Here is a 72,089-nt window from a genome sequence, read left to right as displayed (position 1 = left end):
CACTCTTAACAACTATCATTTCAAAACTCTGTCAACTAGCCCTTTCTGACAGATTTTTAGTTCCAGCAGATATAATTGGTGAGGGAGGAAGTTGAAATATTGCTTCCCTTTCCAGCACTGATGCAGCAGTGCCAACAGGATGTGCGTTGCATCCTGCAGTAGGGTGTCAGTCAAGAAGTCAGTCAAGAATTTTGTTCCCTTACCTCAGGGCTGCACTGTGGCTGCGTTGGGAAAGTTGAATAGGACTGGACACCTTGTGATTCAAGAAGACTCTTGGAGCTGCCTCAGTTTACATACCCAACACTTCCATTTTTTACAGCCATGACTCGACCTCCCCAGCACCCCATATAGTAACAGGACCTTATTGTTCTGGGATCCACTAACAGTGCAATCCTATGCATGTTTACTCAGAAGTAAGTCACATCGTGTTCAGTGGGGCTCATTTTCAACTAAAGTATATAGGATTGTAGCCTAAACCCAGGAGCCTTCTTCACATTTTCTTGGGGAAGTCATGATAGGAGAAGAACTTTTGGGAACGATGCAAGATTTAAAAACCACTGGGCTCAGATCCTTTGGCCAGGGTTCAGCAGGGCTTTTTTAAAGGCTGATTTCTTTTTCTTGCTCAAGTGTTTTAATGATACATTGCTTTTGAATGTTGTTACCTTCCATATACTACTCAGCACAGACAGTATTAACAAGTTCATACAAATGAATAAACAAAATAGTCCACATGTAGGTTGTAATTTGGTATATATAACTTAGAGCAGCGTTTCTCAACCAGTAGTACTCACACCACCGGTGATACTTGAGGTGGTATCCGGTGGAACTCGTGAGAGCACAAGCCTATGCATGTCTACTCAGAAGTAAGTCTCAATGCATTCAATGGAGCTTACTCCCAGATAAGTATGCATAGGATTGCAGCCTTATTTAAGCATTGTCCTCAATTTATTTTTTGCAAGCCAGGTGTTTGTATGAAAAAGTTTTGAGTGCGAACAGTGTTAACTCCTAGGGCAGTTATCCAAATGGAAAAAAAGCAAATATATAGTTGTTTTTTGCCTGTTTTCTTCCCATCAGGTGACACATGGGTATGATCCAGAAAGTTCCATTGTAAGCCTGTTGAAATTCTTTTAGCCTGTACTGACCCATGTTTGTAGGATTGTTCTTATGAGTTTCAATCTAGATAAGGTAGCAATTAATCAGATCATGAGTTTTCCTGATATGGTTTTACTGTTTACAAAATATCACAACATCTTATAACAGTGATTGCCAAGACATTTCATCATTCTCCTTCTTTAGAGACTTTGGCTTTGTATGTACCCCATTCTCTGGCAGAGGGAGGGGGCATTCGTCACTCGTGGGTAGCCCCTCCCACTGCACAAGATAGAGCTGGACATGTTCCAGTCTCCTCTGTTGGGGGGGCTTCCGAGTCCCAGTCCAGCTCTACCTCACACAGAGGAAGGACATGGCTGGCTGAGTTCTTGCAGCTCAGCCCTCTTCAGGTCTCCTGGATTTCTCCTTCCCTGCCCTCCCAGGCAGCAGCCTTCTCCCTCCCTCATTCCTCCCCCCCCCCCCGAGTGGCGACAGGCAGAAGAAGGGTGCTAGTGAAGCAAGTACGGAGGAGAAGTTGCGTCCAGAGCCTACTTAGCCCCAGGCCGGAGAAGGAGGTCTCTAGGACCCAGTGGAAGCCAGGAAGCAACAGTGCAGGCCAGAGCAACATGGAGCAGCAGCAGGGAAAAGGAGAACAAACAGTGGTAGATCTGTTCGCCACAAGAGAAAACACGCAGCTTCCAAGATTCCTAACAAGAGGGGAGATGGAAGGGTCAGAAGGGGTGGACGCTCTCAACAGTCCCGCCACAGAAGCTGCTCTATGCTTTTCCCCCAATTCAGATCTTGCCCCGGTAGTAAAAAAGATCAGAGCCAAGTGAGCGGAGGTCATTCTGGTCACCCTGTTCTGGCCAAGGCGGCCTTGGTTCCTGGAGCTAATCAGGATGTGCCTAGGGGGGTGGTGGAGGCTCCCCCTAAGGGCAGATCTCCTCAGACAGGGTCCTTTAGTCCATCCTCAGCCAGGCCTCTTCCAGTTGACAGCGTGGAGGTTGAGCAGCAAGCGTTAACCAAGTATGGATACTCTGAGGGGGTTCTTACTACCCTTCTGGCTTCCAGGAAGCCATCCACCTGTAGGATCTATGGATCCACCTGGAAGCATTTCAGCTCCTGGTGCCTGGAAGGGGGTAGTGGTTCCCAACGGGCAAGGACTGGGCATGTTCTGGACTTCCTGCAAGCTGGCCTAGAGTTGGGCTTACATACCAGGACCTTAAGGAGGCAGGTGGCAGCTATCAACAGCACCCTCAGTGCTGGGCTCGGGCAGAGTGTGGCTTCATACCACCACATTAGGTGTTTCCTCAAAGGGGTGGCTCAGATTAATCCGCCAATGGCACATAGGTTCTCGACATGGGATCTTAACACAGTCCTTAGGGCCCTGAGGGGGTCCCCCTTTGAGCCCCTGAGCAGGATTCCTTCCAGGGAGTTAACGTTCAAGACTATTAGTAGCAGTAACCTCAGCCAGGAGGGTGTCCGAGCTGGGAGCTCTCTCCACAAACGCGAATCTCTGTATCTTCCACAGGGATAGTGTGGTGCTGAGGAAGGATCCGGCCTTTATTCCCAAGGTAAACTCCTGGTTCCATAAGTCCCAGGAATTGGTGCTCCCTTCCTTTTGTCCAAAGCCAGTGCACAAGAAGGAAAAGGAGTGGCACATGCTTGATGGGCAGGAGGTCTGGTCTAGAGGGTAGAGCCTCCGTCTGCCTGAAGATAACATCCACAAGGTCGCCAGTTCGAGGCCACCGGCACCGTGCAACCTTGGAGCAGCTGACAAGCTGAAGCCGAGCAATTCCAGATGCTCTGAGCGTGGGAGGATGGAGGCCAGAATGTGAAGCCAGATCGGAACGAAACACCTTGAATGTAGTGGTTCTTGAAAGAAAGAACCTTCTTTCAAATTGTAAAAATCCCTATTTAATAAGGGATTTAAATAAAAGCCTGCCTATGTAAACCGCCTTGAATAAAGTCTTGAATAAAGACCAAGAAAGGCGGTATATAAATACCTGTTACTATTATATTATTATTATTATGTGCACTGAGCTTATAGGTTCTATACTGAGCGCATGAAGGAGGTGCACAAGACTGATGCCCTGTTTGTTAACTTCCAGGGTAGGTTGGAGGGGAAGAAGGCATCTTGAACCACACTATCAAAATGGTTGCGGGTGACCATTGAGGAATGCTATAGGGTGCTAGGTCTCAAGCACCCTTCGGGGGTCATTGTAACAAACATCACCCCTGGGGTAGGGAAGGACCAAGGGAGACCCCCAAACCAGCCAGGACTCCACCTACACCACCTTCCACAACCCCCAAGAGCAATGCTTATTTATTTTTGCTCACTCCAAGCCCCAGGTCCCATCATACATGTCCCTGGTCAATCACTGCACCCAATGTTTTATAAAAGATTTTTATTAAAGCTTACAGGAGCTTCAATTGCTCCAAAAAGACATAACTACATGCATCACAATAACCTTAAAAACAAGAAAGATCTTACCTAAATAGAGGCTAAAACTACCATCTTGCAGGTCTCAGTATTACTTCCAATATAAAAGCTGTTAGCACCCTTCCCCCTACTCTCAATATTCAGGCACCCAAGCCCAGGTTTTATTCTTTAAGTTATTAATACCCTACACCTGGTTAACCAACACCCAGCCTAAACCATCTTAAAGGGAAAGGGACTTGCCCCACCCCGTGACAGTCATGGCCCACTCTATCCAGGGGGTGGCCACATCAGCAGCATTCAAGGGGTCCTGGTCTCTCAGAGACATTTGCAGGGCTGCAACCTGGTCTTCCCCAAACACTTTTACTCACCATTACAGAATTGATGTGGCTACCTCAGCAGAGGATGCATTTGGCAGGAGGGGTCTACAGAAGGTGGTGGCTCAGTAGGGGCAGCCCGATCCTAGCCCACCCTAGTTGTTACTGCTCCATCACATCTCACAAGTGATGAATGCCCCCTCCCTCTGCCAGAGAAAAAGGAATTCCTTACTGTGAATCTCCTGTTCTGGAAGAGGGAGGGGGCATTCGACCCACCACTCTGGGATCGGACTGCATGGTCTAGCTGGCACCACACAGAGTAAGTGATCCGGGGAGATAGTGGGGGGGGGCAGCAGGTAGCCTGGTGTTCCTCCGCCCCTTGCTTCTGCAGGAAGTGCATCTCAGCCTTCTGCCTTGCCCAGAGAGGGAGAGGCGATCCTGATGGTGAGTAAAGGCGCCAGGAATGGCATCATGGATGGAGGCTGCTTGATCTGGCTCGATGTCTAGACTGGTACTGGCAAGCCCCTCCCACTGCACGAGGAGACTTGAACAAGTCCAGCCCTACCTCGTGCAGTGGGAGGGGCTACCCACGAGTGACAAATGCCCCCTCCCTCTTCCAGAACAGGAGATTCACGGTAAGGAATTCCCTTTTTAATGCTTGGGAAGACCCATAAACCACTTACTGTCTTGACTCAAAGATCTGAAATGTTGGTGACTGAGCTGGCCCAGGGGTTTTGGTGGATATTTCATTGAAAAGATCAACTCATGGTACAAAAAAATGATGTACAGTAAAAGGCAAATTTCATTATATAATTTATTAGGAATTGGATTGAAAAAATCAATTAGGGGAGTGCTATTGTTTTCATGCCCTGCCTGAGGATCTTTGGAAGTATCTGAATAACCACTTTCTCTTTATAATATGTAGACAGGGACCAAGGTCCAATGACTCCCAAATTACCGATTGGTAATCAGACTACTCCTGTGCCACAACAATATGTCATTAACAAAGATAATATCTTTTATCATGTAGTCTTGCCAAGTTTTCCTTTGCAGAACCTCAGATCTTTTGTCTGTTCCGAATCTTTGCAGTTCTTGGATAACTACAGTGCCTATGGTATTGCAAGCAACTTTCCCTCCATCTACAGCAGCAGCATCAAAGATACGTCAGCTAGTCTATATAACCACATTCGGTTGTCTAATGGTAGGGTGAGCCTTTCAGTCACCCCAAGTGACTGCATACTTTGCTCATACTGCCTGGACATCAGCAAATGCCGTGGCTTTCACCTCCAAGTTGGCGCTATTATGTTACTCTCCAGTTTTGTAATTGCTGAGGTAACATTCATCCTGTCTTTGGCCCTGAATCATGAAGCAAAATAGCAAAAGCATTGAGACCAGAAGAGATTGTGAAGAGCTCCAGAAGGATCTCCCCAAACTGGGAGACTGGGCAGCAAAATGGCAGATGCGTTTCAATGTAAGTAAGTGTAAAGTCATGCACATTGGGGCAAAAAATCAAAACTTCACATATAGGCTGATGGGTTCTGAGTTGTCTGTTACAGATCAGGAGAGAGATCTTGGGGTCCTTGCGGACAGCTCGATGAAAGTGTCGACCCAATGTGCGGCGGCAGTAAGGCTAATTCCATGCTTGGGATAGTTAGGAAAGGCATTGAAAATAAGATAGCTAATATTGTAATGCCATTGTACACATCGATGGTTAGGCCACACCTGGAGTATTGCGTCCAGTTCTGGTCACCATATCTCAAAAAGGCTATAGTGGAGATGGAAAAGGTGCAAAAGAGAGCAACCAAAATGATTACTGGGCTGGGGTACCTTCCCTATGAGGAAAGGCTACAGCGTTTGAGCCTCTTCAGTCTAGAAAAGAGGTGCTTGAGGGGGGACATGATTGAGACATACAAAATCATGCAGAGGATGGACAGAGTGGATAGAGACATGCTCTTTTCTCTCTCTCGCATAGCACCAGAACCAGGGGACATCCATGACAGCTGAGTGTTGGGAAGGTTAGGACAGATAGAAGAAAATATTTTTCTACCCAGCGTGTAATTAGTTTGTGGAACTCTTTGCCACAAGAAGTAGTGATGGCATCTTGCCTGGATGCCTTTAAGAGGGGATTGGACAAATTTCTGGAGGAGAAGTTCATTACGGGTTACAAGTCATAGTAGGTATGTGCATGCTCTTGGTTTTAGAGGCAGGCTGCCTCTGATTGCCAGAAGCAAAGGAGGGCACCGGGATGCAGGTTGTGCCTGTTGTCTTGTGTGCTCCCTGGGGCATTTGGTGGGCCACTGTGAGATACAGGAAGCTGGACTAGATGGGCCTTTGGCCTGATCCAGCAGGGCTCTTCTTATGTTCTTAGGATGTTTTAAAATAAAATCCTCAAAAAGGTCTTTGGACCCTAGAAGGAAAACAAAATATAGGGAAGGTCAAGCGAAGTATCAGGTTTCTGATACTCACTATCAAACATAGTGAGAAAGATACAGTTTTGGCAAGACATTTATAATAGCTAGAACACATTTTACATCCAGATAAGGAGCAGGCTATAAACGCAGTCTAGGTGGCCTTGAAGCAAACCACGCTCCTGATGGAATAATCGCATGTGGGAAGACCTAGCAAGTGTGAATAATGCAGAAGTTTCCATTCGAACTGCTGAGAGAGGTGAAAACAATCTATGTCAGAATGCAGTGCTATGAGTAGGTCATGAGGCAGCCTTTGCTCTAGTTACAAAGATGGTGATTTAGAGAATTTTTGAAGTGAATGATGGAGAAGAAATAGCAGATATCTGGTAGATAGAAAATGCCAGAGAGTACTTATTGATTGGGCAAGAAAGAACCTTGATGGATGAGGCCAGGTGATGGTCATGATGATGGTGTCAGGATCTGATTTTTAAATAGAATAATGCTGAGGGTCAAGCCTACTTGGAAGGCACACGCTCTGACCTGGGAGCCCTGCTACCTTTCTCCAAGTAAGTAAGGGATGCAGGGTGCCTTTCCTAATTGATGAAGGGAATGAGGACTATACTTGGTCACAGGCATGATCTTTATCATGAAAATACATTATTCTAGTACTGAGTGCCTTGCACAGAAAGAGAAACCTTGAATGCTCCAGCTTTCAGTGCCTTTCTTGGGAGTAAGATATCATCTGTGTTCAGAAATCTTAGTCTCCAGCATATCAGACAGTTCAGGAACAAAGGTGTACTATATAGGAAGAGCATTAAAAAGTCACACTCATGGATGACAGCCACATTCAACACGTGTAACTTTCTTCTGACTGTTAAAAGCAAAAAGTAGCCACTGAAAGCTGAAAATCTGATTGGAATACTGGCCAGGTGAGAGTATGCTTCTGCCGTTCTCCGTGGAATGTTTTTCTATACAAAATTAGCTTCTTCAAGCCATTTCTGCCCAATGTTGCATATAAGCAACAGGGATCAAATGCGTAACCTGTGAGCTGGGCAAAAATGTTAAGCTGCTTTTCCCTTTCAGGGTAAAAGTTTTGCAGGAGGCTGAAAAATTGTTTGGAGGCATAACAGGGGGAAAAGCAGCTTGGGAAAGTGATACTGAATAGAAAAATAACCCGTGATTGAAGGGTTAACTCTCCTTGTTCATCCACCATCTTGCTCTCGTAAGTTTTTCTTGAGGTTGGTTTTCATTAAAAAAAAAAATCAAAAGCATATGACACACATTCACTTGTAATTCTATTTCATGTTTCATTGTGAATTTTTTTTTTAAGTGTTCAGGTATAGGGGGAAAAATGACAAAACACTATCACTTTACAATAGTTGTTTTTTTTTTTTAAGGCAAAGAAAAATTTGCCTGAAAAGAAATCTTGCTAAGAAAACATATATAAACTTAAGAAATCAATTTTTCACATGAAGAGTATGGAAAAATGCAAATGGTACACTTAGCTTTAGTGTGAATAAAAATTAAAGAAGAATAAGACATTCTTAGCTGGAAGTCGGGCTCTGTTCCTCCTTGCCAATGCAAGCCCTCTCCATTTCAATGTCCCAATGGAGCGCTTTGAAATTTCGCTACCTGTTAGAATGAATGAAATTTGCAAAACATCTTGCCTACTTTTATCACACTACGTTAGATACTTCAGTGCTTTGCTTTGGCTTCAGACTGAAAATAAGTTAAAATACAATAGGTTTAAAATAATCAAGTGAAAATAACTGCTGTGAAAGAGAAGGAACAGTCCTAGATGGAATTCATCATTCTTGATCGCTAAAACGTGTCCTTTGCAGAGGGATAAAATGAAAAGTCATGCAAAGGATCCCATACATAAATGCTAGATTTAGTGATAGGGAATCTTTCAGCATTGACAGAACTACCTGTAGAAACTAATGAGTCCCCATGTGCACAGGAATAAAAACTGGAGTAGCTATAGCTTTGGGGTCTTTTATAAGCCTTGCTGTAATCATTCTCTTTCCTGAGTCAAACTTCCTTTGATATTGTGCCCAAACTAACCAGATCTCATCTAGCAGCTGATCTTTGTTTCCAGTGGGCCTGCACAGGAAGAGAGGAAATATAATCTGAAGGAGTGGGAAGCCTTGGCCAGAACCATCCAGGGAATATTTATAAGGTAGGACCTGAACAGACAAGATGAGCAAGAGAGAAAGGAAGAGAGCAACCAAGATAGATAAAATACTATGAAACTATTCACAGCCAAACTGTTTGCTCATTAACAAGAGGATCTCTGCTTATACAGATATAGCAGCAATAATGCTCCCTAGGCTGTAATTTGGACACTTTGGGGAGTCATCTGCATTATGAACACAAACAAAAACACAGGCATAGCACATGTTTTAGGAGGAATACTGACATCATTATTTACATGTGAGCCACTAAATAAAAATTGAAATCGCAAAGTGAAATTAAGGCTCAAATTTCATTTCAGCTATAGTTGTACTAGAATGGAAGGGGTAATAGTCACAACAGGGAGATGCAGCATCCATAAATTTCAGCATGGGATTCCCTCATACCTTTGGTTATCTGTGAGCGGTGCATTGTCTTTCCCCTGTTTGTGTGGTGAGGCAGAGGTCCAGGTGGGTGTTCGTGTGTGGAAACATCCTGAGGCAGGTTATGCAGTGTACAAGTGATGTCCAAGCTACCAGGGCTTGGCATTTTTCCAGTGTTGCACGACATCCATGATGCATCCATTGGCAAGTGGGCTGTTGTTGTGCTGGTGTACATGGAAATATACTAGCATGTCTCAAGAATAGGAATGGGACTTTAGCCATGCAACATTCTGTCCTGTGAGGCAAGTTGCTCAAAATTATAATCACTCTCTGAGGCTGGCATTTTATAAGACCTGGGGGAACCAGATTGACTGAATTGGAGTCAGGTGGGCGGGCTTGTATTGCAGCAGATATGGTGTCCTTGTAGCAAGCAATTGTTTTGCCAGCAAGGTTTTTGGCAGGAATATGGCCCTGGTGACATGGGGCTAAAGTGAGTTCTGGCTGCCATGAGGTCTGTTTCCATTTCCTACATGGTTCTGTACTATTCCAGATTAAAGTGTGAAGAAAAATAACAAAAATGTAGGGTTTTAATCTGAAATATTACAAGTGCTTTCAGTATATCTGTTCAAAAACACAGCCTATGAAGTGCATATACCCCTATTAACTATAGCTGAGTTGGTCTGCTTACATCTTATATCTTAAGTGATTAGGGCCTAAAATGACAGCCTGAGATATTTTTTAGAACTCTATTATAACTAGGGATGGGAACTCGAGCTGGGTGGTTCAAGTCTGAGTCACAAAAACACGTTTTTGCTTACTTGTGTGCACTCAAGTCACCCACGTTGATGACTTGTGCACTTACTCAAGTCTTAGGCCACTGACTTGGCACTGATTCCCCACGCATGAAGACTGGAGTCTGTCTGTATCTGGGTGTGCTTACTTACTTTTTTTTTTGCAGTGTGGAAGACATAATGGGGCCATCATTCAGACCAAGCAAGCAGCAAGGAAGTTCCAGCAAGGAGGCAGGGAAGAGTCAACGTTTTGCTTTTGCAATGAGCAGGAGGGGGAGGCAGAAGCAAGCTCTCTTGTCCATCTCTGAAGGAACCGATGATCGTTGTATGAAAGCTGGGTGGTCTGATTTTTTCTTTGGCTGAGGTAGGGCAGAAGGAGGAGCCCAAGAGGATTCTTGCCTTAGAATTGGCTGGAAAAGCCCAGTGAAGGGGAAAACACACACACACACACACACACACACACACACACACACACACACACACACACACACACACACACACACACGGCAGTAACTCCATTTTTTCCCCCCATGGCTGACTTTGTAATGGAAAAGACTTGGAACTAAAGTCTTTCAGAGTCACCAAAATGCTTTGGGTGACTTGGAAAGTCGGCCCATTAGAACTCATTTTCAAGTCGAGTTAAAGGAGCTGGAGACTCATGACTCGACATGACTTGAGTCAAGCTGTGCTAGATTTGCCCATCTCTGATTATGACTCAACTGCACTGTATCTTTTTAAAAAAAAAAAATAAAATGAAATTGAATGTCTAAGATTGGTAGTATGAACACAGTATTTTTGTGATAACATTTTAGAAGAAGGAGACAGTACTAAAGAAATAAGTGAGAGTATCTTATTAGGTTTAACTTTTGTTTGTAAAATAAAATTGTTCGGAAATAATATCACCATTGTAAGAGGCTCAAATTGGAGTAGATTTCTTGACAGCTGTTTAAAAAATATTTTAAAAGCAGAAGCAACAACTTGATTACTCCAAAGGATTTACATGAGTAGGTGTGTGCTAAATGTTGCATCATGGCTCTTCCCTAAGATTCATCTGGATATTAATTTTTATAGAATGTAATTGACAATTTTCCACTAATAATAAATAGCAGCCATTCTCTCTTCCCAGCTGTTCTCTGTGCACCTGCCATGGCATACAGTGGGTAGAAAGCCCAAAGAGATTTACCACCCACTCTTAACTCTGATTACTCATGAGTTCATCTCATTGATTTCAGTGGGGTTTATTTCTGAGTAAGTATTTTTTAGCACTGCAGCCCCGATTTAGGATTGCCAAAAATGACCTAACTTTTTGTTTTATATTTGCTTTTGGATAAATTGGCCGGAAAACAAGGAGCACATCATTTCTGACAACTCCCTGTTTGTTGTTCTTTAACTGTTCTTCAGCAGTGTTGGCCCTGGTCTCTGCCCCCAAGCCATCAAAAATTGCCGTTCTTCAGCCTTTGACTCTAACCCTGGCCTGAACCCACCCTGAGTTCCACTTTTTGGACAAGAGGGGCTCATCTTCAAGCTCTGTCCATGTACCATAATTTTTTATTTCAAGAGCCAGCAGCACCATAGCAGGTGGAGTCACGTCTACCCCTTTGTTTCAGGTGACGTGTAGTGACTTTTTTTATCATTGACAAGAGCCGGAGTGCTTCTGAGGGGTAATTAAGACAAATGTTGTTAAAGTACACTGTATTTTCACATTATAATCTTGAATACAACCCAGAATAGGATTCTGGACCTTGCTGTGAATCTTCACCTGTCCCAAATCCCTTTGCCCTCCCCCCCACTGAAACCTGACATGGCACTCATGCACTTATTTGGATGAAGGTTCCATTTGAAATAATGGTATTTCTTCCACTTGCATTATTAGATTGCAAGTGAATGAAGAGACAGGTTCTTTAGGGCTCTCTGTAATGAAGCTAGAAGGGAGTACTAAAAACAGAATTTTTATTTCTGGTTTTGTTTTGTTTGGAGTTGTGATGGCTTACAGCCCAATCCTAATGGGCAGCCCAATCCTGAGCTGCCTGGGGTGCCCCCCCCTTGGCAGCACCACGAGGGCTGCTGCCAAATCCAGTGCCTCCCACACTACCACGGAAGGCACCTCGAGAGTAGGGGATGCTCTCAAGTGAACAGTGTCATTGCTATGGAAAACAGTGCAGAATGCCACTTCATCTGATTTGGGTGTTTATTAACTCACAACTGGGAACAGTGGTGCAGTTGTCCACTGTAGAAATGATTAGCTGTGGAAATTTTTGATCAATTAGATAGAGACAGAGAACTCTGTTTCACATGTAATGCAGAGAATAGTTCTGCAGCTATTTATCTTGCAATTAAAGCTACTCCATGGGCTCAAGCAAGCAACCGTATATTTATTTTTCACATTTTCATATTGCCTTTCCTCCAAGGAACTCAGGGTGGTGTCCCTAGTTCCTCGCCTCCATTTGTTCTAACAACAACCCTGCGAGGTAGATGAGACTGAAAGACAGTGACTGGCCACTATGCAGCTTCTGTATCCCACCCGCTTTTAGAACTTCTGGGTCTGACACTTTGCCTGGACTGTAGATGGTACATGAGGTCTCTCCTGACCTAGCTACTGAAAGATCACTTTCACCTTTAAGGAACTCATACAGTATAAATTTAACAGAGAGGCTGAAATCCTAAGCAATATAAAACCTCCTCCTCTTCCTCCTTATTCTTATTATTCACACTTTCCTGGGAGTAAGTCCTACTGAATTCACTGGTACTTCTGAACTAGCATGCATAGGATTGTGCTCTTAGAGTGGAAAATCAAGTCAGGAACTGGTTGAGGGTCTTTTGACCCTGAACTTTCAATAGCAGTAGCAGTGGTAGCACCTTGTGCACCATTTTGGGTAGGCAGGAGTGCAATGGAAATCCAATTCCTGGCTTTGCCCCTGGACCCCAGCAAACTGATACTGCAAGAACTACGTATATCAGAAGGAATGGAATAGAGATAGTGATTTTTAAGAAGTCACACAAGAATGGCCTGTCTAAATGCAGCTCTTTCCTTGGAGTGCTGCTGCACCTGTGACAGAGGAGCCAGGCAAATGACTTCCATCCCAGAAACAATCCTGTTCCTGATACATCAATATTTCCTAGCAACCAGACTGGTAACTGTAGTCGCAAAGAGACAGAGATTCCCCCCCCCCCCCAATATATTTTTTTCTGTAGTTCAGATGGGTGCAGTAGTGTTACCTGCAACAATTGGATGGTGATATAGATATATCTCATCACTATCAGGCACTCCCTTGTCTTCTTGGGACCAGTCAATTAAATTTTGGGCATCTCTCTCTCTCTCTCTCTGATCTTATGAAATTGCTTTTGCCTGTGTCAGCAAACATGCCTAAAAACAGGTGTTTAAAAGAAACAGGATTTCCCATTCCTGCAGGGCTATCCCCCTGCAGCAAGCTTCTGCTGTGGCTGTGGTAACACAAGGACATATATACACTACTCCTGCAGAAGGAATCTGGAACAGTCTGAAAATCTGGGAGAACTGTGTGTTTCTTAGGTGAAGAGCAATTGCAAAAAGAGCCATTAGATGAAGATGATTCTGAGCAATATGGCTTGTTTAATAGAGGGTGCATTGCAGTGGTATCAGCAATGTGGAGTCCACACTGCAAATGCCACATACTGGAACTTATTTAAAGAGGCTATTGTAAAAGTCTTCGAGCCAGTTAATTACCAGTTTTTTGTTATGTCAGGAACTCCTTGAGTTAAAGCAGAAAGAAACTATTCATGAATATGTTCCAGTTCTGTAGTTTAATGGGACAAGTTTAAAAAGACGGAAGGAGGAACTAATAAAATGATTTAGTTCATGGCAGGATTGAAAACCCTTACAAAAAAAAGGAGTTAAAATTACATATTGTGTGCCATCTAGTCTTGCATAAGCCATTGAAATTGCTGTTGGTTTAATTGGGTTAATCACCCATTAGAGTTATGCATGAAACTTGGGGTATACACAGAGCTGTTGAGACCCAGGTACTTGCCTTGTGATGTCAGAGATGGCGAAACTAACCAATCTTTTTTTCTTTTTCTTTTTTTTTGAAAATAAGACCATTGTCCAAAACTGAAAGGTGGTGGTCTCTATCTGAAAGGAACCAAGATATAGAATTTAATTTATTAGCAAAGAGCTTTGCTGACTGTGAAAATACAAAGTATATTAGATCAGACATCAGATTAGATTGGGTTAAATGGATGTTGCATGACCCATATTGTGTTCGGTGCTGGTTAGAAGCAGGATGGAGGTCTTCTCACGGTAAGGGGGTATTTATTTCCGTCACCCCATTTTGGGCCTCAGCCTACCCAATGGGGCTACTCGGATCTGCGCCAGCAAAATTGCTGGTGCAAGTCCGAGAAGCCCCATGTTGGGAGAAAAGGTTTTGGAAGGGGAATAAGGTGTGACAGAAGCCTCTTCTGCTTATTCCTGCCATCTCCTGGGCCTGATTCGCCCCATTTCTGCCCTCCCCTTGCACTGTCACACCCCTGCCCTTCCCCTGTGCCACTCTGCACGGAACGTACCTACATCAGAGGCCGCAGTTCGGGTGCCAGTAGGACAGCACACACCTTTACACTGATGCTCCTTACTCGTGTGGTGCCGCAAACATGATTTAAGGCACATTTGAGACACCCTAGGCTGGCATAGCTGACGAGTAGGATTGGGCCACTAATCACAAAAAAACAAAGATGGGTTGGCTCTGCACTATAACAGCATGTCCTCAAAAGTTGGATATTCAAATATCAATTATGATCTTGAGGCAGAATTACAGACTTTAGCCAGAAAGAAAGCATGTCTGTGAAATTATTGAATGCTTTTAAATTCAGAATAGCATTTATGAACATTTTTCATGTTTCTATAGTACCCAGCCTTGCTGAAATTGGGATGAGAATACTGTTTCACAAAGTCCAATCATAATGAGAGCTTTTGTTCATCAAAAGCATACAGATGAGAGAAGTTTGATTTACCTCTGTGGGACTGTAGTCCTGCAATTATATCCATGTACTTACCTGGTAAGCCCCACTGACTGTAATGGGACTTATTTCAGAGTAGACATGGATAGAATTGGGCTCTTAACTTTTCCTAAAGGAGAACAAAGATTATATTCATTCTTCTACCTACTCAACAACGTTTCACAGTAACAGTTGAGTTGTGATGTGGGAGGGAAATTCTTTAAAAAGAAAAGAAAGGAGAACATATTAGCTGTATTTCTTTCTCAAGTTTTGGATCTGATGCCCTTGTCTGTGTTCACATGAACAAAAGGCAAGCAGCGTTAAATACTTCTGAAGATGTTAGTCAAGTTCAAATACTACTTGACCTTTTTCATGTGCTTTATGTACAAGAGTATATTTCTCTTATGTTCCTCAGATGCAGGAACATGTTTGTTGTGTTGTGTTGGAGATGTTGGAGATGTGATGTTGTGTTGGAGATACCTCCTAGTATTCTCTCTATTAGGGGATACATGCACCACAAATTTGGGTTGGTGTGTGCCATTTTAACTGTCATGACTATCCTGAAAAACTCAAGGGAATTGCAATTTGGTGATGATGCTGAGAAATATCTGAGATCTGTGCCCCCTTCTTACAGAACTACAGTTCCCAAGGTTTCCTGGAGTGTGGGAATGACTATTAAACTGGCTTAAATCTGCACTGTAGATATGCCCCTAGTGAAGACTTAATAATTTCTTTTATGGTAGAGACTCTGGAGAGTGATTCTGCTCTAGCCTTAGTATTAATTGAATTTCACCACCACTTGTGGCAATGAATTTCAGTAAGCAAGTGGAGGTAGAACAGAGAGATATTTATTTTGTTTAATTCGCTCATGAAGGGTGAGGGGGGAAAGATGCTTCCTTCCATTTGATCATCTCCAACTTGCTGTAATTGCAATTTTTTTTATTTTTTCCTCTAACTTGTTCTGCAGTTCATGTCTAAATACAAGAAGATGTTTATATTGCATACATTCAGCTTTAATTGGCCCTTAAAAGAAGGTGTTGATTAGAATCTGCTCAACATCAACAGCTAGCTCGCACAACATTCTGTAATTACTGTTTATTAATTTAGTTCAAGTGGCACAGTTGAAAGCCCTGCTCAGATGGGAGAAGTAAATTGTCACTGGTATTGAATATGCAAATGATCTGCCATGTAAGTTTCCATGAAGAATGCTTAAAGTTAAATGCTACGTGCATAAAGCATTCCAGTTTTATCTTGCAGCAAAACCATATTACAACCTCATGCAAGAAATAAATAGGCCCTGAAAAATTTCCAGGCCTAGCAAAAGTGCCATTTTATTGGCATTGTGGGTACACAGACACGTTTTTTTTTGCCTGTTTATGCATTTTTTAAAAAACCTCTTCACTTTTGGTGAATGGATTTGGCACTGACAGCACATCTGGGCTATAAACTTAGATTGGCTTTCTACCATGTCTTTCCCCAAAGAATCCTGGGAACTGTAGTTTGGTGATGGTGCTGTGAATTCTAAGCCTCATGTATCAAGCTCATGCCAGGGCTCCACGATGAAACTACTGTTTGAGGCCCCGATCCTATTGTGGCACTGCAAATTCCAGCTGTGTGAGGGCCAAATCCTATCCAGTTTTTTTTTTAGCACTGATGCAACTCTGAGGAAAGGGAACAAATGCTCCCTTACCTTGAGGAGGCCTCTACAACTGCCCCCACCACCAAAGGATGCAGCACATACCCTGTTGGCATGGCAGCATTGCTGCTGGAAAGTCAGATAGGATTGGGTCCTAAGTCACTTTATGGCCGTGCAAAAGCTGGGTTACTGTTGCTCACTGCTGGGCCACTGCCACAAAATGGCAAGAGGCATGGGGCACATGGCAGGAGGCCCCCCAGGTTTCAGTGCTGAGGGGTAGGGAGGGGGAAGTTTGGGGATGTTCCAGATGGGGGAGGAAAGGGGGCAAGGAGCAGGCCAGAGGGGGAGGTTCATAGCAGGAAACGTGCATGCTAGATCCGATCTCCCATTTTTCTGCCTGCCCTACACTCTTTTATGGAGTCACACCAGCTATATAGCTAGCAAGGGTCTGCACACACCCATAGGCCACCAGGAGGCTAGGTAAGTAAAAAATATTAAGTATTTTTTAAAAATTTCAAAAATATTGAAATAAACCACTCTACTGGTCTATTTTAAAGCAGAGAGGAGAAAACAGGCAAGCTGGGAAAAAGTAGCAGTGGGTGGCAAAGATTTGGATCCCAATCCCTGACTGTGAAGTGGACTGCTGTCACCATTGCCATCCACTCACGGGGGAGGTGGAGGAGGCAGCAGGAGGATTGCTGGCACTGCTGCCATCATTGCCTTTGCTTTTAAAATGAAGTGGAGAAGCAGGTGCCTGCCCCCCATATGGAAGCAGCAGCAGCGATGGGGGTAGCAAGAGAGGTTTCATGCATCGTTCAGCCCCAGTGAAGAACTGTGTGTGTGAGAGTGTGTTTGTGTTTCTTTGGGCTTTGTTTTTTACTTTTCACTTAAAACGGACTCAGGGCACAAACCAATGCTCGTCTACTCAGAAGTAAGTCCTGTTATGGTCAACGGGGCTTACTCTCAGGAAAGTATGGATTGCAGCCTCAGAGGAATGGTGAGAGAAGGGATTGCTTAACCTAGAGTTTCTCAAACTGGGGACCTCTGCCTTTGCCTCTTTAAGGGGTGTGGAAGGGGAAATTCAGCGATGCACTCCCCCAGATCACACCACTGTTGGGGGGGGTAGGGGCTTTCTTCAAAGACCCTGTAGCAACCTGCCAGGGGTGTGGTGAGCCTCTGTGGGGCTCATCGGGTTGTGGAGAATGTAAAAATAACTATTGCAGCCCATTTCCGGTTTGCTATCACGAAACCAGAAGTGGGTCGTGATATTTATTTTTATGTTCTCTGTGCCTTGGGGAGCCCTGCAGTGGCTTCTGCAGGGCTCCCCGCACCCCAGCGGGCTGCTGCAGCTTCCTATAAGTAAAAGAAAGCCCCTGACCGCCCCCCCCCCGACAGCGGCATGATCTTGGAGATTGCGTTGTTGCATTCCCCCCTCCCCTGCAAAAACTTTCCTCAGGGAGTTTGAGAACCCCTGACTTACACCTTTTCCTTCTGGCCATTTTGCTACTCAAAATCTTCCCCTCCTCCACTGCTTTGCACTCCATTGACAAATTCACTGTGCATCAACATTTGAACAATTCCAGTGTTTGTCTGACTATTTCGATGTTTCTTTAGTGCTGCTATTTTTGTCATGGCGTCAATAGTTTCGCCACAATTTACGCTGTGCAGTTGCACAATAGGATGTGTATTACAATGCATTATTACTAGGCAGTAGGATGGATTAAGAACACAAGATAACTAAAAAAGTATTGATGATTCAGATAGAATTAAGATTCCTGTTAGAAGCAGCGCCTCTGAATTGTATAAGAAACATTAAAAATTCAACATAAACAATTTTTGTGTCACAGCGTGTTATGCTTGGGAATTTCTTTTTCTCCAAATAAGGCTCAGTTCTCAATGAAGGGGATCTCTTTTATTCATTTGTTATTGCTTGATGAGAATTTACTTTGGAAACAGCAGTGAGATATTCTATCCCAGGTGGCTGATAGTAAATACATGGGAAGTTTACTCCAAAGAATATTTCCTGAGGTCTTTTGCTCCTTCAGCTCCCTGTACTGAACTTGTAGACAATAGCTGCTCTTCCAAAGTACTGTTGCTGCCTGTTAGTCAATGAACAGTGAACTAAACATTTTTTACTTAGGATTTCATGTGATAAAAGCCTAAGAGCTTTGAAAGAACCATTATAGGCTATTGCCTAAAAGAAATAACCCATTTGAAAAGTCTGCAATTATGAACTTCCATAATAGCATGTAAAAGGAGCATTGAACCCATTATGTGATATTGAGTAAATAATGTATTTGTAAAAGTGTCTGAGTAATTTATATGATAGTTCTTATTGGCAGATAAGAATGATTGCAGACCAACCCTTCTTCCTTTCTTTTGTAAAAAACAAAAAAACAAAAAACCCTACTCCTCTCTCATTTGAATCCCCAAATAGCAATTAAAAATGCCTGCAGCAATTCCAGTATTTTTCTAGCAATTAATGGATAATCACTCTGGCTTTAGGTACTTCAGGTTGCCATTTTCTGCTGACCATGTTTCCTTCTGTCCTGCAGTAGTTTATTACATTCTTTAAAGAGAATAAACAAAAAGCTGTATGTTAATGTATTGCTCAGACCAGCTAAGGATATACTGTACTGTCTTATTGTGAGATAACATTAACAGGCCCCAATCCTAACTAAAAGGCATGCTGGCAGAACTGGTGAACCAGGCTTTTGTACTGTCACTAAAGTGCCATAAAGTGCTTTGCAATGGTGCAATGATGAAGGCTGTGTGTGCCAGCAGGAAGGACAGAGTCTTCCCATGTGCATTGGAGGGGGGAAGGATGCCCACTAGAGCAGATAAGACTGGTGTAGAGGTGGAGAGAGGGCAGGGAAGGGCAGAATGGGGTGGGGAGAGTGGCAGTGGGGACGGGGTGGGAAGATCAGGCCCAGGAGGATGGTGGGATTGGTGGTGCTGGTGTATGCCATGTCCTATCCTCCTTCCTGGGCCTGATCCGTTGACACAGATCAACACAGACTTGCTCCAGCAAGTCTATCACTATTGCTGGTGTAGGTCTAAGTTGATCCATTGTGGCTGTTGAAACGTATCATGGGGCAATGGGACAAATGTCCCCTTACCCTGAGGAGAACTCTAGCAGCTGAAATTTCCCCACAGGATGCAGTGTAGCTGGCACTGGTGCCTCTGTATTGGCATGGGGGAATTTAGTTAGGATTGGGCTACACACAGTAGCTCACCAGATGCTTCTGTGAGCACACAAGACTCCCAGACACCCGTATCCTGTTGCAACCCGCTTGCACTTAGTATTCCTAGAGATAGGCTACCTCTAAACCCAGATGTTGCATTTGCATACACAGTCATCATGCCTTGTAACCTAGGATGGACTTTTCCTCCACAAATCTGTCCAATTCCTTTTTAAACACATCTAGGCCAGATGCCAGTAACCAAGCATGTGACCGTGGGTGGCATCAGAGGTAGTGCAAGGAAAAAGATGAGAGAAAGTTTCCTGTGGTTCCGGTCACAGCAAAGACCACATGGTTCTGTGTAGCCTTAACCGAGGGCGACAAGCAAGGCACGAGTCCTTCAGTAGACGGTGACATCCCAGTCACATCACCCACTTCCAGTGGGGGAGCTAATCTCTCTCACTGGATAAATCCTAAATGGTAGAACAATTACCTCAACTACTGTTGGAGATCTAGGTTTCCGATGGTTGTGAAGATAGTTACAAATGTACTCCTCACGTGAACACCTAGGACTACGCTTGGGCCTCCCCAAAACAGTTTTAGAAATAGAATGGATTTGCTTACTCACATACAGCTCTCTCAGAGAAAGGAAGAAAATCACAAGCACTAAGCGTGTTGTCAATTTGTCTGCACGAAAAACAGACAATGAAAGATAATGGGGCGTTTGTGGATCTATAGCAAGGTTGTGCCAAAGATCAGAACTGCTGATCCCTATCTGCTGGATTGAATGAGATGTATTGCAGGAGTTGTGGGGCAAGGGTTCCAAGACTCAATGAATTCTCCTGATTGAAAGCAAGATTTAAAGGTAAGAAGAGGGCTTTGATGCAAGCCCCAAATCCAGGCTGTAGCCTTTGTTAAAGGAGGGAAGTAGGACAAGGAAGCTGGGGGCGGGGAAGGGGCATGTTGTAAAATAGTCCACAAGGTTGGCTATCCAATCCATGCTGGCACAGCAGCCTCAGTTGCTCTTGCAGCAGGAAGTGGGACGATGTCTAGAAAGGAAAAGTGAGCAGGGATTACTGATCCTGTGTGTTGGTTGTCCCAGTGGTTCTTGGATTGTGGCTAGAATGGGGCCAGCTTCACACAGCACCAGCAAGTCAAACACACAATAGGCTGACAGCAAGGCAAGGAAAATCCAAAGAGCAAAGACACAAGGACCCTTGCATCCTAGGTTTTATAGACTACAATCTTAGCCATACCTACCTGGGAATAAACCCCATTTACTACATATAATGGGACCTACTTCTGAGTAGACATGCAGAGGATTGGGCTCATATGGTTTTACCCATAGAATTCTATGGGGCCTTTTGTGGGATGAGCACATCAAGGGACCTTTGTTGTAAATGGCTCTTGATGGATGCTGCCTTTGTTTTTACACTTGGCTGAGGGTGTGGTAGCTAGCTCAGGAGATCTGTTGGCTTGTTAACATGCCTCTGATTGAATTTAGTCATCCAGTGGATGACAGGGTTGGGGCACTGTTTGTTTGAAGCTGCACGCCGCCATGCAGCTCAAATCAGAGCTCCACGCAACTGCCTTCATGGTGCTCCAGAGGCCCCTCCCCATGCATCAAAGGTAGGGCTCTGCCCAGTCCCTGTAATTTGTACAGGGAACGCTGACTGGTTGCGGATCCTTCTTTTGTTAACTTCTTTTTCCCAAGACAGGAAGCTCCTAGGCGGTGGCTTTGATCACACAGTCAAACTTGCTGCACCTGCCCAGGTAAGTCACCCATGAATTTTGGAGCATGCAACACACACTCTGAGCCAGGCTGATAGTGTGTATGTGTGTGTGATTGCTCCAATTAAGTGGCTTGGCCTGTGGATCTGAGGCCTCTTGTGGCATAGTTGAGGCAAGGTTGGGGGGGTACATGCCTCCCAAGTGGCAGAATGGCAGTTTTCTGCCATCTCCGCTAAGTGTGGGCGTGACAACAAAATTGGCCCTCCCACACACCCTTGTCTCAGTATGGCTCCAAATGGGGCCATTTTAGGAGTGACAGCCACACATGGGCAGGGAGGGGTGAGAGTGCAGGTGTGGAGGGTACCACCCTCCTCTGTGACCCAGGCGCCAACAGGGTCTGGCAGTGCAACTGGAGGCCTCCTGCCATCAGTCCTGTTAAGCCTTAGTGGCCTGTGCTGTGCTTTCCTAGAACCAGCATCACAAACGTGTGCATATGCGTGTTTTTATGTTCTTATGTTCTCTGCATGCATCAAACTAAAAAGAAAACAAGGAGGTAACATTGCCTACAAACAGGAAGGGTCGTTGCTGAGGGCCAAACTGGATGTCACTTTAAATACATCTTTACCCTTCTCTGTGTGTTTGTGTTTAGCTTGTTTTAATATTAATCAATCCAGATTGGAACTGTGACACATGGATGGGTACATTTTTCCCATCTGCACAGCAGTCCCAATGAAATTGGCCCCTCCAAGCTGCTGTTGGCAAGATATGAGTTAAACCTAAGAGCATTCTGCATTAAGAAAGATGTCAACACATATGAATTTGATTGCAAAATTAAGGCCGTAGGCCTCAAGTCCTTCCAGAAAAGAAAAATGAAGTTGTTCTAGGATGATGAAGAGACATAGAAGAAAAATTCTGCTCTGCCATACAAGCTAAAACTTGCCCACCCACCACTTTTGAAATTCCCTCTTCTTTGAACTCTGAAGTGAACTTTCCTTACTCCTACACAGTTTTTGTGTTGCTCTCTTCTCCCTAATTTTGATTACGCTATCTTTAGTACAAATTAAGAACAATGTTAAATTATCTTTTAAAACAGACTTTCTTGCGCTTGGATTGTTGTTTTCAATTTGTGATGTTTAAAATGTCTGGATTTATTATATATGCTGCAGACCTGGTGCAGTGGAACTTTACTTTAGGAAAAAATTATATTATACGTTTTTTTTAAAAAAGATGGTTCTGAGAAGAAGGCAACAGTTTTCCCTTAGAGTGCTTCAATCCTTGCCAGCTACATGGAAACCCAAACGAATACTAGAAGTGACACCTACTTTAAAAAGATATACAAACATGCCCCCTTTGCTGCAGGGGTTCCGTTCTGGAACCCCCGGTGGATACCTGAAACTGCAGATACGGGCAAACACCCTTACCCGCGGTCCTGAGGGGGGCCTTGGACCCAATCTGTAGATAAGTGAATCCGTGGATATGGAATCCACAGATATGGGGTCCCCTGTACTATGTTTGACCTACACAACATTTCAATGTTAAGAATATTCTTTCTTCAACTTGCAGTAATCTCTCTCTTTCTCTCTCTCTCTCTCTCTCTCTCAATTTTAAGACTGGCTTTTGTCATGGCTAACCTTGAATAGCAAGCATTCTTCATTAATATTGGAAGCTCAACTTGCTCATTTGAAGCAGTGTCAGTTGTTATTCTGGAGAGCACACAATATCTTGATTATGGCTATGACTGATGCCAGCTTGAGATGTATGTGCAAGATTTTTTTTTTTCCTTTCAGTTTGGTATGCAATTCATTTTGGTGGTTGAAGCCTCCATTCGTCACTCATTCACTGAATGTATGTTTGTTTTGTCACAAATCACCTCATGTTTTTCCTCCCATCCATTTTGGGGATGAAGGGAAATTGTGAAGGTTTCGGACATAGTGGGATGAAATGGTGTAACTGTTTTTTTTTTTCTTTTCTTGAAATTGTTTTTAAAGTGTAAAAAAAAAAAAAATCAGAGCTCCTGGTGCCACCTGATGGCCACCATGCCTTTCCCCATATCACCCCAGATTTTATGCTGCTCAGTCCCACTGCAAATTAGCTCCCCACCCACTGTCATGAACACGAACAGGGCCTGAATGGAGCAAATGGCTCATACGCCATTCAACTCATTTGGGCCATGTAGGCATTCATTCTGTGACAAAAGGAAATTTGTTGAGATGGGCTCATTTCAATTCAATTTTCCATTCATCACAAAATGAATGCACACCCCTAGTGCCAAAAACTAAACCACGATCTTCTCTGATGTCACATTGGGACTTTGTGGAAAGGAGTGACATGGCTTCTCTGATTGCCATTACTTAATTATTCTAAGCTCAAAGAGTCTTGGTAGCCTTGGGCCAGGCGGTTCTTAAAGGATATTATGAAGATTTTTTAATTAATGAGCAATGCTATGGTCAAAACCCAACGAAGAGTTGAATGCCCTTAATGTCATAGATTTAAGTTGACTTGACAGCCCAGTCCTCCCCCCCCCCCACTAATGCAGTTGCATCACCAGAGTTATTGCTGCTTCCTGTGGGTGGGGGAGGCAGCCTTGAAGGTTTCCTCTGGGTAAGACTCCGAGGCCCAAATGGGTCTGCTTGGACTAGTGAAATTGCCGTCACAAGACCATGTGGTCTCAGACTGGGGGACAGGATATGGAAAGGGGGTTTGGATTCAGCAGACACCGCTGCTGCCAAACCTACCCCCTTTCTGGTCCAGATCCGCCTTCATGCCCCATCACTGCCCTGTCCCCCCATCGCTGTTCCACCTCCCCCACCAGCCCCCCTTGGTCAGTGGGCCTTCCCTGATCTGCTGCTGCAGGCAGGGCACACTCGAGCCCTTCTGCTTCACATGTTGCCAGAGAGTTCCATAACTGCCACAAGGCAGTATCTGCTGGTGGAATGTTAGTTCGCTCAGTAGATTAGCCCAATCAGGCTGTGAGACAATTCAGCATTGGATTGTAGTTTTCAAGTATAGCCTACATGCCTGGGATCTTTAAGTGACATCATTCGGAAGCAAATCAGTTGAGCGGCTTTTTTAATGAAAAGAGAGACAAGACGGATGAAGCTTGTTGTTTATCAGTGGAATTATGTATTATCGTAAATCCTATGGGAATGTGATCCATGTAAATGGCATTTCCATTTATCTGAAATGTTAATTCTTCAGACATTTTGAATGTCCCAAGTCCATGCAAGAAAACAAAGCAGTATTGCAACTTTATCAATAAAAGACATGACCGATGTGTCATCTTTCACAGCCTTTCCAAAGTTTGGTGGTGCTTGGTTTTTCCTCACTGTTACGGGACCCAGAAATATACTGCTAGTACCACTCTATGTCCAGTGTGAAATGCATGATTAGCATTTTGACATGGGTAATGGTGGTTTTCTTTGGGGCTAAAAGTAGAAACGTGGTTAACATTGGGACATCCAGATGTTAAGGAGGGGAAGGATGAACAGAAATTAAATACCTTGTTTTACTGGACAACTTTGAAGATGTTTGTGTATAGTATATTTTATTGTTGTCTGACGAATAAGTCAGCTGAGAAATGTGGGTGTTATGCTTGTGGATGCATCTTTTAATTGAAAAGGGCTTTGTTATGTTTGTTCTTTTGGGAGTAGATAAAAGAGAGATTTATTGGAGAACTTTATTTGGGTTTGAGAAACCATTTCTCCAAGTGCTGTACCTTATTAATAGCCCTTTGTTCTTGCTGTTAACAGTCATACAGGGATTTTTGAGTGGGATACTCATTTTCTTCCAAGTTCTATCAGTGAAGTAATCATTTCTGGCTTAAGACCAGCTGCCATTTGCTTGCTTTATGAAAATATAACACCAGCATCCTACTGAAAGCTATTTTCTTTTAGGCAAAGGCTTCTGTCTCAGCTGGATCTCTGTATCTGCAGTAAATGCATGGATTTTGGTCTTTAAAAAAGAAAGATAATGTTATAACATTTTGATTACCCTTTCTGCTCCTATCATTCACAAACCATCTTTTCTAATTACGGCATTAGGACATTTACATAACGGGGGATCGAGGTCCTTTAACTATGTTTCTATTATGCTTGGCACTTGCGTGAAAGGATATTATATTCGTGTGCATTAGAGATTGCTTATAAAAAGATCAAGACAATAACAGCAGATCAGACGATAAAGGTTCCCTTTTCTCCTCCCAGACAGGCTGTCTCTGGCTGAAGAATACAGTTCATCAAAAGTGTCTGCAGGTTGTCAAACTCAGTGAGATTTGGGGACACTCGGAGGCTGTCATGGCCAGCAAGAAGAATTTTCTGTAGGGTTTTGCCATCACTCACCCTTAGGAAATAATCACTCACCTCATTCTACATTCTCTCATGATAGAGCTCTATTGGAGAGAAAAGAGCCATTTTATCAAAGGACAATATATCCCTTCTCTTCGTCCACGCAGCTTCCATTATCAGACCATAATAAATCATATTTATGTTCTCAGTTAATAAGACTGATTACGATGCAGGTTACAGAACAGACATGGGAAAGAGCAAAGCAGGTGAAAAGATGTTTTAATGAAAATATGATAAGAAAACCACTTCTTGAACATTTTATGCCATTATTTGTAATGATCCCAGACCATTTTTGATGCATCTTCTTTAGCAATGGATTAAGCAGAGTAAATTGGTTCCCTGGTTTACGCACTGAAATGGGGTGGTGGGGTGGGGGTGGGGGGGAACCATGGCATCCTTCTCATGTTGTCCAGAGTCATTATATACATTATAAGCATAAAATGAGTTTAATATATGTGCTTTGAAATGAAGAAGAAAACAGAAAATCAGGGAAGACTGATTTTAATGTTGTTCAAAATTATTCAGAAAAAAATTTCTACTTATCTTTGTTACTGGCGGTGCATTTTCCATGAAATTTAGGAATGTCATGTACTGCTTTCATCTGCTTCAAATTAATATACTGCTCTTCCTGCCTTTCTCAATTTCTTCAAAGTTTTCCTTGCAGTACAGTACAAAGAGACAAAGAAAGATGGATTCTGCACTCAGTATGTGAGCGTAACTATTATTAATGCTAATGGGAGTTAAGTGTGTACTGCAAGAAGAGACTGTACTCCAGTGTTTAATATTGAAAGGGAACTTATTTGAAAAAATTGGACATTTTTAGCTCCAGCAAGTTCAATGAATTAAAGTGCCAGCTTCCCTGAAGTTATGTTAAGAATAAGAAAAAACAAATTAGGTAAAATACTAAAACGGCATCAGCTTTAAATTGTGGCAGCCTGGCCTACAAAACACGAAATGGAGTGACCTGGAACACTTTTGACTCACTTGCACACTGGGTAATAATATCAGATAATGGATCTTTCAGAAACATGATGGCTGGGTTCCAAGGAGCTACTTTAGGCATGCCCCATTGGATTCTAGTTTTTGCATTGCAGGCACACATACCTAACCCACGTGAACCGTTTTTGAAAGTCCCTTTGGTTTTCAAACGTGGTTTGGCCACATGGCATGGGGCCTGCTGTTTGAGAAGCACAAACCCAAAGCCACTTCCATCAGCATAAGAAACTAGGCACACAGTTCTTTGAATCCAAGCCTATCTGTGGTAATTGTGGGAACAGCTGATTGAATGCTATCTAATTGAAGCTTCTTTCTTTTAATCTGCCCCAACCTGTAAGGTCTACGCACTAGTACTACCACAGGAAGTGCTCCTTCTGATGTAGTATATGTGTATAACCAGCACTAATTCCATGTTACGTTCTCCTAGATGTTAATGGAATACCCAGAAGACCTAAGATTCCCAGGGGAAATACCACTTAAAGAGCATTGCCTTCAGTTTTAGAAGACAGAATGTAGAGTAGCTACTTTTATCCTCTTTTTTAGATTTGAATAGCCCTTTTCAAATTCAGTATACTTTATATTCCTTTATGTCCTGACTCAGAGACATGCTCAGAGACTGCTCACCACCGCAGGCCTGGTGAGAGATAAAAGAGAGACAACTGGGCTTTGCCAAGACCCTTTCAGATTCTCCCTTCTTCAGCATGGGTACAGACCCTGAGGGGAGAGTTCAACCCAGAGCATATAAGGGCTGACTTAACCCATTTTTGCCCAGCTCGCAGGTTTACACATTACATCCCTGCTGCGTATAAGCAACGTTGGACAGAAATGCTTAACACCAAGTATGCAAGTATCTCAAACCATAGTATGCAAGCATGGTTAGAAATGGGTTTGCAAACTCTGGTTTGAATGAATCATAAGTAGTGAAGACATAATGCTAATCGGAGCTCTGAAAATAAAAGGAAGGGGGATTCATGTGCAAGAGAGAGGGTATGTGCATGTGAACCCACAAGCACTTGCACACTCTGATTGGCCAGTAATGGTTAGGAGATGGGGTGGCATTTGGTCTCTCTGGCCCACCATGCTGACAAAGAAGAAGGAAAGAAGCAAAAGTTTAACTTCAATGAAATAGCAAGGTGTCAACAGTGCAGGAGGCACTACAGACATTAACGTGGGAGTAAATTACTCCCTTTCGTGAGAACTATACAAAAGTGATAAACTTTTCATTGATGTCAACATGTGAGTAATTTACTGCTTCTTGTAAAGATAGGTGCAAATACAACCTTACTTGTTATTGGTTCATGCAGGATAGTTTTTCTAAGGTGGTGTTAGAAATTTGGGCTTTTACCTCTAATTTACAGTTAAGATCAGATCCATGCAACCTAGAAGGAGGGCATATTGTTTCTTGTTTAGGAGGCTCTGAGACACAAGCTGGATAACCACCCTGCCTTCATTTCTAGAGTTCTGTAATGGCAGCTGGATTGAAGGTGTGGCATCAGGCCTAAATTTTTCCCAGTGTACTCTTACTGTACAAATACACCCTTCAGGAACAAGTTACTGTACATGACATGAGAAAGCACAAAGCAGATTTCCTGGTACTATAGTTGGCGTTGTGATGATTGAGCGACCCTTGCTTCCTTCCTGGCACCCATTTGTTCCCCTTCAGGAAAGCATCGGTGTATGGTTCAATAGGAGAGAGGCTTCCCTGAAACACTTGGAAATCAATGCCTTTACAAAAAGACTACATGGCCAAGTCATTTGCTGTATTCCTGTTTTCTTCATATGAGTCTACCAAGAACAATAGCCCTAGTCATCTCACCTGCTAGGATTGGTATACGCTAGCCTACTGGGCATTTAAGTAACCAGATCAGAGTGCAAATAGGGATGTCCAAGTGGTTGCAGTCCATTCAGTTGGATGGACAGCACTGAAATAGGATTCAAGGTCAAGCCCAAGGATACTTTAATGGGTCTAGCTTGGCTCCTTCAAGAAAGTAACTTTGTGTGGTCAAGTTTTCAATCACCTCCCTGGGGATCAGAAAATTGTAATGGCTGCCTGAAGCAGATATTTGAGTAAGAACAATTAGGGAAGAGTGAGATGGGCAGCATAATCCTAATTTGTGCTGGAACAGGCTGGCCAGTAGGCCTGTACAAGTTTGGGGCTGACTGCAGGCCAACCTGCTGCAAGTGGAAAAAAATTCCTCTTACCTGGGTAACAATGCCCCAGGTAATTGTTACCTCTTACCTGGGTAACAATGCCCCAATGGGGCTACTCGGATCCACATCACCTAAATTGGTGTTGCAAATCCAAGCAGGCCGGGGCTGGCCTGGGTCCTAAGCATAAGTTCCGTATCCTGGCCCTGTATCCCACTCCCCAACCTCCCAAACCTAACTGGGAGGGTGGTTACGAGGCTGGTTGCTCTGTGCTCAGCTTTGTTCTTATGGTGGCAGCAGAGGCTGCTGGTTTTGATCCAAGATTGGGGCAGATCAGGGGAAAGGAGGGATGCTTTGGTACTCCCTGACTCTTCAATTATTGCAGATGTGGAATGTCTCAGTAGTGGAAAAGTCTTATAAATGCAGCTTTGCCAACTATAGAACATGTGGACCTTTTTGTTATAGTTACAGAGCAGGGACTTGATTTTTCTTGTCAGTTCTCACTAGCCTCAGACACCACGTTTATGACTGATCACTGTCCAGCCCAGCCAGAGTTGTGACACTGTCACAAACAAGCAAATAAGAGAGAAAATACTTCAAGAAATTAACTGCCCAGGAGACCAAGTGGCATGAGAGTAATTTATAGGATGCGCGAATGCTACTTGTGTGCAGTGTCGCTGTTTGTTGGAAGCCTATGACCTTAAAAGCTGAACAAATAAACACCTTCTCCCCCTCTTTCTTCCATCTGTGTTTTCTTGGTTGGTATTTTGTCTTTGAGTCATTTAATGCCATCAGCATCCCTGGATGCAAGAGTCTGCTTGGCCACATGTCAATCATAACGGGTGACATAAAAAAAATAACTTAAAAAGAAATCTTGCATCATCTTTTTGTTTTGGCCTTAGCTCCATTTTTCTTATCATAGTCATGACAAAAAATTCCTGCCTCCAAGTGTGTTCAGTAATGTCACCATAGATCTAATATCTATGAGGCTTTTTGTTTTAGCTTTACTGGGATTAACCACAAAAGGCACTTGACGGTGACAAAGAATCTGTCAGATATACAATGATCAGCACACTGAAATCCTTCAAGACAAAAGGGCATTAATGCCCCCCTAAAGCAGTAGCCACTATCTGAGGAAAATAGAGTCTCAACCATTTACAGTAAGGGCCATAAATAGAAGATAGATCTGGTATAAATTGTCACAGTATATTAGTGTATTTAAAACAGCCAAAACAGTGCAAAAGCATGTCAGCTGGATGGAAATATGACAGTGTTTTGTGAGTCTGGGGACCAGAGCCCAAACTGAAGTGACTTTGAAAGTGTACATTTCTTCATTGTGAGGAAAAAGGGAAAGGGTTCAGTCCAGATGTGATGTGGGAATTCTGCTGTTGGAATGCCTGACATCTTTTTCCTTTTCAAAAGAAGCTATGTGCAGTAAAATTTGGATTGAGACTTGGCATGGTGGTGGTGGCTCAACCTCCTCCCTCACATTGATTCCTTGATTGAAATCCTTCTGCATCTGCTATTAGGCATGAAGACAAAATTGTGTAGGCCAGTGTTTCTCAAACTGTGGGTTACTACCCACTAGGTGGGTCACGAGCCAATTTCACGTGGGTCCCCATTCATTTCAATATTTTATTTTGAATTTATTAGACTTTATGTCTGACAACAGACATGTGTGCGTGAACATATATGTGTGCATGTATGTGTGCAAAATGAAGGCAACAGGAACTGCTTGACAGAAGTCAGTTCCTACATAAATAGAAAATAAAATACTCCATCAGTCACATTAGAATCTTGACAACCAAGACAAATCAGGAGTTAAGAACCATTAAACCTGAGTCACATGTCTCCAGCCTTCAGCCATGCTACCAGTTTCAAATATCTGGGTTCGCCCTTATGCTACTATGGTTGCAATTTGACTGTGAGGCAGCAGATGACAGACGTGTGCTTTCCTTAAGCTGCAATGCTATGCACACTTTCCAGGGAGTATGCCCTATTGTACTCAACAGGACTTGATTCTGAGTAGACATGCATAGGATTGGACTGTCGGTCAGCAGACCTATTAGCAAGACACATTTAACCCAGGAGGATACTAGTTGCTGATCATTTATCTAAAGCAGTTGTTCTTAAACTTTTTGCACTAAGACCCACTTTTTAGAATAACAGTCTGTCAGGACTCACTGGAAGTGATGTCATTGGAAGTGATATCATGGCCGGAAGTGACATCATCCAGCTGAAATTTTTAACACCCCATATAACAAAATCAAATCAATCAAGTAAATTAAAAGTTTACAATAAGTATAAGTTTAAAAATTATTTAAAACAAAGAAGAACCCTTCCAACCCTCCCAAGCAGTTGTTGATCTGTTTAAAAAAAATTCCACAAACATCCCAATGGCTGCAATCCTAGCCATACTTACCTGAGGGTAAGCCCCATTGATTATCATTGTTAAAAGCATATACATAAGATCTGTAACATTTCCCCAAATGCAGTCATATACCATGGTAGCATCGTCTAATACAGGGGTGCCCAAATCCCGGCCCTGGGGCCACTTGTAGCCCTTGAGGACTCCCAATCTGGCCCCCACGGTGGTCCCAGTCTACAATGAACCTCTGGCCCTCCGGAGACTTTCTGGAGCCAGCACTGGCCTGATGCAACTGCTTTCAGCTTGATGACCAACTGTTTGACCTCGCGCATGAGCTGTGGGACGAGGGCTCCCTCCTCTGCTTTCTGTTTCACATCTGTGATGCAGCAGCGGCAGCAAAAGAAAGATTGGCTTTGCTTTGTGCAAAGCCTTTTATAGGTCTTGACCTATTGCAAGACCATCATTCATTCATAAGTTCCATCTCTAATATATTCATTTATGTAAATTTAGTCAAATTTGAAATGTAAATGAATTCTTTTTTTTTTCCTGGCCCCTGACACAGTGTCAGAGAAATGATGTGGCCCTCTTGCTAAAAAGCTTGGATACCCCTGGTCTAATATATTAAAAATAAAATAAACATTGAAATGAATGGGGACCCACCTGAAATTGGCTCATGACCCACCTAGTGGATCTCGACCCACAGTTTGAGAAACACCAATCTAAAGTGATGTTTTTCAGGCTTTCACAAAACTTTGGATGTGCCTGCTGATCTTTTACTCAAATGTTTTTGAAAATGACAACTGCAGAAATATCCATCCAGAAATGGCATCCAGGCTCCAAGATGAGCCTTTATGTGAGGGACATATCACATTAGACAAAAAAGTATTTCTATTGGTGTTGGAAGCGTGTGTCCCTGCTTCCCCTTCCCCCGTCAGTTCAGGAAAGATATGGATGTTGTGTTTTGCGCCGATGTACATACGCATAATAGTGTAATTGAAATGGCATGTTTACCATTCTGTTTCATGCTTGATTGTGCTTTTTCAACACCTTTGCGCACACTGTTAGAAGTGGGATTATAATTAAAATGTTCTGTTGAACACCTTGTTCGGTTCAGCGAGAAACACAATAGAAATATAAGTACTTGTTCTCAGTGACTCTACAACGACTGCACAATAAAGCCTGGGAAATCTCCTGAGCACATTGTTTATTTTGCCAGACCAATCATCAGAAAGGAAGAGGTGAACAAAACATATTTGCAGGAAGCAGGGTGCTTTCCCCCTCCAGCCACATAGAGAAAATGCTATCAGGGCAATCTTTTCTAGATACGTTGTTCCTTGAACGAATGTTACCATAACACTGGATTTTAATTTATTGCCGATGAAAAGGGCTGTTGCCCAATTAAAGCTCTGAGTTAGTCATATGAGCTTTAGTTCATTAATCAGCTAAATCTGAATCTATTTCCGTATGACTAACAGCCCAATCCTACCTAAATACTCCAGCATGCCAGCAACCTGCACTTCCACAAAGTGCTTTATAGCGCTTTTGCCTCAGCCTGCACCAGCAGAGCTTGCAACCCACTGGCACTTCCTTTCATTAGGATTGAACCATAAAAACAGTCGTCCTGAAGGCAAAGAACTAAGGTTTTGGATGCCACAATAAGCAGCAGTGTAGATTTCCTTCTGTGTGTGATAAAAGAGGGGCTGCCTCTTGTAGTTTGCTAACCGTTTGCAATTTTTGTAAGTACAGTAGACTTATCCACAGACTCTTTCTGCAGTTTCAGTTCTCTGCGGTTCTCAAATGCTCCTCTCCCTGCACTCGTGACTCACCTGGTTTTGTTTGCTGCTCTCCTGTCTCCTGTGCTCCAAAACTGCTTCTGACTCACTTCCTGTTAGCATTCTGTTTAACAAAATAGAGTTTGTTAATTTACTGCAAATGCTTTGGATTGTACCAGTTGGCACCCCACAATGCCTTGCTGCGCAATATTAAATATAGGGTTTGCTGCTATCTGCAGTTTCGGGTATCCGCGGTAACAGTGGGACAGCATCTCCTGTGGATATGGGGGGCAGAGGGCTACCATACTCATGTTGTGATGCTGCCTGTTAGTATTTATTATTATTTATCATGAGCTTCTTAGAGCACCATAAAAAAGTTGTATATAAACTAAACTACTGAACGTAAAATTCAAGAACTTAAAAATCTGCCTGATTTATTATTACTACCTTTGAAGAAATCAGAAAGAGATTCATCATATTAACATTACCACCCTAGTGTTTTGTAACGGTACTGGAATAGCACCATGCATGCAAGTATTGCAAAGTGATTCACAATCATTTGTCTCACTAATCAAGCCTCAAATGACCAGTTAGTGGGATTTTCTCATGATAGTGCAGAGCCTTCAGAGCCCTGAAGAAGTCTCATCTTCAGGGCTAGCAGTTGCAATCTTCCCATTCATTGTGGATGAATGGCTGGGGCTGCCTAGGCCACTTAGGTTAGTGCAAGCAGCCTAAAGTAGAGCAGGCAGGATTTATCATTTTACTGCAGTTCAGATCCTTGATTTGCTAACAGAACTCATTTTTTGCATTTTGAAAGGGACATTCTCACTTCCTTCCCACGTTCTCACTTCTCAAATTGATACCTGATTCCTAAGATGTATGAAACTGCCATGAAAGTGTCCCTGTTGTAGATATAGAGGTTACCTATATAAGTCTAATGGGCCAGTTCCCTACTGTTAAGTTATGTGTCAGCTAATCCTGTTCTAACAGTTTATTGCTGAACTTTGGGTACTGTCAAAATCGATATCATTACGATGGGTGCCTTGTGTGTGATGATGGAGAGACATGGAGATGTCTGCTTGCAAAAAAAATGAGCCTGTTTCTCCTGCTTTGTTTGTTTCAGGAAGACAAGCAGCAAGGGTTCATTTTCGATGGCCATGGCCCCTTGGTCATAGAACTTATGTCCAGCACCAGAAACCCCTCCCCCATTCATTTTTCAAAGTTTGGCACTCTTATAGCCCAGTCCTATGCTTTCCCCCACTATAGCATGCAGCCACCCCAAAACAGGCTGTGCTGCATGCTGTGGTGGTGGTGTGCAATTGGAAGGCTTAAGAAGGGAAAGGGGAATACATTTTCCCTTACACTTATGTAAGCCCCTCAACCACCACTAGGTCTCCTTGGACTTGCTCCAGCTCTTTAGCTGGAGCAAATCTGAGGAGATAAAGTGGGCATGTTGGGTCCTTCTAGAGGGGACAGCATCCAGTGCATGTTGCCCACACTGGGTGCCGCCCTCTTTTGCCTCCAACACGCCCCTGACCCTGTTCCATGTTGATCCTCCCACTCCGTTCTGCCACATCCTGCTGACTTACCAAAATTGGCGAGAATTCTTTTCACCCCCGTCACACGTGCCTGTGACACTGGCCTAGAAGCGTATGGCTCTGCATGCTTCTGGGAGGCATTCTGTAATGCTGTTAAGTGCTGGAACACTAGTTCCAGTAGTGGTAAGTTCTAGCTGTTCCACCAGGATCATAGGAAGGTGCCTTATACCAATTCAAACCATCAGTCCCCTAGGTCCATATTGTCTATGCTGACTGACTGTGACTATTCGACACTGAATTTTTCTCTGTCCTCACTAGAGCTCTCAGGAATTGAAAATGGTACCTTCTGCATGTAAAGCAGGTGCTCCACCCCTGAGACCTGGCTCCTCCCATGAAAAAGACGTGACATCACCAGGCCTGCCTCTGAAATCTCAAAGGTTTGGCTGAAATCTCAAAGGTTTGCAACCTTAGTGAGGAGAGCTGGTGCAATATAGTGGCTAAGAAATGAGCTGCTGATCAGCAATCTGTTGCATTTAGGAACCATTACTGCTGATGGCCAAACTGATAATGCTGCTACTAGGTCAGCAGGAGTCAAGTGACACTGCCAATGGCAGCGGCTCCTGAACTGTGAGCCATGACTCCCTAGGGAGCCATAAAAACCAGCCAGGGGAGCCGCAGAATCAGTGCAAAAAACCTGCTGCTAGTGTAGCTATGCTATGCAGTGTAGCTCTAATGAGGAGCGGGCAGGTTGTTGGGCAAGGTGCCCACCTCTGTCTTCCTACTTGCCTCCACCGCTCCTCCTTCTTCCATTTTCTGAACTGGAATAGGAAGAGGAAATGTGAAGGAGAGTGCTGAGTTAGAACGTTGGTGAGTGGGCAGAGCAAAGGCCAATCATTGCACACATCATTGGATCCGGCATCGGAAAGTCTTGGGCAGGTGAGCTCTGGTTACTGGTATTTCTGGTTCATTGCCCTAACAACCAGCTTGTGCTGTTCACGACATACTTCTGAGAGGTAGATTTGGGTTTGGGATTTTAAAAGAATAGTGTTTTTTTGTTTATTTTTGTTTTGGATGTATAAAGATATCACCAAAGCTGTTTGCTCCAAAAGCGTGTAGGTCACGTTGGCAACGCTGTGAATCCGATTTCAACTTTCCTGCTTTTACCACCATGAATGCGAACAGCCTCTGGTGGACACAGATAATGATACTGTTTGGATTATCAGGCTTTCTCAAGGACAATACACGATCAGCTTTCAAGGCAACTTTATGCATCCTGAAGGAGTGGAATTAGACTGGGGCGGGGGGAGGGGGAGTACACAAGAGTCTATTACTTTGTGGCTCACTTTTGAAGATAAATATTTCAGATATTAGCCATGATCTTGCTAAGTTAAACATCTTTTAAGTTTCACGATAGATAGCAGGAATGTCTTCTTGCTGTGATTGCCCTTCTTCACGTCACTGGCTGCAAGGAGCACAAAACTGCACGTCTAGTTTAGCCTGTAGTGACTTGCTATAAAACCCACAGTTAAATTCTTACCAAACAGGAATCTGAACTTGGGTTTCCCTGGAACTATATCCCTGTGGCCTTGCTTGCTCTTAAGCTCTGGAGGGTTCAACTTAGTTTCATTTGAGGAGTGTCAGCAGAGATCAGTTGTCAGAAAGTATAAGCAGATGGAACAGTGTGCTATATGGAAGGAAAGTGAGGAGGTACACATTTTCTTTAGGAGGCCAAATAGGTGATGCCACAGAGCAGCGGGCATAGTATTGTCATGTACTGGGAATTCAGCAAAACGCCCATGCGTTTGTTTGGATATTTCATTGTATAGGTTCATTTCACTGTATAGGTATGTATAGGTTCTGTTCTCTTTAATGCTTATATGCAAAGCATATTTATTTCAGTATGTGATTATTTAAATTCGCACATGTGTGAGAGATGGATGTTTGTTCATCCGTACTTCATCTACGTCAGTTGCATAGATTGCACAGTATATTCACTACAGATACCTTCTCCAAAGTGCATTATATATATAAAGTCTCCAGTACCGTTGATTAGACTTTGAGACAGAGACTTTAAACACAAGGGATGAGAGTCCAGCTGTTACTATTTTTGGTTTGAGAAATGGGCAGTCCAATCCTATCTGCCAGGCTCTGCCAGTGGAACATATGCTCCAGCACTGGGATCCAGGTGGAATTGCCTGCATCTGGTGTGTGTTGGGCAATGTTTTCATGCTCTCTGATGCTACCAGCAAGCGCAACGCGTCTGCCAGGGCAGGCACTGGTGGCTGTACACACTCACTGGCGATGAAGACACTGTTCTCCAGTGCCAGGTATGGAAGCAATGGGAGTAGGCAGTTGGAGAGATGGGGAGGAAGTGGGAGGAGCATTTCTAGGCAAGGGGAAGAGAGGAACTGGGGACAGGAAGGGGCAGATCTAGCAGCAATGGCACACACTGGTTCTTATTTCCTCTTTTTAAAACCTTCCTGCCCATTTTCTCTCCTCAGGCATATAAAACTAACATAGCTGGCATACACCTGAGGCTACCCACTGGTGATCAGGCAGCCTATCAGGAGGTAAGTACAAAGTATTTTAACTTACCTACTGTAGAAAGTAATCACTCCCACCCACCATAGGATGCAGTGTGTGCCTTTTTGGTGTGGCTACACCAGTGCCAATTGCAGGGGATAGGATTGGGGCCTTAGTTATGACTAAAAACTTGAAATCAGTGAGATTTAAAATCATTGTAACCAACTTGTTGTATTCATTTCAATGGAATTTAAGCATGACAAGCTTTCTCTGAAACTGGTTTACCCATGAACTTGATCTTGGAGAAAAAAAAATGTGAACCAAATACTGTGAGTCCACTTTGACAGTGGTTCCACTTGGGTTTTAAAGAATGTTTGTACACACCCTGAGGAATTCAAGAACTGCCATACTGTATCAGATCACCACAGACCATCAAGTTCATGATTATGGAGGAGGAGGAGCCAACAGTGGACAAACAGACATGTCCCCAGGAGCTCCTGGGAGACAGTTTGTTTTCCCCCAAATACTGCAGATTTGAAGAGGACCTGAAGATCTTTGTTAGGAGAGACAAGATCTTCATCGGTGCAGGTATCTGGGAAACTGAAAGCCCGACCGGGTGGGGGGGCTTTCTTCTCAGAGGAATCGAACCATTTGTGACAGTATTGGGGGAAGTGCAGTGATCTGCAATCAAGCTGCTGGCTCCGTGCTGAGATGCCATATGAAGGAAGAAAAAAAAAACGTGACGTGTAAAGTTTAAGCTGGAAATTTAAGATAAGCAAGTGTTAATATTGTCCCCGGCTCTGATTGGCTGATTTGGCTAAAAGCCCTGGATATACTGGAGGCGTTAACGAGAGACTTTTTAAGGAGGTTCAAAGTGCTTTTTTCTCTGTCGTGGAATAAATTGGTGGTGGATTGTAATTACAACTATAACGTGGGTGTGAACTAAAATCCAGAATTATTCTTAGACATAATTGGATATAAATACAATTCTCATTAGATTTGAAAGAGCTTTGTTTTCTCTGCACCAGAGACGGTGAGACTGTTTTCTTGTGTTTTGTTTCTCTCTCCGTTAACCGCACTGGACTGTTATCTGCAAGAGGTATGTAAGGAATGCGGATGGCAGAGTAGTAATGACGTGGTGGAAGTAAGGAGAATAATACATTGTGGACATCTAGTGGACTAGAGAGAAATTGCAAAATGGATTCTGTTCCAGAAATGTGGATATAGAAAATCTTGATTAATACGGAGAGATTGTTTGTTATGGAGCGACAACAGCTGAGTTGGTCCTCGCAGATTCAAGCCAGTCTGGAGACTCTTTCCGAACAGATAGATGTGTGTAAGGAACAATTGGAAGATGTGAAGAAACAAGCAGAAGATAAACAAGGGAGTGAAAAAGTGGACAAGGAGGAAAATCAACAGGATGATCAACAGGATGAAGAAGAGGCACTGATGGAGATCAAGAAAGATATGATGGACAGAGTAACAGGAGTGCACAAATCACAAAATTTGTTGGAACAAGGAGAAAATATATCCCAGTTAACTGGAAGAATGAACACACCCTATATAAGAAAGTGTGGATCTATCGGATTCTGTTATAGAGATAAATATTAAAGATATTACAGGAGGAAAAATGGAAAGTAAGAAAGAAAAAGAACCCTGAGGGGTAATCTGAGGGTTAAAGAAAATTGGAGGATTTATTCAGCTAATAACAATGGCCCAAATTTATTTGAAGAAGAAAAAAGAATACATGTGAAATTGATAAATATGAATTAGAATGTATTAAAAAAATATAGCTGGAAATGTAAATGTGTGGAAGAATTGTTTTATATGTGGTTATTATGTCAAAGAAAAAAAGGCGTAATTAGATTGGAGAATTAGATTGGAGTTGAAATAGCTGAGGTGATAATTTTTGGTAATTAGATTATTTTGTTTTAATATTAATGAGCAATTGAAGTTAGTTTACGCTTGGTAGAAAGTGAATATTTAGAAAATATAATATAGGGCATTAGGGAACATTTATTGTATATTATATAAATAAATGGATAAATCAATAAGAGGTAGAAATAGATGAGTAAGTAGATTAGGAGATATAGTATGATTAATTAGTAATGGTATATGGTATTTAGCACTCCTAAATATATGTTATATGTTTGTATGTTTGTGTCTGTTAATAATAAATAAATAAATAAATAATTTTTAAAAAGTTCATGATTGTGACCAGGTTTTGATCAACAGGTCACTCCCATTTCTACAGTTGTAGTGGTTACAACAATTTATATGATTACGGGCACAAGCCTAACCAGGTCTACTCAGAAGTAAGTCCTATTTTGTTCAGTGGGGCTTACTGCCAGGAAAGCTTACTCCTCACTTTCCTGGGAGTAAGTCCCATTGAACACAGTAGGACTTACTTCTGAGTAGACCTGGTTAGGCTTGTGCCCTAAGAAAATTATACTGTATCTTAGTCTATGTATGCCTTTTTCATGATTCCTCACTATATTTCATATTGCAGTTTTGGAGACAGGAGTGGCTCACAGTTGCAAGAGTATCCCTAGTGTATAAGCCTCTACTAGTTTTGATGTTTTTAGGCTGCAGTCCTGTGTATACACTTTATTGGGACTAAGTCTCATTGAACACAGTGGGACTTACTTCTGAGTAGACATGCACAGGATGTGTTACTGTGGTGCTAGGTGCTTTCTGTCTGTCCAAAAGGTGACATGCCAGAGTGCATAGCCTGGCCACTGCTACAAGTAGCTAGGCCCACTTGCCAGTAGACTCTGGATGCCTGCCAGCCCTTGGAAGTCTTCATAAGGGGAGGGAATGAGGTGGGGGTGGATGGACAGAATAGGGCAGGGAGTCAGTGAAATGGGGCAGTGAGGGGGTGGGTAAGAGGGTGGATTGGGACCAACAAGGGGATGGTTTTGGAGGTAGCGGCGCATGTTAAAACCTTACCCCCTTCCTGACCTTGCTACGCCTTCCCAGATCCACGAGGACTTGCACCAGTGATATTGTTGGTGCAGGTTGGAGTAGACCTGGAAAGCCAGCAAGGGCCTAACCCAGGGCAAGGGAATGTTTCCTGGCCCTGAGGAGGCCTCTGGAGGACAAAACTCCCTGCAGGATTCAGCAGGCACTGCTGCACAGGGAGTTATGATGGATTGGGCGGAAAACTATGTTGTACCCTATATGTAACTTCTGAAAATGGGAAAAGAGGATGATAACAATTGAAGTTGCCCTCCTATCATGTTACCATCATTTCTGATTTTTTTTTTGTCCCAACTAAAGACAAATGCAATTGTTGACTGTGATTCATAAGCCAAGAAAGAATCCTCACTGTTCTCTTCACATGTGTTGTGTGAGTTTTGCAAGTCTGGGAGGATTTCCTGTAATTTTATTTTTTTTGCAACCAAAATTAATAGGCCTATACCGGAACACACACACCTGGAGCAAAGCTATTAAACAAGAAGGTGCTATAATTGCATAATTGCTGCTCAGAATATCGTTTTTCTAAAAATTATTCAATTAGCATCTGAAGTACAGAGTGAGGTTGAAACAGAGGCAGGTGGTTTGGCTAAAGGTACATAAGACATAAAAGAGAGACTCATTGCCGCGTTTGTCTTCTTGGTGTTCCACACAATGATGATGGCAACAACACACCAAATGTTTTTCAAATGTGCATAGGCAGCTTCCTTTTGGCAAATTGCTCACTCACTCTCTCTCTCCCCCTCTGGTACACAGTGCTCTGAAAGTTTATTCTATTTGTGAATAGGGCTACCAAATGCCAGCTCAGATGCGGCTGTGCTCTCCTGAAAACCTCCATGTTTTCAGCAATCACCTGCAGCCCAGATTAGGGGCTATGGCATTTTAAAAACATTCTAAAAAGGAGAAGGCTCTGCCTAGCCCCAAAAGACCGATCCATTTCACTTCTTTACTTGAGCAGAACAGAGATTTGTGTCTGTAAGTGGAAGAGGGAGGGGCTATAAAAGCCAAAAAGCAAGTGGCTGAAAGAACCTGTGCATAATAGTAGTTTCACAGTATCCTGGGTTGGCACTTAATGATCAATGTGGGGAGATAATCCCTGCCATAGTGAGAAGGCAGCATTTTGTATGTCCTCTGTGTGGACTGCTGCATAGAAGTATGCAGTGTAGGGAGAGTTATAGTTCAGGGATGAAGCACAGACTTTGAATGAAGGCGTTAGGTCCAGTCCATAAGACATTCCAGTTAAAAGGGTCTCAGTCAACAAGGCTGGGAAAGAGCCCTTGCTCGAAACTGACTACGTATCAGTGTGAATGGGTCCAGTCTCAATTGACCAATAGCCTGACTTGGTAAAACATGGATTCATATACTCAAACAGTATATGTAATCCTTGTAGGTTATACAATAGTTGCTTGTGAATTCTGCAGCTCTTGCTCCAGATGAGCATATCTGAGACCTCGTTAATTCTCCCTCTTCGGCAGACCTTCACCCAGAGAGTGATGCTGGCACTGTACTTTCTTCAATCAGAAGACAAGAAGACATGTAATTAAACATGATACCTGATACCGAGCATCTACTTATGTTGCCCTTTCAACCAATTGCACTGCCACTAGGGCTGTGTCCTAGGATCTCAAATGACTTTTCCGTTCATTAACTTCAGTAGGCAATTGCTTAGAATAAGAATGCAGGCCAGAGTTCATTTCTTGGCATACGATAGGAAATGAGACAAAATGCCCTGGTGGACCAAGGACAAGTTAAGCATTGATTGTTGCGTCTGAACACCCTGTTTTCTCTGAGGGCCAGCAGATGGCGCCATGCATCATTTATTGACACAAAACTTGCCAAACAGAGGATTTTCCCCCCTTTAATTTAGAAAGTATTACAACCAAAGTGTTTTCAACTTATTATTATGCATGAGTTAAAAAAATCCCATGAATGTGTAAAATTTTTCTCCTGCATTTCCCTTTTTATAACATCATTTACATTCCATATTAATAATTAAAAATCTTCAGGATTTTAATCACTTTTCTCATCACTAAAATGTCGAATGGAAAGATCTCGCCCCCCCCCCCCAGGTGAAATGGGGGGATTCTACTGAAGGGGGGAAGACTGGAAAGTCACTTGATAAAGGTATGTGCATACAATCACCTCTTGTTATTTGAAAAGCATACATTTAATGAACACATTCCAATAGAGCGCCGTTAACAGGAGAGGAGGAAAAAAAAAACATTTTTTGCATGCAAGTTTAATTATGGTGGTGTTTGTTTGATAGCTTGTTACTGTAAATAAAAGAGATAAAAGAAGCCCTTCACTTGAGTAGCTCCAAAGCTGTGAAATATGTACCTAATTAAAACTATTGGTGTAAGAGGCTAATAAAGTACATGTGCCTACTAGATGTCTTATTCTAATGAATCTCAGCTAATTTGCTTTGACTGATGAATTTCGGCGTTAGTGGTAGGAGCTGAATAATTATGAAATTTATCACAAGATACAAGGCCTCATTCAGTATTGCTCAGGTTCAGCTGAAGGAAATTTTCTTTGTCATGGGTGCAGAGCTTAACCAATACCATGAGAAGAAGCCAGTGTGCCCTTTCCCAAGCTGACTTTACCATATTCACATGGGCATATATGTGTGAGGATGGTGGTGAAAGAAGGCAGCAGCATGAGGAAGGCACCTGTGTTTCATTAGGAGATACCTCAATGCATGGCAAGAATATTCCGGAAGGGCTATTTATTGCAACAACTGTTCTCCTTTTAATCCACCCACTGAGATTCTTTTCAGCACATTTTGAAGGATGCATTAGAAAGGCATTCCTTAAAGTTAAACTTGGAACTGTTACTCAATCCCCACCGAAACTCTCTTCATTTGGCAATTTATTTTTACTGTTTTTCATTAAGTGCTTCAAACAAATCAGTGTTAAGAACGTAACAATGCAAGCTATTTCACCCTTGTGCTCTCTCATTGGAGCAGCTTGTTCTGAGGTAAGGGTGCACATATTTGTTTCTGGACAAATGTGAAAATGGGGCAAATGAGCGACACAGAATGACCACGAATGTGTTCCAAGTGAGCAGTGATCCATGTCAGTGTTAGACTTTGCTCCATTCCTTCAGTTTCAATTCCCAAAGTTAGCTGCAGCTAGGATGGGGGAGGGGGGGAGAAGGAAATTGATTTTGTAAGTTCTCCAGTCATGAGCTCAGAAACATTTTTACCAAACTGTCCAAAACTCTGGTCTTGAGGAAACTTCCGATCACAGCATGACAAGTGATGGGTTGTCCAGAAACTAAAAAACCTCCCATGGACAGTATGCAATCTCTTTATTCTGCTTCATGATGGAAAAGGAAAGAAGAGTGGAAGATTGTGTCTGATACTTAGTTTTGTAGGGGGGGAAATTGATCCAGGTTAGGATTATTACTATTTATTAAGAGTATTTATATATTGCACAGCTTTTCAGCAAAAGGTAGTTCACAGACCAGTTTATGTCGCAGAAGTCAAGAAATGGTTCCCTGTCCCCAAAGCGCTCTCAATCTAAAAAAGATGCAGAAGAGCCTCTGCAGCCACAGTCATTGGAAAACATGCCATGCTGGGGTAAAGTAGGGCAGTTGCTCTCTCCCGCTAACGATGAGATCATTTTAAAAGGTGCTGGTCGCACCTTCTAAAGCGAGCACTTCTCACTGACAGCACTGGTAAGTTGACGGTGGTAGTGGGAGAAAAGAGGCGGAGAGGGAAGCAAGGATGTATCTGGGCAGACAGGGGGCATAAGACAGCATGGGGGAGCGAGGGATGAATCCTAGAGGCACCGGCATGCCCCAGGATCCTATTCCTGTTTCCTCTCCCTTTCTCTCCTCAGTTCTGCGCCAGTAATATGGCTGATGCAGATCTGAGGAGATTCACTAGGGCAGTGGAGGCTTGCCCCAGAGTAAATGCTCTCTTACCCTGAGGCTTCCCTGACTGTCCCCTGAGAACACAGCACACATCAGTGGTACGTTTTAGTTACGATTGGCCTGTATAATTTTTTTCTTATTTCTCAGCACGTTTGGGGGCTTACGCTTATGGAACCTTATCATTTCTACCTTCTTCTCTTGGGAGCTCCTGAAATTCACTGATATACCAGATCAGAGATGCTGTGCACTTTGCAGTCCTTTGATTGGCCCCACAGCAAAAGGAACAGAAAAGGGGAGGATTTGGCCTGCCATAAGAGGTTAAAGTTACCTCTTCCTCTTCAACCCTCACCTAACAGTCTATGAGGAGGCCTTCCTTCAATAATACTGCCCAGGGAAGGGTCTTCTGGGATCCCTCATGATCTATTCTGCCTGCTGGGTTATGAGCTCTGCCAAGTCTGTGCTAAGGATGGGCCCAGGGCACCTCAGCAGAATCCTTGAGCCCCTCCTCCAAGAGGACAAAGTCTGGGCTTGCAGATGTCCCAAACAGCCTCTGCCCAAACAGCCATGTTTTCTCCAGGTGGAACCAGACTGTTCTCAGAGAGCTTCGTTCCTCCTCCAGCCTCGCCTCCTTCGTGGCTCTTCCTGTTCTTCTTAGGCTGCAATCCTAACCACACTTTCCTGAGAGTAAGCCCCACTGAACAAAACAGGACTTACTTCTGAGTAGACCTGGTTAGGATTGTGCTCTCAGTCTTCTCTCAAGCTCCTCTTGCTCCCTTCCCCTTGCTCCTCCTTTGGCTCTCACTTCCTCCTCTCTGGCTTATCCTACTCTTCTTCCTTCTGCTTCCCTGTCTTGCCCAAGGGAAAGTCCTTTCGTGAGTCTGGCCCTGTACCACCATCTAGCAGTCACCTGTGCTCATCCAGCCATTTGTCTGGCATCTAGGTGGGCAGTGGCTAGTGACATGGGTGGCCTTTGTGCCACTGCCCAGCTGATGAGCTGGGTTGTATGAGATGCTTCCCAGCTGATCATCTGGGTCATGTGAGCTTCCGCCCAGCTGACTGGCAGGGCTGGGTGATCCACCACCCAGTTGATTAGCAGGGTCTGCCAGACACCGCCCAGCTGATGGATGGGCCACACCTGCTCCCCAACAGCTCAATGTGCCTTGTGGAGGCTCACAGACCTGGCATTTGTTTTAGCTGGAACAGTTCACAATCACCTCTTTATACCTTTTCTTCCAGAAGATTGGGGGTAAGTAGTAATGTCCTTTTTGCATCAGCATATTATTCTGAAGTGGTTTATTTGAAGAAATATGGATTCTAAGGATTCAACTGATCCAACACCACACAATTTCGGTTTTTGGTTTCCATTTACTCTGCCAACTGGGCAAAGAGGCACTTTTTCAAATGGTGCTGATCTTATACAGTATTTAGCAGGGGAAGAATAACTGTCCCTCTTCATCCCAACACAGTATCTTTTCTAGTGGCTGCCGCTGGTGTTCTGCATCTTTTAGACTGTGAGCTCTTTTGGGCTCTTTTTAGATTGTTAGCGCTATTTAATTATTTGATTCTTTGTGTAAACTGCTTTGTGAACAAACTTTTTTTTTAAAGTGTTATATATATATATTCTTATTAAGTTTAGATGTCAGGTTGTGTGTGTATGCTGTTTTTAATGTTCCCTAAAATAGATCTCCTTGGCCCTGTCTGTCTGAAGTCTGGCAAATGCGATCCCTTGGAGGTGTTGTCAATGCCAGTTGGCTGGAAAACTGCAAAGTTTGGAGCAAGAGATTCGAAAGTGGTCTTGCCATTGAAATCAATTGGAGATTTATACTATGCACAATCTTCACAATGTCTTCTAAAATACCTCTTGATGCCATCTGTCTGAAATTGGACACGTTAGATCTGTTGGAAGGTTTTCTTTCCAAAGACTTGCATAATTCATACAGATTGGCTGAAAAAGAAAAATGGCAAATTAGAGGCAGAGGAAGTGGAGCTGTTCCCCTCTTTTGGAATGAGTGCGGAACAAATGGATGAATGAATGAATGAATGAAAATGGATGAATTTCATGATGAAAAAATGCAATTCCGATGAATGAATGAACAAAAAAAGAGGTTTTCGACAATGAAAATGGAGACCCAACATGCTTTTTTTCTTACAAAGTTCTAGTACGAAGCTGATCTGCCAAGCTCCTGAATCTCTTGTTATACTTTGCCTGGTTTCGACATACCTTGTGCTGTCTTTCCTTTCTGTATATCTGCAGTTTGTCTACCTAACCATAGACATCTTGCCTTCCAGTCTGGCTGTTCTGTGATCCACTGAGCAATTCACTTGTTGCTCATCTCCCTCCGCTCCACCACTCTGTAATCCAAGCACGACATGGCAGCTCTTTGCTACCTGAGAACAGAGGGAAGAATACAGGAACAGGGACGGATCAGCACAAGGTGAAGTTGCCAGGGCCAGAAGTTCAGGGTCAGAGATGTTCATAGGATGAGTGCTCCTCCAATCAACATCAAATAACACATGCAGAAGTTCTCCCACTTCCCCATGTGTGCACAGAAAAACACTGACAATCTTACCATAATAGACTCTCAAGCCATCAGAAAACAATGCCGACTTGATCATGCTCTTCAAATCTCATAAATTCAATGCTTTTTGTTATTCCGAGGAGGGGGGTGACTCATGGTTTTTGAACACTGGAGGTTGGCAGTGCTAGGACATTCCGTTACTCCAGCTGTCAGGAAGTCTCAGTTAGCAAGGAAGGATTTGTCACAATTTCTGACGTTAATTGCCACATTTATCAATTATGTTAATAACGGATGCAGTTCATCTCTGGCTCTCTGCTCATAACTTTTCATTGGCGCGTGCTGCTTAACAAGCTACGTAGCACTGATTTAGAGAAGGTGGGTGAGAAAGAGGGCAATTATGGCTCTGTGCAACAAACTGGCTAACTGGAGTACTTGGATTTAAACTAATCTCAGAGCCCAATCCTATCCTTCCCCCCCCCCACCTGCTGCTGCAGCTGTGCAAAGCCAGGTGTGGAGGACAGAATGCCTACACCTTTAACAACAGTATAGAAGAGGGAATTTTGACAGGTGCAGCTCAACATGGAAGGGTTTAAAAAGCTGCACTTGCCAGAATTCCCTCTTCTATACAAAGGTAAAAGGTACAGGGACTCTGTCCTCCATTGTATCTGGTCACCCTGGGTGTGCTGTATCCAGCGGGGAAGGGATGGGAGGCACCAGAAGTTAATTCTCCTTGCCTCCTGACCCGCAGTGGATCTCTTCAGATCTGCGCTGAGAAAGTTAGCTATTTTGCTAGCGCAAGTCTGAGAAAAGGGGTGAGGAGGCTGTGAAAATGGGAGATAGGATCCAGTGTGTGCCACAGTGTGTGCAATTGCAGCCAGATCCACCCCATAGCCTCCCTGCCCCATTAAACTCTCATTCCTTGCTCTGTTTCTTGGCCACCTCTCTGAATAGATTCTGCTGACAAGTAAAGTAATTTTTTTTTTAGCCTTTACTGGATGTAAAGTGGACAGCTTTGCTCAAAATCGGTTTGTCAGAGCTGCTGGCTTTGCTCTATGGTTTTGTTATCTCACTGTTATTGCTGGTTAAGTTTTATTAGATATTACTATTTTATGGTTAGTATTACACAGTTTTTAATTGCTACTGGATGTTGAAAATTACTAACATGTTAACATGCACACATGCAGGTGTCATCATCCTGTACATGTGTGCACACATCTATTCCCTGCATGCACTGAATAAAAATAATCAGGCAACAACATTATTTGAGTACCTTTAGAGCACAGCTTAAAGGGAACAGTGGTGGTGGGGCAACTTCTGGCATTTTAATTTCAGTTTGGCATCAACATTCTTACTTCTGATCCTAGGTGCTCTGAGATTAGAATCCCAAATACTAAAATTGAGACTATTTTAGTGAACTGAGTTTGAAGACCATGTTTTCATATCTTACTAGTTTTCTCAATTATTGGCATTAGACCACAAATTTTTAGTACTGTGATAGCAAAGTGCCATTCATGAAACAGGCACAGATGCTTAGAAATAAGAAAAGCCCCTGAAATCCATCACCATTGCACTGCTTCCTTGTGATGGTTCTGGATGAATGTGAGGTTTGCTGATTCCCATCTGGGAAATCTCCCTCACTGGGGATAAGATGCTGCTGCATCTGTGGGGTGCATGACAATCTTTGGAGAGGGGCCATAGCTCAATGGTAGAGCGCATGCTTTGCATGTAGAAGGCCACAGATTCAACGCCTAATATCTCCAGTTTAAAAAAAAAAAATCAAGCAGCATGTGATAGGAAGAGTACTCTCCTGAGACCCTGGAGAACTATTGTCAATCAGATGAGACAATACTGGGCTAGATGGACCAATGATCTGATTCTATATAAGGCAGCTTCAAGAGCTCATAATGTAACAATGCAGCAGATGAGTTGGTTTATTGGAGCAGAATATAAGGGAAAAGCAGGTTAAAGATATCTTAAGCAGGCTACTGGTTGTCTTGTATCAGTCACTTTCATTTTATGGATTTTCTTTTTTTTTCAAGAAGCAGACATTTGAACATAATCTAAAGCAGACTTGATTTCAATCTTAAACAATCTGTGCTGGGGTTTAGGCCATTAAGATCTGTCTGTATGTCTTGATCTGCTTTGAATGAGCAGTTGTGAAGTTATAAATAATCACTTCACAACAACTGTTAACTTTTAATTTTTGACTTTATGCCGCATGCCTCCTCCCACTATTTCCACTTTCATGTTGTGCCAGAAGCATGTGATGGGCACAGTGTGCTCCGCTGTTCGGTGTTCTTTTTTAGTATTATAATAATTGGGGAAGTAGCCAGTCTGAAAAATAAACAGAACAAAAACAGGTTGATGGTCAACACAAACCTCCTGATGAGCCCCCAGATCTTTTCATCTCTTTTCAAAAACAATCAATACTGTTTTAAGATTTGGCTGACATGCCAGATGGAAACTGTGTCTCCTATACCCAAAGAGATTCAACAGTGTTTTTGCAGAACAAACTTCCCCTAGAGTGTTAATCAGCCCTAATTCGGAGATACCATTTCTAAGGTTGACAGACAAAGGTCAGTGTCCAGGCCAGGCGGAAGCTTTGCAAGCTGTGCTGACAGCCATTGAGAAAGTCAAGAAGCAGATATCTGCCCATTTCAAAGTGAATGGAACTGAACAATGAGTTTCCCATACATGACTATAAAATGGCTATATTTAATTGCGATTTACCTGGCTGGATATTAACCTGTGGCCTCAGGGGAGCCGCTCTGTATGTTTGGTGAGTGATCCTTTTGTATCGTCTTATCTCTGGCATAGCCACTTCGGCATTTAAAAGGTAAGAGTTTGCTGGCTTCCTTCAATAAAGAGGATTAAATGACATGTGTTTTCTTGGGATACCAGTCCTTTCCCTGGGCAGGGCTTAAGATAATTTTGTATGGGGAATGGTATCTTGTAATCTCCCTTCCAATGGTACTACTGCAGTACATTTGGTGTGCTTTTGGAAAATCATATAACAGCATCTGTTGAAAATGTGCCACACTTTTCAGAGGCTGATTCAAGTCTGCAGGAAAAGCAAACTCCCTCTTTAGATTTTACAAGCTGCAGACTGCTAGGGCTTCTACAACATGCATCTCCCTTTTTCCTCCCTGCTTTTCTGCTTACTGCTTGCCCAAAGAGCAGTCCTGTAGCATCCAGTGTGGCTCCACAACTGGAGCTTTGTGGGGCATGTGCCAGTTGCCCATGAAGACACTCACACCCGTTCCTGATCAACCCATGAAGCAGTGAGGGCCTGCTGCTATGGGTGTTCCCTGCCACTGCTTGGTAAGCAATGGACCATGTGGAGACATTTACAAGGCAATGTTGGGGGAACAGCAGCAGCAGCAGCAGCAGCAGCAGCAGTCTTCATATTTTTCCAGTTCCCAGGCTTCCTGTCCCACTTTCATCTACAGCAGCAGGTGCCAAACCCCAGATCTGGCATTCAGAAAAAGGCACAGTGATTTCTGTTTCACTTTGCAGAATCTTATCTTTCCAGCCAGTTGTGTCAGAAACTCATGCTGGGCAGTTTCTACCACCTGGAAATCAGGGTGCAGAGCCTGCTGGGGTGATGGGCAGCAGAAGTGGCTGTCTGGCACAGGTTTCTGACATGATCAGCTGGACAGATAAGATGCTGCAGGGCAGAACAGAAAATGCCACACAGGGAATGCCTCTTTCCGAATGCAGTGGTCCGCAGTTCGTTGATCTATAGCAGCAGTAGAGAAGGAAACTCTTGCCCATCCTCTGCCCAGTTCCCAATTAGCTTTCAGGAGGGCAGTAAGGAGCAACTGGGAAATCTTTATTCCCCTGTTACTCTTTAACAATTATCCCTTATGGGCTAAGCTTACTATGGCTTTTCAGGCTGCGGTGGGGAACACCAGGCACTACTGTCATCTTACAGCAACAGTAGTGAAGGACTTGTGCCCATCTGCTGCCTGGTTCTCAGGAACCAAGACACACACGTGTGCTTTTCAAAGCATTGGAGGGACCTTGTGGGGCTTTTGCCTGAGGACCTCCCAAAGCTGGACTTGAACATTCCCTATTTGTTAGTCCATTACTGTTTGATTGGTAACAGACTTTTGATTTGAGCTCCTTGATTTGCGCTCTTCCTATAAATAAAACTGGAAGTCCCATACTTCCTAGTTTGTGCAAACTTTGCAATGGTGCATGGTAAGAAGCTTTCTTTTTAACATCTGCTGTGACAGAGGCGGACCCAGGAAAGTGTAGCATTTGATGGTGTCCCCAATCACACTATCCCTGTTCCACCCCAAATATAAGAACATGTCACTACACTTACATATAACAGTAGTTCCCAAACTTTCTAGCACCGTGACTCACCTTGTCCTCCATGGTCAGTCATGACCCAATCCTCCCTACCATGCCATGCCTTACTGATAGCCTTCTTAGCTCTGACATTGTGGTGGTTGGCCTCTGGAGCCCACTGCCTCTTGCCTTTGCCACAGATCATTGTATGGCTTTAACTGTTCTGTGTAAACATTAATATCCACAATATTTACTGTATATTAATATGCAATTAATAGTAACAGGTCAGAGCAGGACACTTGAGCAACAGGGTAGTTGACTTGGGAACTCTGGCTTTTAGTGAGCTGTTTAGTCCTTCTGCTCTTAAGGGCACCGCACCTTCATTTCAGGAGCATAAAATCAGGCAATTCTATGCATTAGAATTAAAAAAGTTGCCGTATATTTGATAAAAGGGGACCATAAATGAGCTGTGTTGGGGGCATTTATGCCCCCCCCTTAGCAAATTAATTCCCTGCTCATCACAATGGGGGTTAAGTGACACATAAATCCTAACCCTTTGTCAGCAGCATGTTAAAGGTGAGAAAGCAATGTTCTTCCCCCACCTGCCTTGCCGTTTTCCATCAGTAATGAAGTCCTCTTGTGTTAACGTTTTTGGAAACTCCATTTCCTCCCCAGTTCTCTAGCTTCCATTTTCCAATACCATTTACAAAATCCTTTTCCCTTTGCTATTGTGTCAAACTCAGAATCCTGGCCTTGTGGACTCATATGAATTACAACCTTAAAAGGATTTAAAAAAAAAAAATAGAGAGGGGTGACACAGCCTGGGGGGCTCATCGACTGCTTAGTGCTGCAAGTTCTGAGTTTCATCTGTGTTTCAATTGTATGGCCTGATGCATCACACTCTTGTCTCGCTCCCAGTTCCTAAAGTCTAAGAGAATGAGAGATGAACAAAGATTTCCAGGGCTTGACCCCTTTACTAAAGGGTTCGTTGGTTTCTAAATTCCAGATAGTCAGGGTTCCGCCTCCAATGGTTTTCCCAATCTTGTACAATTTACCAGGTCTCCGGATGGTATCTCATTTGTGGTCTTTCCCATGATCTTGTTCAGTACAGTTTCTATTGATCGTGCCATCGTGACTAGCGCCCTGTCTTCCCATGTGATCCTTAATCCATTCCGTCCAAATTCCCTTCCCCATTTGTTCAGATCCTCATTCAATCCTACTTTACATTCAATTCATCGTATCATATCATCTATGAATAACAGACTCCATAGTGCATTTCTTTTGATCCCTGCAGTTAGTACATCCATTACTGTGATAAATAAGAACCCTGATGGATTCCCACTTCAACAGTGACCTGCCTGATCTTGCTATACCTGAGCTTTACTTCTGTGGAGCTTTTATTACCCAGTACAATCTGTTTATAAAATGTGTTTATAGGTATATTTACCCACAATTGATCATTAGTAATTCCCCCCCCCCCATCTCTAAGGAAATCAGGTACAACCATTCTGTTTTTAATATAATTTTTGATATAATGTGATTTTTAATTAGCATTGCCAATGATTCTACTTTGCCTGGCTAGCTCCAATCATCATTGCCATATGATTTTATGGCAATGATTTTATGGCAATGGAACCACTAGTAAAAAATGTATTAAAAGAGATTTGCACCTTCTTGATTTTTTTTTTTTGGGGGGGGGGAGTGCTAAAGGGCTTGAGGGAAACCTAAGGAGCATTAAAAGATTGCATGCACCTTTGTCTCCACTATCCAGTGCCATAATTCTGGGGCACTGTCAGCACAAGAGGCCATGTGCAGCTCTGATTGATTGTTGGGTGGTGATGTTCCCGCAGGAGAGGTTCTCGCGCTCTGCCTTCCAGCAACCCTGCAGCATGAACCACCTTGGCTCCACTCAAGCCTGATAGCTCTACTCAAGCCCCTCCTGAGCTTAGGAGAACCTGCCCTGTGTTAATATGTGCTAACAGTGAACCACCAGAGCAATGACCAATCCCCGCTCTGGGAAATCAAAGGGTGCCGCTCCCTCTTTGAAAATCAGGCACACCTCTGCTTATATCCAAATGCCTTCCAAGGTGAATAGCAGACGAGGGGTGTCATACCCTATGACCACATTCCATCACCTTGGCTGCAGTACAGCTATGAATAAATATGAGGGGAGGGGGGCTTGAGTTTGTTTCTGGTGGCAACCCCTGACCTGTATCATTTACTTAAGTTCCTGTGTAAAATGTTTTTAATTTACACTTCTTTTATATCGGTGCTGATATCGTGAATGTGACCTCCATGAAAATCAAGAGGAGCCTGTACCCTTATAGGACCCGAACTTTGCCTTTTTGGCTTCATTACACTGAATTAGGGCGCTATCCTAACTTGCGCTGGAACAGGCAAGCCAGGAGGCTTGTGCTGTATCCAGAGCAGGATTGTGATCAGCAGCGGCTTAGTCAGAGGCAAGGGGAAACTTTTCTCCTTACCCCTGGGTAAGGGCTGCTGGCGCCTATGGGTCTTGTCGGACTTGCGCCACATCCTGAAGTGGCACAAGTTCGAGGAGAGCGGAGCGACTTGACTGCCAGATCCCAGCCCTGCCTCCCGCTCCCTGCCCGCCCATCGCCTGGGGCCGCCCATCGCCCTCCCTCCTCTTCCCCGCCCCCCACCCACGCCTACCTTTTTTGCTTGTGTTGACCCTGCAGGGCCGATGCAAGCACTGGAGGGGAAGCCGGTAAGGAGGTGTCTGTCAGCCTCAGCAGGCCGGTGCTTCTTAGAGTGCCGGCCTGACTTCCCCTCGAGGAGGCGCAAACATGCTTTACGGCACGTTTGCGACCCTCCCAGGTCAGCCCAAGGGACTTGGCCAGCCTATAGCAGTAATGAGAAGGATATGATAACGTAATGATAACGTAATGTGAGGAGGATTTACCTGTTTCATTTCTGCTTGTCACACTGCTCTTCAAGGCACAGGAGCAAGGCCAGTTGAAAGTTGTCTGTCCTACTTCCTTCATCCTCCTAAAAGATTCAACAGATGTTTTCAAAACTTGATGTGTGAAGACTAATGCCAATTAATCAGTGGCAAAATGTTCCTTGCAATTCTACCCCTAATATACTGAGATGGGCCCCAAAGCCAATCATCTCCATAGAGTATGTTTCATTGAAGTCAAAAGTAGTCAATCTTTTATGACACCAGAAGAGGTGCATAAAATGTGCTGCTGGAGACCAAGGCTATGGTTTATCATGAGCCATGGTCCAGGATCACAGTTTCTACCAGTGGTAGGTGGGTGGGGAAAATAGTTTTCCCAGGGAAAAAGAGGAGTTAAGTATAGCACCTATCATGGTATGTTCTTCAAAACAGTCTTGCTGTAAAGTGAACACATACCACATAAATTAAATTAATTTGTATTCTTAACCTTTTTCAACTCCTCCCCCTGCAATTTTCCTTGTGAATGGAAAATACACGTGCTTTGTTCTTAGCCCAAATATTTTGGAGGTTGAGTAGGAACCTGAAGACAATCCTTTCAAAAGCTTTTGAGTTATTGAATTCAAGATTGTATTTGCATGTGTGCATAGACATGTGACAGTTTATTTCTGAAAAAAGCTGCTTTTTCTCTCAGATTCGTTTGTTCACCCTCCTTAACTTTCAGGCTGACACCTGTGCCACTGTGTGGCTTATAAAATTTTAAAGCTAATAGTATAACAATCTCAAATAATGACACTGTGGATGTTCACAGGCAACTTGGGAGACATAACTTAGAGAATCACAGTGGGAAGAAAGAGTGCCTGTGTGATGCTTGTGGGCTGAATAGCAGACTCGATATTTTGCAGTTCTCCAGGCTAAGTAACGCAGCACCTGAGAACCTTATTTTCTGAATAAGTCCTTTTCGGTACAACTATTTCACATTTGTTCCTGGTTTGTTGAGTGCAGCTCACACCTCTTTTCTTGAAACTGTGCTTCTGTTGCGGGTTTATTGTGTTTTCTCCACATATTATGGCTATACCTCCCAGGTGGAGTGGTGTCCATCACTATTGAAATTGTCCAATGGAATATGTTTGCACAAGCGTTGCAGGTAGGTTGATTAAATACAAAGGAGAACAGGACTCTTGTACTCTTAGTAGGCGACGCTGTGTTCATTCCTGAACATGAATGGGTGAAGTGACCCAGTTGTGTGGCTGAGGGGGGTGGGCACAGGTTTCACAGGACCCCAAATAGCACTCTTCAGGGGGTGCCAATGCCATGACTGTGGCCATTGGGGTCCTGCCCCCTTTGCTTACCCCTGTGCCCCCTCCAAACGTGCTCTGTTAGTGTCTGGACTGAGACCTCAAAAGGCCTTATAAAGGCATAAAAACATCACTTCCAGTTTTCACCAAAAAACTGGAAGTGACATTTGAAGGCTTCATGAAGGCCTCAGAACACCCTCTGGATGCAACCGGAGCTGCGTTTGGAGGGAAAGTGGGGTGAGTGAGGGGGCGGCCCTAGAAGGTGTGCCCTGGGCCAGCACTCTTTCCAGCTATGCTGCTGAAGTGACCGTCTACTCAAGGAAACTATTAGTCCATCCAGATCAGTCCTGTCTACCCTATCAGAAATTCACCAAGGTTTCAAACAGAGGCTTTCCCAAATCTACCAGGAGACACCATGGATTTAACAGGGACCTTCTGCATCCAAAGCAGGTGATTTACCTCTAAGCTAGGGCCCTCTTCTGCATGAAAAGCTGTTCATGGCAGATTGCAGCCTTAAAAGGGGCATGGCAGCCTGCCCCTTTAAAGAAAAGGGGTGCAGACCCTTTCTGCACACCTGTTAAAATGTTCCCTGCTAACTGGGCAAAGAGGCACACTTTCAAGTGGAGCTCCTCTTATATTTAGCAGGAGAAGAGTAACTGTCTCTCTGCACCCCATCACAGTGCCTTTTCTAGTAGCTGTCTGCTACTAGATGTTCTTTAGCATCTTTTTAGATTGTGAGAACTTTTAGGAGAGGGAGCCATTTAAGTTTTTGCTTTTGTCTGTAAACAGCTTTGTGAGCCTTCTTGTGAAAATGCAGTATATAAATCTTCTTCTTCTTCTTCTTCTGAAGCAGCAGCAAAAGCAACAAGCAAGGCCAGCTCAGCCGTAAGGTTGACTGAAGTGGCTGTTCCAAGCAGCAAGTTGGGCAGCAGAGGAGAGGGGAATGGTGAACTGGTGAATGGGACCCTGCACCTGCTTGCCATTCCCTTCTGACCTGCTGCCCACTTGGAGAACAAGTGGGAAGAGAACTGGGACAGTGGCAACCCACCTCTTCCTCCAGCGCTGCTGGGGGACAAGATTACACTAAAAACACATCCCCTTGCCCTGTTGCTGCCACTGTCACCTCCTCTTCACCTCCCCAGCTGATAAGAAAGCAGCTGAGTGGGCAAGGAGAAAGGGAGGCGAGATTTAATACGCCACCCCTTCACCTCCTGCTCCAGTACCACATCCTTCTTCTTGCTCTGCCCAGTCCTATTTGAAATAAATAGGGTGAGCAGAGCTGGCAGATAAGCCATGCTGGAGTGAAAAGTCTGGGAGATTGTTTCTGAATCACTGTAATCTGCCCTGCTTTTCCTCACCCATCCAGCTGCTATCCTAAGCAGCTGAAGTCCCAATCCTATAATTTTCCAGTGCTGGTGCAGCTGTGCCAATGGGGCGTTCACTGCATCCAGTGGTGGGGAGGCAGTCACAGAGGCCTCCTCAACGTAAGGGAGTGCTTGTTCCCTTATCTTGGGGTTGCATTGTGGCTGCACCAGTGCTGGAAAGTTGGATAGGATTGGGCCCTGAGTGGGTGAGGAGGAGATAGGAAAAGATGGTGGAAAACCTTAGGCATGGCAAAGGGGTCTTTGGATGCCAGCCATATTTAGAATTTCTCCCTTGCAATCAATGCAAAAATTATAAATAAAGTCAAATAAAAATTCACTTAATTCTGCTGGAAGCAACTGTGAGGCAGAGAAGAGCAGGCCCATTCCATGCCTGAAACAGGGCTTCTGAAGCTGGAAATGTGAAGAAAATTAGAAACTTTATAGACTTCTACAAAAACAAGCTAAGTCAGGAAGACTTCCAACCACATCGCCAAATGTAATCATCCCCTGACACAGGCCAGACCCTGTCAGTGTATTGAGAAAAGCATGGGGGGAGGCAGGGGAAGATGGTCTCATTAGGTGGTACACAAATATTACATAATAATGTGGTGGTGGTGGGAAAAATGGTGCAGGGGGTGTGAATGTATCTGAGGACCTTCATTCAAAAAGAAAAACCTAATCAGTAGAAAGTGCTGTGGTAAAATGGAGTGTGTGTGTTTGCCTAGCTGCTCCCTCTTCTCCTAGAGATTCTATAGCTTCCTTCATTCTTCACTACTCTCATATTACAGAAAGAAGGTAATTTTTCCTGGCCATTTACTAAAGCTCATTAAAGACCGGAGAGAACAAACAATGCTACTCCTCAGAGGCTACCATTCAAAGTCACACTGCAATTCTCTGTTCCAATACTTGAGACATATTAATTATTCCTTAGTGAAAAGTGTATAATTCCTATTCTTCATTTTGCAGGGCAGGGGTGGATTGGGGACAAATAATAGGACGTTTCTATCTGAGTGAAAAGCTGTCTGCACTGAAGGGAAATGAGGAGGGGAAAAAGTGTGTGCTGAGAGGAGTAAAAGCAATTATTCTAATAATAATTCGAGGGATATTAATGTCGTCTTTTTAAAGTAGATTGCTTTCAAGTAAACACTGAGGTTAGAGGAGCTGTTTTATTTATTAATCATTCCAAAAGTTCATTCTTTTAAATGAGCCACCCTGTGATCAACTTCATTGACACATAATGGATGTAGCTAAATGGCAACTTGCAAATGTCGAAAAACTTTTGTAACCAGAGACTAATTTGTTTAATGCACTGAAAATGTTGTGCAGACATGAAACTACGTATTAAACTTCAAAGGAAAATGCTCCAGAGACTAAATCATCTTAAAAGCAGGCCCACTGCAGCACTGTTGTACGTTACACATAAAGGATTTTAAATGCACCTCTATTTTGAAATATCAGTGCTTCTCTGAACTCCCTTCCTTCACCTCAAGACTGAGGTCTGGTGTCTATGTTTTAACATCTGGATAACAATTTGAAAGGGGCAAGATCTTTTTCTGTATCTCTATTAATTAGTCCTGTCTTCATTGGCCCAGCATATAGTGCTGTTGACATCACCTTTTCCGTATGCTTTAAAGAGTCCCGGGAGAAATCTACTGCAGAACAAAAAGTGTAGGGGGGGGGGGAGAGAGAGAGAATACATTTGGAAACCATTTTATTTCTCAATTACTAACCAAAACGTATGGAAAAGATTTACGCTCTATCTGATTTACACCATAATTATACTTTGAAAGCTTGGAAATAAATGGCATGATCCTAGGAATCATTAGTTACTATACCCAATGTAATTGGTGTAAACTAATGAGTTTACTGGATGGCTGACCCTGAATTACTGATTAAAGTTAACATAGAACTTGAGCCAATCACAAACTGGTTTGCTTTCAAAAACCAAAGTACACTTTAAAAAATACAAAAACAAAACTGTGCTTCTAAGTAAGCTGCTTTATGATTAGCTGAGGCACATGACACAAGTCTTTTTAAAGCAATCACACGCTGCTTCTTAACAGTGGTACAGCAAGCTACTTTTGCTTTCCTAAACTAACATTAGCCTGACAAACATGGAAGAATCTAGAGTCACAATTTATTAGTCATTCGTTAAATATATAGCCCACCCCATCCCATAGGCTCAGGTGATAGCAGATTTAAAAGCAAGAATAAAGTACCCAATTAAAACAGACTGAAATCACATTATCTGGAATAAAGTGTAGCTAATAATCTGAAAACTAGATTCCCTCCTAGCCCAACTGTCTTCCAGAACAGAACCCAAATGGAAAAATGTTAGCAAGCTTTATAATAGATGCTCAAGGCCAGTCTATATGTTATTTTTATCATGCCTCTCGAAAGAGCTTTCATGTGGTGCCTTATCTACATTGCCATTGCAACATGCAATTCTGATTATCATGTCATTCTTCTGCCTGACGTGCAGCATTCTCTTCATGCAAGTACAGTTCTTGGGATTCTGCTTTAATAAAAGATTGCGCAGAATCCATCAACGGGGAGCATTCTTTGGTAATGGTCTAACTGGTCTTATAGCAGAAATGCTGTGCATTTTTCCCCCCACATAATCATTCACTAATTTCTAAGCTGTTTGGCTCTGAACCAGGGCGTAATGGGAGCCAGGTCTGGAGGCCTGCTACCTGTTTCTGTTCTGGGACTTGGCCCTAGAGCATAAATGGGTTATTAATGTATATTCATCTCCTGCTAAAAAAGATTAATCTGTTTCTGGTAGGAGACAGGCTGTTGTGGAAACTCTCTATGCTAGGCTAAAGAATCATAAGACAAATCATAACATATATGATAGCAATGGCATGGATAAGGTACCACACTAAAGCTACTTCAACTAGCCCCCCAGTCACATAACAAATGTATATCTAGCATCAAGCATTTTTTTAAAGGGAAGGAAATCCCATAATTGTGGGACAGCACCTGAAAAAGTATCATGGTCAAACGTTTGTGCTCTCCCAGTATTCTCTCCAGTTTACAAGAAGCAGCAGCAGAGTTGGAAGTCAGGGGAGGAAAGCCCTCTAGTCTTCCTTGCATATGCAGGGCAGACAGCAGGCGGGGGAAGTGGCAGGCAGATGTAAGTATGGAGCACTCTCCTATTGCTTGTTGCCTGATCCATCCCATTGAATGCCAGATGCAAGGGACGGCACCAGGATGCAAGTATCTTGTCTTGCGTGCTCCCTGAGGCATCTGGTGGGCCACTGTGAGATATAGGAAGCTGGACTAGATGGGCTTTTGGACTGATCCAGCAGGGCTCTTCTTATGTTCTTACTGCCTGAAGCAGGTTTCACTTGGCTTCATTGCTGGGCTGGCCCTGTCTGAGGATCAAGCTGGTATGAATAACACAGAAGCAGGAGTCAGACAGTGGCAACTCTCATTTCTGCTTGGAAATATGTCTCACTGTGGAACTTTTCAGTGCAGCTTATTCCCAAATCAGGTGTGGACAGGACTGCAGTCTTAAGGCCTTTACAAGCCAAACCCAAAACTGTGAATTGTTCTTTGAGAGGCCAACTGAAATGAAGGAAAATATGGTGGAGATAATGAGTTCCTTCTCTTTTTACTGATAAGCTTCCATAAACTGAGGCTACATAGATACTGGAAACATCAGGCCTCTCTCTCTCCCTCTCTCTCCCTTCCTCCCTCTCTCTCCAGAAATACTATTATACTGAATAGAATATACAAGCTGCTTAAATGGATTAACTGTTTTCTGATTGGAGGAACCACAACATAAATCTCTTTTCTTAAACCAAGCAGAGTGCAGCTATTCAGTAACGGTAAGATGAGCAACTGTCATTTTGCTGCGCCAACATACATCAAGACAAAATTATTCCATTTTCATCAGTCATGTTGTAAAATAGAAATATGCAAAGCAATTGCAAGAGAATCGCAGGATCCATGACACCCACTTTGAGAATAAATCTCTTGGCTTGGTCTTTGTGTTGACTTTCTATAAATACCACAACTTTTCCACAGCATCTGTTTAATAGTAGGAAACCATTATCCTACGACAACATTCTTTTCCATTAATATGAGCTTTTAATTGCACGATTGTCAACAAGACTTGATAATAAAGTGATAAGGGGGAGCACCGGACTGCACTTTGCTCCTATTCAAGCACTATTCATTTCAGTGGACTTTAATGGGTTGCTCCCAAAGGCTTCCTTCTTCAAATGATTCTTCCAGAACAGGGCTGCATTGCCCTCCAGGTCAAATCTAGTCCACCAGTCACATATTGTGGCTTGGTCATTGCTTGATCATCATGCTGACTTTGCAATCCCAGACAAGCAGCAAAACCAGACAATGTATAATGCCCCTGGTGGGCTGCATTGAGAAGACAGGTCATCACCTTAGGGTGCAATCCTAACCCCTTATGTCAGTGCTTTCCAGCACTGACGTAAGGGCAATGCAGCTCTGAGATAAGGGAACAAACGTTCCCTTACTTTGAGGAGGCCTCTATGAGTGACACCCAACTGCAGGATGCAGCACATGTCCCATTGGCAGCGCTATGCCAGTGCTGGAAAGTACTGACATAAGGGGTTAGGATTGCTCCCTTACGCACTTGTCCCCTGCACATCTGAATCCCTACTTTAAGCTGCTTCATGTATCATAAGAAAAAAAAAGGGTTTCTTGACATAAGAACATAAGAAAAGTTCAGGTTTTACTAGCATGTGTCTCATGGCCATTCATTTAACATATGAAAAGGAGATGCATCCCTGCAAAAATGCACCTAGGAGAAGAAACTGTTTACTCCCATGTTTTCAGACATGCTCCACATGTAATGGCATTTGCTGTAGAGACACACAGTAGACATACAGGAATATCATTTTCCCATAATGTGGAATGGGCTTCTAGTCACATTCAAAGGAGACCTCCAGCCACATTACACTTTACAATGTACCTGCCACGAACAGGCAAGTGTGAATTGGAAATCTCTCTCTTTTGACCAAAAGGAGCCACAGTTATGGGAGTGGGGTATGATCCAGATTAGGACCATAGTGGGCAGGGCGGGTTAACACTTTCACCCTGTAACATTTTGCTACTGTAAAATCCACCCTGCCCAGCAGCTATTTGCCTTTTCTCTTCAGGGAGGAAATGGCACAGCAAGGAGAATATGTTTCCTGTGCTTCTCAATCCTGGTATGAATCGTGATGATGATCCTGATGCTTTTTGTTTAAAAAGAGACTTATCTGGTTCTAAGTCTGTTTCTCAGTAATGGCCTTATCATGATATGCAGTTTGGCCCATCATGTACTTGAAATGAGCCAGTGTGTGGAAGGCTTGTATGGTATAGCACTGGCATGTTGGGCTTGGGCAAAGAAGACCTGGGTTCAAATCCCTATTCACTCTCTGAGTCTAGCATACCTTTCAGGGCTGTTGTGAGGAAGAGCCATATATATGATTTCAAGCTCCTTGAAGACTAAGGGCCCTATCCTATCCAACTTTCCAGTACCGATGCAGCCGCAGTGCAGCCCCCAAGCAAGAGGACAAACATTCCCTTGTCCCTCCGTGACTGCCCCACCACCACAGCATGCAGTGCACACCCTTTACCATGGCTACATCAGTGCTGGAAAGTTGGATAGGATTGGACCTTAAGAGCCCAGTTCTATCCACCACCACCGCCACCCCCTGGTGATGCAGCCATGCCCAAAACAGTTAGTGATTTTGCTAGCACAAGTCCATGGACAGAAAAAGGGTGGGGAGGCAGCAGAAAAGGGACATAGGATCTGGCACACACTGTCACTGCCGGATCCACTTACTTCCATAGCCTCTCTGCCCTGGTAACCTCCTTCCTGCCCCATTTTACCCTCCCACCCCTTCCGCCAACTTACACAGCAGCGTGCTACTGAGCATGCTGCTTGAAAGCACTTCATGGCACTTTTGCAGCTCACATCTGCAGAGAGTCATCCAGTAGAATTTTATTTATTTATTTATACAGGTATTTATATACCGCCTTTCTTTGGTCATCAGATTTCTCCTCAGACTTTAATCCAAGGCGCTTTTCATAGGCAGGCTGTTCTAAACCTTACAATTGACTAGTTCTAGTCTCTCATAGAACTCCTAGCTGGATTCCTTCCCAGTCTGGCCTCTCTCTGGCCCTTCGCCTCCCACGCTCCATTTGACGGCAACTCCTCTCTGCCATCGAGGGTCAGCTCATCAGTATATCAGCGTGTTGTCAGTTCTCGGGTACTTCCGGTTGTTTCTAACTGGCAGCCTCAGATCTTCAGGCATACAAGACGGCAGCTCTACCAACTGAGCCAGAATTGTTCCATGTTGTGCAAGGCCATCTGGTGTTATAGCCGGTCTTAAAGCAGCTGGGAGTTGTAACCTCCTGACAAAGCTCTCCCTGGATTTCACCTCCCTGGATTCCATCTCCTTGGATAATTAGCAGCCTCAAACCTCCCATTTCTGGCAAGCATGTGAACTCCAGGGGGTCCTGGATGAAACAGGTTATCTAGATCTGTTTCAAACTGGCTTCAGTCCAGGCTTTGGGATGGAAACAGCCTTCAGGCCCAGTCCTAAGCCAAGGTAGCTCTAGCAGCCTGCACACGCTGTTCTGGGAACTGCCATTGTGTGAATGCCCTAAGGCACTTTGCCTGCAGTGGTGAACACGATGCACCTTTGGTGAGGCTTACGCCAGTTAGTGCTGGGAAGATGCATCTGAGGATGCTAAGTATTAAATGCCAGATATTTCTAATTTGATTTGGAAGTGTCTCTGCCAAGTCAATCAGCCAAGTCAATGGTGAGGAGGCTTTTCAGGGCAGGGAAGGTAGGAATGGGGTGGCCAGAGCGAGGATTGGACTTGGGTAGGGTGGGGACGGCAGCAGTGCTGCTGAATCCTATGCCCCCTCCCAAGCTGTCCCGCCCAACATGGGCTCCTTTGTTCTGCGCCCACTAAATAGGGGACACTTTGCTGCCAGTGGCACTCTATGTTCCCTTTCCCCAAGGAGGCTCCAGTGGCTGGTCTGGCCCCACAGGATACAGCTGTGGCCATTTCAGCAGAGTTGCACCTTGCAGTGGCGCCAGACCATAGGATTGGGCTTTTGGTTGCTTTGGCGGATGACTATACCAAGGACTGGACAGAGGGAGTGCATCCCTGTTGACCTTCTGGACCTCTCAGTGGCTGTCAAACACTATTGACCGTGGAGTCCTTCTGGGGCCGGAGGCACCATTCTGCGATGGTTCCACTCTGACTGACTTAGTAGACAGGTCCCAAATAGTGGTACTGGGGGGATACCATCTTGACCCTTGATGTGTGGGGTGCTGCAGGGCTCCGTCCTGTCCCCCATGCTATTTAATTGGCTCTCATAGGAGAGGCCATCTGGGGATTTGGATTGGTGTGCCACTGAGCCTTAGTTTTCCATTCCACCAGATACCAGCGTGGCTGTTCAGATTCTAGAGCACTACCTAGTTGTGGTTGGGAGCTAGAAGAGGACTACCAAACGATTAAATCCAGGTAAGACAGAGGTCCCCCTGGTTTGGAAATCTACAATGCAAGAACTAGACCATCTTCCTGCTCTGAATGGGGTTGCGCTCCCTCTGAAAGAGCAGATTCGCAGCTTGGGATTTCTCTTGGATTCACAGCTACTCTTGGATATCCAGCTGATGCCTATGACCAGGCACCTATGACCAGGGGAGGCCTTTGCGCTGCTTTGGCTAGTGTGCAACCGCACCTGAATTGTTCAGTCCTGGCCATGGTGATCCATACCATGGTAACATCAAGATTGATTACATTGTCAGTTGCGGACCTACCATAAGATCTGATGGGGCAAAAGCCCCAGGTGCGGGGCACCAGGACCCTGCAGAAGCCTCTCTGAGGCTCCTGATGGGCAGAAACTGTGCTTCTAGTTTCCTGGAAGCACAGTTTATAGTGTTGGGGAACCTCCCTGACACGTTCCTGGGTTGTGCAAGGCTCCGTGAGCCTCAGGTGAGTCGGGGCAGGGTGGATTTCTGTGCGGGGGGCAGGAATAGCCCACAGGGGGTGTCATCGCAGACCTTTGCCCAGGGCATAGGACTAGGGAGGTCCGCTGCTGTACATCGTACATGTTAACATTGAGACTATTGCAATGTGCTTTATTTGAGGCTGCCCTTGGAGATGGTTTAGAAGAATGTGGCAGAATGTGGCAGCTCATGTGATTGCTGGAGGTCAGCAGTTTGACTCTGTCAGGCCGCCACTCCAGTGGCTGCACTTGCTGTCGATTTGTTTCTGGGACCAATTCAAGGTGCTGTTTTTTACCTTTAAAACCCTGTAGTGCTTGGGGCCAGCATATTTGAGAGACTGTTTTGTTCTGTGTAATCCAGCTTGTCCCCTTTGGTAATCAGAAAAGAACCTCTTAGATGCGCCACTGCCTATGGAGATAGAAGGGGCAGCAGCAAGAAATAGGGCCTTCTCAATAGTGGCACCTATCCAATGGAATTCCCTTACTAGTTTATGAATTGCTCCATCCTTAGAAGCTTACCATTGTGGTCTAAAAATGTTTCTTTTAAGACTAGCTGTCTGGTTTTACTATGCTTATTTTAATGCTAGATGTACCGCATGTTTTACGGAGATGTTTTATTGCTAATTTGTATTTTACAGGCTTTGCCCTTCTTTTATTGAGAGGTGACTCCTACTGGTTTGTGTTTTATTTGTTATGTTTTATAATTTAGTGTTTTAATGATGTTTTAATTTTATGAACCACTATGTTTTAATTTATTAATTGTTTCATAATTTAATGGCATAGGAAGCTGCTTTGGGTGCCCTTTTGAAAGAATGCAGGGTACAAATCAAATAAATGAAAAGTGTGGGTTCACTGTCACGTATACAAGATGAAGTTGCTTCACTTTATGTTTGCATGAGATTTGAAGACCTCACCTACCTATTTGTCAATCACCCCAATCCTAACTTGCACCGGAGCAGGCAGGCCAGTGGGCCCGCGCGGCATCCAGAGTATGTTTGCGGGCAAAAGCAGCGCTACCCATGTCAGGCTGCAGTGGCTCCAATAGGTCTACTTGGATCTGCACCACCTGACGAGGTGGCGCAGATCTGAGCAGAACAGAGCGACCAGGGGCCGCTCCGCACCGTCCAGGAATGGGGTCAGGATCTGGAATAACCTCCAGATCCTGGCCCTGCCTCCCACTCCCCACCCATCCGCCCCCAGGAATGCCTGCCGCCTGCTCTATCCTTGCCCCGGAACACCTCCTCCCCGCCCTCCCCATGCCCCCCTGACCCTGACCCTGGATCTGACGCGGGGAGGCCAGCACAACTCTTTGCGCTGGCTTCCCCAACTCCTAAGTCGTGGCTTACAACATGTGCTGGTTTGGATTGTGCTCAATGATAGTTAAATTTCAGTCATTTCCTTTATTGGTTAGAGAACACTTTCTGCCAATTGGGATTAGATAAAATTTCAAAGACAGAGAAAGGTTGTGGCAATTTCAAGTTGGAGTCTCTTGGCAAATCAAGGCAGAGATTCCAGCCAGACTTTGCTTACCATGAGGCAAACTTCCTGCTTCTTTGTTCTGAGACATGTGGCAGTCTGCATTTGGAGATGGCTTGAACTGTGAAGTGGCTTAGGAACTGTTTTCTGCATTCTGGAGGAAACCTATTGGCCATAACACCTATAAGTATGTAGACAACAAGGTTATTCTTCCTAAGAAATCTTGCATATTTCAGCTTTTTACACCTTATGACAGTTCTTTTATGCCAAAACCAGTTTTTTGTTCTTTTAAGTTTAAATACCAGGTATTTCTAATTTGATTCCTTTAGAAAATAAATGTTTTGTAATCAACTCCTGTGCTTTGTGTTCCTGCTCCTCTTGTCTACCTACATAACCGTTTATGGTTCATGTTACCAAACTGAACCCCAGATAATTCTTTGTTTTATTTAAATTATTTATTTATAATCAGAGGATTTTAATAAGAAATTCTAATAGCCTGAACAGTCAGGTGGTGGTGGTATACTGAGATTTTTCCTTTGTCCCTTTGGGTCAAGATAAATGGGCAGGTTGCAGGACAGAACAAATGCTACTTATCTTAAAGCTGTTTCTGCCCAACGTATGCAACAAGAACCAAATGCGTACACCTGTGGGCTGGGCAAAAATGGGTCAAATCATCAATGCTCAACTATCTTTCTTCTTGATTTGGGGAGATTCACATAGGCTAAGACCTGTTCTGCAAACTCCTGTGAGACACACCTCATTCTTTAAGATAGAAAAATAGAACATTAACCCATTTTTGCCCAGCCCACAGGTGTACACATTTGATCCCTGTTGCATATATGCAACATTGGGCAGAATGTTTTTTTAAAAAGTATGTCTCACCCGTGTTACTATGTAGCTCAAACAGGCACTGTGTATCCAACTTCACTCAACAGGTGAGATGAAACATCAGTCATCAATTCTTTCCATACATTACAGTGTTTTGAAATTATCAGCATTTCACAAGGGGGCCATACATACTCTTGCTGGCAATGTTGTAGATGGTAAATAATTCATTCCCTTTCTGGGCTGATAAGAGGCAGATATTCTAATGATGTTCTAGGCATTTAGAATGGGACACAAGTGGTAAGAAGGAATTTTAATGTTGCTCTAAATATTTATCTGAGCAGAGAGAAAGAGAAACAGTCCAAATGAACCAAGAGATGAGCATGTAGTCATTTGGGTACAATGCTAATATCCTCTTTGAATTTTTTAACTTGCTTGGCAGAAACATTTAGAAAGCTACTTTGTTTAACTTTTTATTCTTCCTATGGAACAAATTATTCCTGGATATTGTTCTTTATTAGCTACACTCTGGGCATATTTTCTGAGCTCATACCAGACTGCAGAGAAAGAGAATAAAAACATAATACTGGACTTATCTTGCAGAGGTTCTACAAAGATTGAAGGGAGGGAGGGGATTCTTGTTTTCTTGCTTGCGTACTTGCTAATGCAATCTTCATATTAACTACAAAAATGTATTGTCATTTTGCAACTGAAAAACCTTCAAAACAATTGCAACATTTCCTTATCACATTTCCTTGGGCCCCAGAAACCTGGTACTGGCACTGGGCACGGAGCTCAAGTAGGAGCCTTATCAAGCCTCTGGTCTGCTGCCATACGTGGAGAATGCGCTTTGTTATGTTGTTCAAGATCTGCTTAGCAGTGTATGGCTTTACCCACATCAGCACCTAGTTGACAAACACATAGGGGTGGCATCACTTTAATTATAAAAGATACCACAAAGCCCACTCACTTTGCCCAACATCATTGCTCCACTAGCCATGAAACACCATACCCAGTGAGCTGGCAATAACTTTTTGGCAGGATTGCAACATTTATTACTCCCATGCTTTTTTAACAGCAGGACTGGGATGCAGAAATTAAGCAGGTGAGGCTGCCCTGAAACAGAAATAGCAAGGGTTTACCTGTGCAATTTCAGCACAGGCAGGATGCCATAAGAAACCAAAAAAGAAGCAATCCTTTTATGAGCCTGATAGGATTATTGCCTTTATTCCTGACAGAGGGTGTCACGGAGATGTGATATGGAGAGCTACACCTGTTGGACATCTCCTTATAATGCAAGGTAACTAGCACTGTATATGAACAATGTATATGTGTATATGAACAATGCCACAGAACTTTGCATAAACACGAAAAGTACAGCTATTTCATTGCAATTTAAATTCACCTGTTGAATGCATTATTTTTTGAGTGGCATCAAAACATGTAAGTAATTTGTCATCCCACAATTTCACACACACACACAAATTTTATTTCTCCTCCCCCCCATATTACTCTGAACTTTACTTTTGAACCATTTGAGCCAAAAATTGCAGAAATAAAGGACACCCACAGGTGGCGCTGTGGTTCAAGTACACCTGCATTTTTTTTTTTTATTACAGAGAACTACAGTCATTTATTTTCTTGCATTTTCAAAAGGGATAATGTTAGTCTTCACATTGTCATTGGTAAAGAAATATCTCGGGCTAAAATCTTCCTGCTAACATATGTTCGCACATTACTTTGCAGGTAGCTTTTACAGCCACAGGTTTAGAGCACTTTATTGCCTTAGGTACCCATTCAGCCTTATTGCTAGTCACGCATTGGGTAGTCATTCAACACTTTGATTACTTTCATATGTCACTTTACTCTATCATTGGGGCTGTTTTGGTAATTAGCACGGAGACATGTGAAAACAGTTGTCCCTTTAGAATGCCTGGTCAGCTGTAAATGGATTGTGTGCTTTTGCACATGGATTATTCCCCCCTCCTCACTACATCCAAGCCTTGCTATGATCAGCGGCACACAGATAATTCAATTTCCTTGTTTAGTGGGGCAACTGTTTTCAATTGCCTCAAAACTGCTTCAGAGAAAGATGGTGTTACTTTGATTTACTGACATGTGAAAGTACTTTTCACTAGCCAAAGAAACCACCGTTTCTCTTGTATTATGGAAAGGGCACTGGTGACCAAGGGGCTCAGTTCAGCTCCCTCAGGGCTTCTTACCTGACCTCCAGCATAGTCCCTGATTCTGAGAACACATCCTGATGTTTTTTTCCCTACGTTTTTCAAATTTTAAAATTTGCAATCTGCCTTTTGGCCAAAAAGGCCTCCAAGATACTGTAGCTCCAAAGCAGCAAAATTAAATATTAATTAAATATTATAATTAAATTAAAATTAAATATTAACAAATTAATCTGTTGTAGACAAAGTCAGACCAACGTTCTCTGTAGTCCAGGATTGTCTACACTGACTGCTGGTGGCTCAACAACAGCCTGCTCCACCAACCTCACCTAGGTGGTGGAACACAGAGCCTTCCCTGATGAGCTCAACGGATGGGCAAAACCATATGTGTGAAAGAGTTCCTTGCGGTACTCTAGACCCAAACCATTTAGACTTTAAAAGTGAGGAACAGGAATCTTGAAATGGGCTTGGAAATCAGTCAGGAGCCAGTGTAACTCAAATAATATTTGACTAATTTTCCAAAGGGTAGGCAAGGGCTCCAGCCAAGCCCCCAAAGCATAGACTCTTTCATGCTTTCCATCCTGGGAAGGTGTGTCAATGGCAGACCTGTGTGTCTAGATTGGGTTGCCACTAAATCTGTGCAAAGTAGAGAAGCTTTGAAGCACAGCATGAATAGGAAAATGGGGGAGATGAGATCCATCTTTCCAGTGTTGCTAGTTAGCTGTTTCTTCCAAGGAGCTGAGGATGGTGTACACAGTTCCTTCCCTCCTGGATCTTCCAAGTCTAACCCTAGGCCACTACACCATCCTGGCTCTAAAGTCACTGGACCTGCTTATTCCCATCTACAAGTATCAGGGGTGGTAGTAAGGGAAGGTCTGTGCCCAAGCCATCATTCTGGGATCAAAGAGCTTGTGCCTCCGCTGGACTTAGAGAGAGTCTGTGGATGGAACCAATGTTGCTGACCATTCCCCTGGAGTCCTCTTTGTCATGATACCAAGCTCCTGGAATTTCTTGGCTAATAAAAGTTCACCTAGATCCATACTTTGTTAGTAGGCAAGTGAACCCCTTCCAGTTTAATTCTGGACCAACTTACAATAGGCCAGGGTTGGTCCAATGGAAATGGTTATACCATGTAGCAGATTGGTGGTGGGGGGGAGGTTCCCATCTCTGTCTGCCCACTTGCCTCCACTGTTTGTCCTTCCACCCCCCTGGACTGGAAAAGGAGAAGGGGACAAAGAGGAAGAGGAAACGTGGAGGGGGAGGAGAATGCAGAACTAGAGCACTAGAAAATGAAAGGTGCAGAGGCTGGCACATCATCAGGTAAGAGGGGGCAACATTAGACATGCAGCTTTGGGTGTCAGGAAGTCTTGGGCTGGCCCTAGAAATATGGAAAGTGGGGCTGTGTTTAAAAGCACAAAACTCATCAAAGCTCTGATAACAGAAAGGTATGGGAATGGGGTGAAATACTGCCAGTTGCCAACAGAAAAAAGGATGCCCTGGTCTACTCCTGTTCCTTCAACAGAGGTTTGTTATGCAGGAATTAGCATGTGATACTCTTCCTGGCATGGAACTCAACAATATCATCTGCAAATCCAATTGTTGTTGAAGGGGTGCGTACAGAGACTGGCTCCAAAGCTGGCAATCCTTGAGCAAGGAGCTGCAAGTGGGAAGAAAGTCCCACACATCCTACCCTTGTGCACCTTTTGTGCCATAACCTTCACTCATACCTCCTCTTGACATGTAACTGGGGCAGACCTAAATGAATGACACAGATCTGTGGTCATTTGGTGTGCAGGCTAACAGTTGAACTGTCTTTGCTCTAACAAATTGCTCTGATCTATTGGTTTGTTTTTATTGCATTTTATTTGTTCTGCTTTTATTGTATGTCGACTTGGGGAGAGTTTAGGCTCCCTTGCTATGAATCAGTTGCTAGCTTGGGTACTAGGTCCACTAAATGATGCACACATACCTGGGAGTAAGCTCCATTAAACACACAAAAAACTTACTTCCAAGTAAATATGCAGAAGCTTGTGCTGTAGGTTCATTTGAGCCAGGACTCTGTCCCAGAAACCATATTTAAAGACAAGCACTGGAGCACATGAAAATCAAGAGTGCCCCTGAGCATGTGTTAAGTGTTTTCTCCACTCACCAGGCACCACCCATCTAGGATGACTTGCAAGATAAAACATGAGTGGCTTTCATGAGGTTTCAACAAAACTGCTGCTTTTATAGTTTGTGCGAGAAAGCAAGATTATCAGGATTTTAAAGACCTCTTCTTGAACGCATCCAATATTAAATTGGGCGCAACCAGTGATGTCTTACATTTGTTGTGGCCACATTCATATGTCTCACAATAACTGCAGCAGTGTGTGTAACACCAGTCAATGTTACTTTTTTTTAGTGCAAAGGTTGTACCTTGTCATTCATATCTGGTACATAAATCTATTGAACTGTTTAAAACAATCTGTGTAGAACCAGTGAGTTGGCAGAACTAATTGCACATTGAGGAATAAGTGCATGTTGTCTGCAGCGGAGGGGGGGGGGTGCTGTCTGCCATCAACTGTGCCCTTTGTTTTAAGACCAGCATCTCTTGTGCCACTGGCAGTATTAGAGAAGTGAAATCTACAGTCTTCAGCTATTTCCTTCATTCTTCTGTTGCACTTAAATCCTGTGCATATTTCAGTGTATACTGTGCATGAAAGATATATCATGGAAAAGGAACCATCAAGGAAGGCAGCCTCCTATTCTTTGTTACATGAAAAAACAGTGTTGTGTGCACCTCAAGTTTCTTCTGCCAATATTTCTCCTTTGGGGGATATTTGCCTATAACTTTAGTTATGCACGGGCCTTGACGACTGTCCTAGGCACGGAATTAATATTTCATTTTTCCATTAGAATTTTACACTACTGGATATTTAATTCCTTTAACTGGTCCTCACTCTGTTCCAGTTAGCGCGGTTGTTTGTTTTAAAGAACTATGGTATTGCCTTTTTAAATGGCACAATGCGCTGTTAACTGCCAGCCAAACGTAAAACACATTCCTCTTTAAAAATTTTATGGGGTATTAATAACCCTGAGTTACAGTAGCATTAATTTTTAAGCTGAACTCCCCATTGATTTCAACAAGGAGTACTTAAAAATCAATGGCCACTGCTCTGATGAGAGTGAAGCTGCTCACAATTTTTGTTTTTCCTGTTCAAAAACTTTTCCAATCAAAGGATCAAATTTTGTCCGAAGGAGCACACCACATGAGGAGCTGGTGAAGTGTCGGGCTGAGTCCAAAGTGCTCTCTGAAATTTCTGAGCAAAAAATGAAGATGGAAGGCTTGACCCTGTATTACTTTAATATCAACATAATCAGTGTTAATACTTCTGGCTGCAATCTGGAGTAGGCCCATTCCATTGACCTCGGCCAGGCTGACCTGGGGTAAGTGGGTTGAGGACTGCTGCCTTGATGATCTGCACACACCCTCCTTCAATGGAAAGAGGAATACTTATTAATTATCAATAAAGTGGTCTAGAGAAAGAGCCCTAAATACCAATTAACCAAAGAGCAATGGAC

The sequence above is a fragment of the Tiliqua scincoides genome, chromosome 4 (assembly GCF_035046505.1).
Source record: "Tiliqua scincoides isolate rTilSci1 chromosome 4, rTilSci1.hap2, whole genome shotgun sequence".
NCBI classification, from domain to species: Eukaryota; Metazoa; Chordata; class Lepidosauria; order Squamata; family Scincidae; genus Tiliqua; species Tiliqua scincoides.
Note: the sequence above shows the minus strand (reverse complement) of the source record.